Genomic DNA, 72,089 nt, shown 5'->3' with positions numbered 1-72,089 from the left:
CAAATTTATTCCTAAGTATTTTATGTCTTTTGATCCTATTGTACATAGTATACTTTTGAAATTTTATTTTCCATTTTTTTTGCTCATCTATTTTGAGATTAATACATTTGTAAACTTAACAAACCATAACACTAACATTTTCATGATTGTTTTTCATAAAAATGCAATTAAATGGACTGTATTTTACTGCTAAAAACAGATATCACATGAAGAAATAATCTGAATCAAGCTATGCAATGCACATAGTCCTTCCAAGCTTTTTCACTATGCTCTCTTGGAAGAAAATTGGATAGATGTCACCAAGTTCTTATACTACTGGAAATGGGAAAAGGAAAAGTTTTTCCTTTATACTGAAAATAGCCCAAGAAGATAGTATAACTTAAGGAAAACTGGAGAAAAAAGCAGCAGAATCCTTTGCCATGACTGCTCACACAGCATATGCTAAATGTCTGCATTGTGTTTTTCAGAACAGTCATCTTACCCAGAGTCCAGTTCGGGGAGTCATTGTGCTTTCCCAGAAAGATCCTGATTCTCTCGGTTTAAACCTGAGCTTTGTGACTTTCCAGTTGAGTAAGTTTGATTGAGTAACTTGTTCTATAAAAGACTTACAGTAGTTTTAATTTTTTCCTCTAAAATCGAAGTGGTAATAATTCTTGCTTTGATTCCTTCATGGAAATTTTTCTAAGGATCAAATGCTAAGACTCCTAAAAAGCCCTTTATAAACAGCAAATCTTTAATTGAATGTTAAATTAAAAAAGTTTTTTTAAAGTTTCTTTATTTTTGAGAGACAGAGAGAGACCGCACAAGTTGGGGAGAGGCAGACAGAGAAGGAGACACAGAATCCGAAGCAGGTTCCAGGCTCCCAGCTGTCGGCACAGAGCCCCATGCGGTGCTTGAATTTGTGAACTGCGAGATCATGACCTGAGCCAAAGTCGATCGCTTAACTGACTGAGCCAGCCAGGGGCGCCATCAAATGTTAAATATTAGTACGATTGGAAAGCTTTTTGAATGGCTATGCAGAGCAATTTAATTACTAGCGACAGTTTGTTGATTTTTTTTTTTTTTTAATATTTGGCATGGGAAGAAGTGAGAAAAGGGAGCCTTAACATACACTGAATATCTGCTCTGTGCCAGGCATCTAGAGTCTCAAAGGGGCAAGGCAGGCCAGACTCTTAATATAGCTGAAATCACACACCTCAGATTATTATTGAGGTGTTTTCATAGATTTTAGGTTTATTTACAGTGTCTGTACTGAAATTTATTTTTGGAAGCTTCAGTCAGATAGTGTTTCTTCGGTATTAGATGCTGAGAGGAAGCATAGATAGATGCTGAGAGGAAGTCTAGCCCCTGCCCTCAAGAAGCTTTTTCTCCAGACACAGACACAGGACATATCCCCAGGCAAACACTTGATGATAATTCCCAGCAATATGCAGGCATGCTGTTGGAATGCATAGATTGTTATGCTTCAGGATACAGAGGAAGCTGACAGGGTAAGTGGGCATCTATGGGTTGCTAGAATCTCACCTGGGCTTTGAATTGGCAGATATGAGTCAGGGAGGAAGCAGGGAGGGTGTACCTCCTGACAGGAAGTGATGGGAATTCTGGGAAGACACGGTTTCTACGGGAAGGGCCTCAGGCAGTCCGTGTGGTTGGAGACGTGCCTGTTGTGTGGTGGTCAAGCGCTGGGTCTGGAGGGAGACTATCTACATCTAAATGACCACCATTGTCTATCTTTGAGGTTCTGGTCACTGTTATGCCCAGAATTCGTGATCCCCAAAGACCACTAGGGAGCCAAGTCCGATGCAAAAGCAAAAGAGCCTTTATTCGAGCTAGCTCGAGCTCAATCCCCTACCTGCACCGACGCAGCGGTGAGATACCAGGGAGAGAGAGCGAGTTTCAAAAGCACAAAGGTTTTATAAGGGTCTAGGGGCAGTTGGTGAGGTAACGGCTGTGGCCTCAGCCGATTGGCTGGGGAAGGGTCGGAGTCCTGTTACGCAGGTCGCTGGGTGTGTTTTGATCAGGAAGTTTGAACGGGTGAGCGGGAGGTCACTCAAGGGGAGGAGGCGCGGTCTGAGGTTTCTGCGATTTTCCTGGAAAAGGGGTCATGTCAGGGACATAGTCACTCAAGGTGGAGGACACAGAACAAGATGGAGTCGGCTGGCGTAGGCCCGCCCTTTCAGTCAACTGATTCACTCCATGAGCTCATGGATGCGTGTGTGCATGTATAGGCACATGCGTGCACTCACACACAATTCCCTCTCGTGAAATAGGGGCAATGGCAGTGCTTATCTTCTAGGGTTCTAGTGAGGATTCGGTGAGATAATGCGTCAACGGATGCAGCGCGCTTCCTGACATGTAATGCACAAGGATAGCTGTCTTCATTACTAACGGTCTTAGATGCCTAGCAAAGGCAAAAAATGTGTTCAAATTCCTGTACACTATTTTCCAAATTTATTTGTGTTTGTAATTGTATTAGTTGACTAGTTTCTCCTGAGGCCTCTCACCTCGGTGATGGTGTCTTCTCACTATGTCATCACATGGCCTTTCTTCTCTGCACCTGGTGTCTCTCCCTCTTTTTACAAAGACACTAGTCCTGTTGGACAAGGGCCCCACCCATATGATCTCATTTAACCTCAATTACCTCTTTAGAGGTCCTGTGTTCAAACGCAGCCGCATTCTGAGGTCCTGGCATTTAAGGCTTCAAAATATGAATTTGGGGAGGGACACAATTCAGTGCATAATGGTAACCATTCTTGTTTTATTCCCTCTGCTTTCAGAGTGCAGAAGGGTTAACCCTTCCACATGGCCCGCATCCCATCAAGTGTTGCCTTCCTCCTCTCTTTTTCAGTGGCTTGATACTTGAGGATCTATGTCATATTGCTTTTCTCTTTCTTTCTTTCTTCTTTCTAAACATTTTTCTTAGAAGAAAAAGTGGATAAATGTAAATTTTCCTACCTTACACATTTACCATTGTAGAGATTGAAAGGCTTTTTCTTCTCTATAGTTAAATTGAGAAAAGATCCTATATTTTAAGGTTTTTTATATAGTGCAGATTAGGAGGCAGCAAGTGACATACTAGCAGTGTGTGTGTGTGTGTGTGTGTGTGTGTGCATTTGGCATTTAGTCAGAAACTTTGGAAATCCTAACTGATATTTGCATGAACAATTGAAAAAAACATGCTTGCTCTTCAATTGAAAAATGTGTCAGAAATGGGAAAACCAACCATAGGGAAAAAAAGAACCATGAAAATATAAAGAAGATTGCTGGTCTACATTAAAAATGTAGATCACTGCTTTTAAATAGAATGGAAAGGGTAATGTATACTTAAAAAGTAATGTCGGGGCACCTGGGTGGCTCAGTCGGATGAGCGTCCGACTTTGGCTCAGGTCACGATTTTGCGGTCTGTGAGTTTGAGCCCTGTGTCGGGCTCTGTACTGACAGCTCAGAGCCTGGAGCCTGTTTCCGATTCTGTGTCTTCCTCTCTCTCTGACCCTCCCCTGTTCATGTTCTGTCTCTCTCTGTCTCAAAAAATAAATAAACGTTAAAAAAAAATCTTAAAAAGTAATGTCAAACAAGTGGGTGCAAATGTATAGTGTCCAGCTCCAAGTTAGGACGATGGAGAGCTTTGCCAGCGACAGGAGCCCTGTTGTCAAGAGTGCCCAGATGCTCAAGCTCTCTCTCTCTCATCTCCCTGCCAATCTCACTGCATCCCTGCCATTTTAGACACACTGTAGATACGGTGTTAACTTAAATGATACCCAGGAAAAAAATGCACATGGTGCGCATGGAGAAAAGCCTAAGTTCTTCCTCATTTTATGAGCTGCCAAATCTTGCTGCTGGTGTTGACATTAACAGAGGAATGTGATATTAATATTTAGTTCACTCTGTAGAAATGTGCATTTAAAAGGCAATTTCAGCCTGCAGGCTCCAGAGCAAGATCTCTGCCTCTCAGTGTCTTTCTCACACACACACCACATGTGCACGCGTGAGTGCGCGCGCGCGCGCGCGCACACACACACACACACACACACGCACGCACACAGAATGTTCTCCAGCTCACATGACTGGGAATCCTCGATTAATCCCAAGAATAACACATGGCCAACAGAAGGAGGGGATCTAGCAAAATGGCAATGTTTACAGCTACAGGGGATGCCCGGTGTGCATGAGAGCTTTGTGAGCCCTGTTGGAGATGGAAGTCCCACATGGACAGCTGCAGCATCAAAGAATCCCGGTGACCTAGATTCAGCTATAGATTGGGGACTGTTTTGGCCCCGCGTTGCCACCACTACGCCAGCAGCCTGCTCGCAGTTTCATGGGCTGCCCGGCAAACAGCGCTGACCCATTTCACCATGACAACCGGGGCTGCTCTACTAAGGGCTGTGCGCAAGGAAGCACTCACGGCTGGCATTTTAAAGATTTCAGAATTAAGTTTACTCAGAGTTTTTGAGACACACACTTAGAAGCCTTGACCAAAGCTGACATCCTTTGACAGCAGTGGAACAGTTAGGAAAGTGAAATGTGGAGAAAGTTGCTGTTTGCTTTTTCTACATTCTAAACTATCAGCAAAGCTCTCCGTTTTATGTTTTACGCAGCCCCTAGCATGGCAATATGTTTCTAATCAAAGTGAAGTGATAAACAGAGAATAACTAGGTGAAAAGGCTAAGGGATTAAGTTCCCTGGCTATACACTTCTGTCTATTAAAACAGAATATATAGAATCAAATAATTTAAAACCTCCTGATAAATAAATGGAAGTGTTTAAAGGTGGATTTATTACAGCTTTGGCTCAACCTTGAACTGTACAGAATCAAGTTTCACTGGAGAATTTAAATAGCATGCCCCTTAGGGGGGAAATGGGGCTGTGCTTTGGGAGAGAAATTCCATTTAGTAAGTGCAATTTACGAAAATCAGGGCCTGGTATGTGCATGTGATCGCATTAAAATGCTCCCTCTGCTTTTTTGACAAAAAGCATAGCATAGAATGAAAAGTGTTTACAGGTCATTATATTGAAATCCATGCACCATTCTCAGCACCGCTGTTGTTGTTGTTATTGTTCTTATATTAGCTCAGGAGGGTAAACCTTAGAACTTCCTGAGTGATACTCTATTTCCTAAGCAGAGCAAACAAAATCAAAACAGGTCAAGCACCTGCTTCATGTGATTCAGAATCTATTCCCAGTGACGGATCCTGTCCTTGGGACAGGAAGGTCTCTACCTGGGGACGACAACGTCACACAGTCTTTACTTTTTAAGTAGAGGAAGAGGAGTAGTCAGAGCTTGGCATCATGGGAATTGGTCCAATGCAACTTGGGGAAACGTGGAAATAAAACTATAGCATATCTTTGTAAAATAAATAAGCCAATCACAGGTCACAGAGGTTTTACGAAGCCTCTTTCCATTCTCTCTTACTCAGCATTTTCCTTCACTGCTTGAAAAGGTTTTCTTTCCTCCTGCAAGGACTCAGCCTCCTTTTCAGATCTTTCTTGTCTCAAAGTCTTCCAGGAGCAATCCTTTTCATGTATATAAGAACTGCCTTCCTGTTGGAGAAGCACCTAACTTTTGCAGGTGCATGGGCCTGCCACTGGTCACCCCAGGCAAGGTCCGCTATCAGTGAAGAGTTTATTGAGTTAACTAAGCAGCTAATACATTATGGCAGACTAGATCAGGAACTAGAAAACAAATACCATTTGTAAACAGTAGTAGCTAGGAATCAATCACTCAACTCTCAAGGACAACTAAAGAAGAAAATTAATTATCCAATATACCAGAAAGATAATAATGGTTCTTCATGGCTAAAAATGGATGCTTACATAGGATAACGCAGTTCATCTGTATGTCTAGTCATCTTGATATAAATGGTAGCCTTTTTGGGTCTTCATCTGAATGACAAATTACATGGTCTTCCTAATAGTAATATTTTCATCACTGAAAACATCTTTTCCAATGCCTTGCTACGATTTAATTTGTTGCATGTGACTGTGGTTTTATCACAAGGGGGTTTTCATTAAAAGCCTGTGGTCACCGTGTCTACAGAAGTTCTACCCCTTTCACATGATAGACTTGGTTAATCACAGGACCGTATGTAGGAGGGAGCACAGCCCAAACCGGAGGTAGGCTAGGTTCAGAGATGCTTGGTTTCTCCACGATAATCTTCTGTCTGCCCCACGCTCCTCGGGTACATGCTTTCCTCTGAATCTGTCTTCTCCTTATTCCTCTTGCCAGTCCCCGTCCAAGGCCTGAAGCTCCCAGGTCTTCCACTATCACCAATAGACCAATGATTGATGTGTCCACCAAATGTCTGTGCTGTGAAAGGTTATTTGCAAGTTTAAAAGGAGCAAAGATGTGAAAGACAAAAAGAAAGCTTTCCTGGTGGAATTTCTGGCATCCACCCTTAAAACCACACCACGTAGACAGCCTCTTCATTTACTCTTATACTTATGCCATCAAAATCAGTGAGGCCAACAGACACCACGTGATCAACAGGACTCCTCAGTGTAAATGATCTGAAACACAAGGTCAAAAACAGCCTCTTGGTTTTAAATGTTTTTCATTCCTTGGGCTGTGAAGCTATGTTATAAGTTTCTGAAAATGACACTTACGGGAAAGCAAACAGACATCCAGAGTGCGTCTGTCATCTCGTACTTGGAAGACAGGGAATATCTGAGATCAGTGTAATACTGATAATACCGATATAAAAGAATAATGTATGCATCGGATATTCAAATCAATTTCTTAATTCAAGTGGCATACAATTGGCAAACTAATTATATGGTATTTACTTTTTATTTTGTGAAAAATAACATCTTATAATATCAATAAATTCTAGTGGATTGTTTCTAATAGAAAAATTTAAAAATATAGAGTAAGGAATTTCATTAAATCATCCAAAATCCTTCTAACGGCTGTGATATTGTCTCTCTTCTACCCTTCAATCATTGATTTATTATCTTCTATGGTTTGCCTTGCCAGGGCATTTAAGGACTAGTATAAACATTATCTTTGCAAATGCTTTCAGACTTTCAGCTCTGAGTTTCTGCACAGCTTTAATGGAATTCATTATCCAGGCACGCACTATCTTGTGAGCTGAATCATCTTTTTGAATTGACCATGGCTTCACTGATGCCTTAACTAAAAGACATTTTTTCGGGAAGGGTATAGTTTTCATGTTTTATTATACGCATTTGAATTTCATTATTACATACTGAGCCCAAGTATACGCTTGCCTTGGCTTATGTCCAGATGTTTGAACTGTAAAGATAAAATGGATGGCTTCATATTAAATAATTAGAGACTCTAGGGGTGGAAAATTCTGTCTATACATTCATACATTTAGTGGCACAAGTAAATTCTAGGGACTATGAGAGCTATAAGACTGTATTCAGGACTGAAGGGAGAAGTCCTTGGTTGCCGACAAGAATCTCCCCTTGAGTTCAACTTCAGACAAACTAAAAGAGTCTGTCAGTATACAAAAGCCCCTGAATTGCACTAAATCTCCAGTCAGGAGACAGGTAGCAACAGGATAAGTAAAAGAACTGGGTCCTGCCTTTTCTGGCTATGGGGACGGGCCAGTCTGCAGTGAGCAGAGCTGACTGGGCTAGGAGGCAGAAAGTCGACAGGAGGCAGTAGCTCAAGTCCAAAATGTGCAGATTAGAGGAGCAGGCTGGAAATTCTAGAGGCAGAGTGGTTAATGCATTCCTCAACAGTCCTTGCTTTCTAATCAAGTTCCTAGGATGCTTACCTCAGAGTTAACTAAAGATACTTAATGATGCAAATGACCAGCCCATTTACTTAACCTGGAAAAGCATGGTGTTAGAGTGAGCATATTTAGTACTGATGCAGGCTAGATACACATGCATTTAGTTCTGGTACAAAGTTATCACCTTCCACTTGGAATTTGCATAATAAATGGCTCATAGCGTGTTTTGGTCATGTCTATGATGGTCATCGTACTGACAGAGGAAACGACTTGCCATTCTTTAAAAAAAAATCATGATCCTTTCTTTGTTTCTTTTTTTCCTTATAGCTCTGCTTTTATTTTTTATCAGTTTTATTTGTTCATTCACTAAGTGAATATTTAGGCAACACCATCTTCCTTCTCCAACAAGGCATTGTGCCAAGTAATATGCCATGCGAGATGTGACCCCTGCCTTCCATGGGTTGCATTCTGGTGGGAAGCCTGGCACTTGTACCCATACGCATAATATTCCGGGCACTAATGACATACTATATCTGTGATGCAGACCATGTGCTCCAGAAATCTGAAATAGAAGGGATCTGGCTGTAGCGGGAATAATATTATGAGAGCTGAAGGGTCTAGTTCCTTTTGATAAAGATTGGAGGGCAGTGTTGGGCAGAGGAGCTGCAGCAGAGGCAACAACGTGGAGGTTAGAAGAGCATTCTATGATCAAGAAGTAATCCAAAATAAGTTACATTTAGATCTCCACCTTGAGGAGATCTCAAGGGCTTGAGACTGGAAAAACAGTTGGGAGCCAGAATTTCAGGCTAAGTGATTTGGTCTTAATTCCATCGGCCATGAAGAGATAGTCAAAGATTTTAAGTAGGATCTTAGTGACTTTGCTGTGCTTTAAGAAAATGATGAAGGATGGAGGGCGCCTGGGTACCTCAGTGGGTTAAGCATCCAACTCTGGATTTCAGCGCAGGTCACGATCTCACTGTTGTGGGATCGAGCCCCTCATCGGGCTTTGCACTGATGGCATGGAGTCTGCTTGGGATTCTCTGTCTCCCTCTCTCCGCCCCTCCCCTGCTCATATGCTCTCTCTCTCTCTCTCTCTCAAAAATAAATAAATAAACATAAAAAAAAAATGAGGGCACTCTGCAGGATGGACCACAGGAGAGAGGAAGGTCAGCTGGGAAACTATGGCAGTGCTCAAAGGGTGGTGTGATAAGATGGGAACTCTGGAGGTAGCAGTACGAATAAAAGGAAGAGGAGAGATGATACGTAACATGGGCGTTATTTTTATGTCCCCAGAGAATTGAGTTTGTGTTGATTAGTGAAACAATACAACCAGTTACGTTTCTGTTAAGCCTTCAAAAATTGTAACAAGTTATTTCGCAGACATTGTGCCCATGATTTACTTATGAAAGGGACTCAATCAGTGATTTAGAAGGCATATATCTAATGGTACATAATTAATGACTATCATCATTTTAAGCCCAATATGCTTCATTGTCCAACCCTTTGCTCCCCACACTTCTCAAGTGCAAGGGTGGCTTCAGGGCACCACCTGTTCAACCTTCATCCATCCCTCGGAGACCCACGAAGCATTGCTGTTTTGAAGGTGGGGAAACTATAGCACAGGAAGTATAAGTATACAAGGTGACACAAAAGCAGCATTCTCATTACACCAATTTCCTTTAGCAGGAGACAGGTCAGAATAGCTTTAGGTGGCAATTACTTAACAGTCAAATAATCTGACCAGGCCAAACTTTTGATGAAACAGGCAATAATTAAGGTTGAGCATATGTGGGGGACGAGGGTTTCTCATCTAACAAGGAACTGCCCTTAATTGCTGGCACTGGCGTGCATAATTTAGAAAATTTAGGACGTTGACATTAGATTGTTGTCATGGATTATTTGGAATAATTTTTGTCTCTTATTCAAATTTAAAAAAGAGAAAGACTTGCGAATTCTTCACTTTGGGTTGAGTATGCCCCAATCTACAGGCTCCCTGCATGAGACTGTCTATTTAAGGATAATCCCCGACTCATCGATGGGAAGAGAAAATCAAAGCATCGGAAAGAACATAAAGATCAGTTGAACACAAGTTTTGATAATATCACTGGCTATACGTCCCAGCAGATGACACTAGTAAGCCGTGGTTTAATTGAAACAATTACTGTGAATATACAGTGGTTGTGTGTTTGTGTATCTACTTGGGAATATAGAACTTCCGGTTTTGCACGTGCATATGACAAGGCAGGACCAGGGAGAAGAAAGAAAGATAAGAAATTTTACCTAAAAGCAGCATTTTCTGAGTATTTACGCGTAAACCATGTTTGTCCTTAAATTACTGAAAGGCTTCCCTCTCAGGTGTTTGAAATGGAAATCATTCTTCCGGGATTCTTTTTTAAAACTCATTTTTGTTTGTGCAGAATTGACGGAGAAGGCCACACTCTGATGCGCTACAATTTAGTCTTCTATCACAAGCAACAGAATACTGGGCTTTGAAAGCTGACGGTGTGGGGGTGGGGGAAAAAAGGGGGAAAAAAAGAGAAATGTTTATACCTCCTCATTTTGACATGGCTCCTTCAGAAATCTGATACTAAATATCTTCCTGCATCTGGGGGAGGGAAGAAAGAGACCATACAGGAGTTCTGTGCATAATGTTGAAATAAAACCCTCTATTGTCCACCAAGACAATAGAACTAGTCTATAATAATGTAGTACAAGTAGAGCATAAACTCCACAAACCGGCAATGCAATCTTTGTTCCAGTGTAATCTTCCATATCAACTATCGACAGTCCCCAGAGGTAAGAGAAAGGCCTTTTTCCTATTTCCCATAACTTGCCATCACCTCTCTCTCTCTCTCTCTCTCCCATCCGTGTAGGAAGCAGTAGAATAAAGTTCCCCTCTGGGATGGCTAAACATGTTTGACAACATAGGAACTGTCCTAAATCTTGGCCAAAGTCTCAAGCTTAGCCCAAACTGTTTGTATGGAGAATCAGAAAGAATTGGCTTCATTATCCGTTTCAAAGTCTGTAGGGGGTATTTATTTTGGATGGGAAGAGAAGTAGAAATACTGAGAATTAAGGTGTGGGGCGCTCGTAATCAAAGCACAACTTGAGAAGACGCCGTTTCAACGTCCGTCTAGAGAGACAGCATCTTTTCAAGAGAGTAGGAAGGGAAGACACAATATATTACTAAAACAAAGTATAATATCCCACAACATCAGGATGGAGGGGAAAGCACTGATTGAGCACACTGAAGCAGACACAGAAGCAATTGTTCACTAACATATTCACCACTACCTGGCACTCTGTGAGGAAGCAGGTGGCTACCACAGTGATGAGTAAGTAAGTCTGGCCTGCGGCCATCGGGGTGGGGCTCACATTCATGGTGGGCATTCTGTTTAAATGTTGCAGAAACATTAGATGAATATCTTCACTTCTGGTAGTTTTCCTGAGCCCTGACCAATTTGAGCCTCTAAAATTGTTTGAGTTCGTCTGTAATTAATCTTGCTGAAAACTATGACTTCAGGTTATCCACAAGAGTCAAAAAACAATTAATTCACAAAACATGCCGTGCCCTTTCGCAACCATAAAATTTACCTTTTGTGTAAGAGAAAATTCAGTCTGCTAAAAATATTTTATGAAGGAAAGAAATTAGTCTGAAGACAAAGAGAAGACCATTGAGAATTGCAAAAGCAATCAAAATAGGATACGTACATATTTAAAAAATTGAAAAGCCTGTGGAAGAAGATTTTATACCTCTTGTCTTTGCTTTGCTAGACAGCAGGAAAGAAAGAAAGGCTCACAACGTTTATGACCCCTTAACATCCTACCCTTCACACTGGAAACATCTGGTTCCACATCTTTCTGGTGCATCTTGATTTTAGTACATGTCTCAGTGCCTATCACATAGACATGTTCAATAATACCTAAAAAAAGCTATACTTGGTTTAGGGGATATACCAGTGAACAAAAGTAAAGTCCCCGATCCCACAAATCTTATAACTGGAAACATACAATAGATACAAACATATTTATGGGAAAGAATTTCAAGAAGGGAAGAAAAAGGTAAATGGAGAATCTTACAGAATTGCACAATTGTAGAGTAGCTTTTTTTTAATATGGAGATATCAGGGAAAGACTCTGGTCAGGCAACATTTAGCAGAAACGTGAATGATATGAGAAAACATGCAAGTAGACATCTACCAACAACGGCTCTAGGTGGCATAAACAGCAAGTGCAAAGGTCCTGGGGCAGGAATGTGGCTAGTATTTTTTATTGCTATCAGGTGTCAGTGTGCCTAAAACAGAGAAAGCAAGGGCAGAGTTGGAGGACATGAGATCAGAGACATAAAGAGGTGAGTAGAGAGATTATGGATGGGTCTTTTAGGCAACATTAAGAAGTTGGTATTTTATTATGAATCAGATGGGTACTTTTTTTCAGGGTGGCAGATGAAACTGTGAGGATACTTATGTTTTAAAAGCGATTTTGAGCAAAGAGAAAATAGGTTTATACCAAGAAAGTTTAGATGCGCAAAATGGCGTTTGGGTTTTAAAACATTTAATCGTTGGAAAAATTTATCAAAGAACGATAATAAATCTCATTCCCTAGAGATACTTTGGAAAGACCATGTTTATTTGACATAAACTACCACCCAGGAAAAAGGATCAATGTGCTCCCCCCCCACCAGCCATTTAAACTAATCCAGTCAATTTGATTAACCATGTAATCAAACTAATTTAGTAATTAAGACCACCGGGAAAACTGGACTATATTCAGCTCTTGGGTCTATTATTTTTTATCAGTAGGTACTTTCCAGGGGAAATATCTATTTTACTGTCTTTAGGGCAGTGGTTCTGCTATATTTGGCCCATGAACAATTTGAGTAGATATTCAATTATTTACTCTAGAAAAAAAAAATTTTTTTTTTTTTTTTGGAAAGAATACCACCAGGGCTGACTAGGACCTGAGGCAACTTGGGCTGTTACATGATTTAATAGTCTTTCAAAATAATATTTTAAAAAATAGCCCTATACTCATCTTATTGGGAATACAGAGAAATGAATCATCTTTTATTAAATATTATATATAAACCAGGTTCTTTCCAATTAGTTTCCTTTCATTTCCAGTAGGAACATTCCGCAGGAAAAATATTGATAACACTTTTTCCATTCTTCAGTGCTTTTTCTAAGCTCAATTTGTTTATGACATAATAAAGCGTTTAACATTTAGATAACAAAATAAAACATTCTTATAAAGACCACTGTGCTGAACACTTTCCATGGTCAGAATTCAGCTGTGATCACGATTTTTGATTGATGACCCTCCTGCCATTTCTCAAAGATACTCAGCTGTAATACGTCTGTCCTACTAAGGGATGTTTTCTTTCTCCCTCAAACACACTGGGATGGAATCAGTGGATATAGATTGCTGCGACGTTTGGGGGGGCGTTTATAGATTAGTGATAATGAGTTGCCAGGCTGACTGTCCCACCCTGTCTGTGGCTCTGTGGCTACATGAACGTGTTGTCCATGATAATGCTACATAGGACTTGCCCCAGGACATGAAAGGGACTTCCCAGGCCAGCTGAGACTGGGGGCAGGTGAAGCAGCTGGAGATCTCTGTCTCAGATTCCTACCTCAGCTCCTGTCCCAGGCGTCCCCGAGACCATGTGTGGCTCTCTTCCAGTTCCTGTGAGCTGTTGCTTCAGAGGCTTATTTTATCCCTTGCAGAGCACAATGCCTGCAAGAAGTAAGGGGTTGAGGCTTGTTTGTTGGTTTGGGTTTCTGTGCATTTTAAATAATGGTGACAGATGATCTCGTTGTTTCTAGAGACTGGATTAAGGGGTTAGGTGGTGTTTGTCCTTGTCAACCGAGGCTTTAGAGAAGCAGCACGTCTCTGGGGTCCAGAATGTTCACCCTTTTCCCCGGACCCGGGGCAGAAGAGCCACGCTTCGGTCCACTCTGCTCTTCCAGTCCCATCCGAGGCTCATCCCACACACCCTCTATGAACCTCAGTCTATTGAGGATTGGGCCATTTACCCACATGTCTGCCAATAACAAGCCAAAGGTCCATGTTAACAAAGTATGAAGTCAGTTCTGGAAAGGGAAAGTGAAGACATCTCTAGTCCACCCCCAGGAATTTCTGGTAGATCGTTAAACTAGATGAGGCAGAGAACCGATAAAAATTCCCTCTTGCCGGTGAGAGCAATCTGGGCTGCCTGTGCAGGTCTAAGCTATCTCTTCCTACTTGTGAGCAGTTTATGCATCTGACTGTGCTCAGCCAGTCCGTCCCACCCTCGGTGCTGCAATGGCATTGGGAGGAAGCTGGTGGCGGTGACCTTTCGGGAGGCTCCCATACAGAGAACCCGAAGCGAGACTAGCTGACTCCTCTGCCCTTTACTTATTGCATCAATGCAGAAATACGGACGGGTCCCCAGCCCCCACCTATCACGGCACCGGAGGAGATGACCCAACCCAAGTCTGGATTCCCACCTTGCTGAGAGAGGCATCAGGGAAGCCGGTCAGCACTGTTCATTCTCTGCCACAGCACAGACCGCACCGTGGGGAAAATAACCCTTCTTCCCGAAGCAGATGAAACCTGAACCTTTTATTTCACAATACGAATCACCAAGTAAACAGGCTCTTTTATGCTAACATCTGTAAGAGTGCGACTTCCCATACCAGCCTCCTTCCTGCCTGCCTGTTCTCATAGAATTACCAGCAACCGCCACATTTCAGGGCCCCTGTAGACCTGGAGGGACCGCCCCCCACCAACTCCCTGCCTGTCCTGGGGCCTATGCCTTGTTCCCCAGAAGCCTGGGCTCAGGGACTTTCATTTCCTCTCAGGGCCTAGCCACCCCCATGGTGTGCAGTATGCATGAGCTGCTTGGGCAGCTGTGGAGACATGGTCTCCATAGAATTTGCCTGGGTTCTGGAATTTCCTACCCCTGTGGGTTCCTGGCTCATTTCACTGGCAGAAATGACTGCCTGAGAATAACTCTTGCTTTGCTTTAAGTTTCTTCCTTGCCTGATATAGTCTAGTTGACGAAGCGGTTCACATACACTGGGGCTAGATTTATAAAGTGTGAATTGAATTCTGTCTTTGGCCTGCTCTGCCCAACTCCCACCACTTCCTTATTGTAGCTTCTCTTAAGACACAGCCATGCTTCCCTTCTAACACCCTAGTAAGTGCTGCCAGATTAACAAATGGGGGAAAGGGGATGATGATGATCTCTTACACATTTTCATATGTAGGCTATGACCCATCCCTGTTCTCTGAGAGCCTCCGACAGTGTTCGTATAGACCCAGAGCAGTTACCATGCTCCAGGTTTCACAGGAGGAAAAGACCATTCCTTTTCTTTCCTGCTGCCAAAAAAGCAAAACAAAAGAAAGGAAAACAAAACAAAACAAATCCCAAAATTGAAAATGAAGTCAGAGGAGCAGAAGCTGTCTATCATTCGGCTCAACACTTGATGATTTACCTGATTGCATGTTCCACAGCCCCTCCCGACGACCTCATAGGCACAGATTCATTCCCCCATTAGGATTTGGCTGGGGAGACTGAAGAGACAATGAGAACATACCCGAATCTGGTGAGACTGCCAGAGTTAACAACCTCTTGAGTGCAATAAAACCAGAGAGCATTTTTGGTGGACCACATTCTCGTTGCATTTAAACAGCCTTGGAAAGGTTCCATGGCTGCTGATTTCAAATAAGAAAACATCCCAGAGGGAAGTAGGGCAAAGATGTGTCCTTTGGGTTTGCCTTTGACATTTGCGTGGCCTGGCGTAAGCGTACAAATGGAGGCCCACGTGCCACATGCTTAAATCCTTAAAAGTTATTATTCAAGCTTGAAAACGCTTAAGTAAAACACTACATATGGTCTACTATCACTCTAGGATGTTTTCATTGATAGACTTTGTGTTCAGATTTAGAGTTCTCTGACTCTTTGGAGATCCGTTCTGGAACACAATGGCCAGTGGGAGCTGGCCTCTCACTGTTCAGCCCACTGCCCTTGATCCTGGGTCCACGGTCTTCTCTTCATACCTGGCTCAATCCTGCAATGTGTGTGGCCTCCCAACCTCATGTGGGACACTACCCTGTGTGTCAAAGTTCCATTGACACTCCCGTCAACAGTCCCCCTGGCCAGTTCTTTTTGCTTAGAGGTGTGCCAGTTAGTACTCGGGTGGACAGACCCAGGAAAGAAGCCTGACCCACGTCCTGGAAATGGACTCTGGTGGATTGGAAAGGGAACTCCAGGGTCTCGAGAACACAAAGCATAGTTGAGGGTGTATGTGTGTGAGACTACCCCTTGATCCCATGGACTGTTCTTCCCATGAACAGAAGCACGGTTGAAAGACCAGACTGGGCCTTATAAAATGTAGGGCATGAAGCAGTGCGCCCTCTTGCTTGGAGTCATGGATAGTAGGTATAAAGTAGGCCCTTTATAAGAGGATGTTTCACTTAGAAAGCAGACACTTGCTACAGTGCCTGCAGATGCAGGGACAACAGGGTAAGGTACTCTTGGCATCATATGCTAAATGAGAACAGAGTGTAGGGGCACCTGGGTGGCTCAGTCGGTTAACCGTCCAACTTCTGCTCAGGTCATGATCTCACGGTTCATGAGTTCGAGCCCCGCATCGGGGCTCGGTGCTGACAGCTCAGAGCCTGGGGCCTGCTTCAGGTTCTGTGTCTCCCTCTCTCTGTCCCTCCCCCACTCACACTCTGACTCTCTCTCTCTCAAAATTGAATACACGTTAAAAAAAAAAAAAAGAAAAGAAGTCTAAGGAAATGATTCTGAATTCTGGATGCATAGAGACATTACTTGGGAAGGGTTCACCATGATCCCACACATAGAAATTCTGATTTAATTCATTTAGGGTGGGGCCCAGGCACAAACGTTTTTTTTTTAAACTCCCTGGATAATTCAGTGTGCAGCTGGGATTGAGAGCCTTTGGGTCTAGCTTGACAGCTTTGCTTCTCATTAGGGCATTAGCCCTTGTGCCCACCACAAGGAGCTCAAAACCATCATGCCCCCCGGAGATGTTTATATCCTGAACTGCGGCCAACAGCCAGCTGTGTTGGAGCTGTGATTGCCCCGCATAGGCTCCGCCAGTGGTAGGCAAACTCTTCCCCAGCATCTGTGCTCCATGCAGGATGGAATTCAAAATATTTCACATATAACAACTGCCAGAGCAATCAATCCCCAAAGACTCCAACCACGGAATACCGTTGGCCTTGAGCATCTGACAGATTAATCCAGTTACTCCTTCCAGAAATCCCTCAGGATGGAAATTACAGTGAACATTTATCAGGTGACTTTCAAGAAGGTGCTGGATCTGGGGGTTAAGCGCCTGGGTGGCTCAGTCAGTGAAGCGTCTGGCTCAGGCCATGATCTCACGGTTTGTGAGTTCGAGCCCCACATGGGGCTCTGCCTTCAGCACAGAGCCCGCTGGCTTCAGATCCTCTGTCCTCCTCTCCTTGCCTCTCCTCCATGTGTGCTCTCTCGGTCTCAAAAAAGAAACATTAAAAAAAAAAAGAAAAAAGGTGGTGGATCTGAGACTCAGACTCAGGTCTTTCAACCACAGGTTCTGAGACCTGTCAATTATACCAGGCAGCTTTCCATAGCACTTGTGGTGGTCACAAACTGAGTTCTGTAATTTATAATAGTCCTGAGCCAGAACACTTGAAGGAAGATACGTTACTGGCTTCAAAGAAAATGCTACCTGGGAAATGGATCACCTAGCTTAAATCTGCACAAACGCGAGGAGGGAAATGACAATTCAGAGCCTCTGTTTGAATGACATGTATTTCTGAGAGTAGTAACCAGCGTTTTAATTCTGACGTTTACGCGTAAATTCCGACATATACCCGGGGCTGTGCTTAACAACGGGTCACACTCACGTCCTGCAAATGTCCTGCAAGTCTGTGATTCGAAGGCAATGTGATCTGTGTTAAGTGTAGGTACGTGATACTTAATACAATGTAAGTATCTGATACTGTAAGATTATGAAATCACTAGACAGAAAGGGATCTTTCATGGGCACCTAGTCTACCTCTGTTTCTGAGAAAGTCTGCATTTAAGTCATCCCAGAGACAAAACTTTCCCACTTGGAATACAATTTCGTTGTCTGCTCAGCATGGGGGCTTTCTACTCAAAGCCCAGGTCAAGGCCTATCTCTGTGGAGAAATAATCCATCGTAAGTCTCTTCACAGCAGGGTAGATTCAGGTGCTGGGAAATGGAGTTTTATGCAATTTAGGGAAGCTTTTTTATGATAAAGAATACTAAACTAGGGAAGCAAGTGAATGTGTATTTAGAATGAGAAAATAAATCACAATAAGCTACTGGAGCCTTGGAGATTCAGGTACCTTTCCCGTTAGGCAGTTTCCCAGACCTGCTTGCCTAGAATGCTTCCTGGTTGCACCATAACTTCCCCACTTTACCTTGGAAACTCCACAAAGCCCAACAGATTCCAGCACCCTGGGTGTCTGGTAAATCTGCCCCTGCACTTCTACAAATAGGTATGAGTATTATTTATTTGCCAATTTATCTGTTTATGCGTCTCGTCATTCCAAAAGGATTTGAAAGCAGAGAATTTTGCTCTTTATACTCTGGCAATGTAGCACAAGATGCTTTCACACACACTGTTCCTTTTCTTCACCTCCGCTTTTTCTCACCTCCCCTGCCCCAGTGGCCACCTGCCCCAATTGTGATTTGGCGAAATCTTCTACTTACATCTGAATCATACCAATTATTGGGTTTACCACACATTATCTTGTTTTAAAATATTTCTTATGTGTAAATCGTATTTATCTCTTTAGCAAGACTGTAAGCTTCTTGGGGGAAGAGACGAGGTCTTATGCTTTTTCTCTGTTTTCTTACATACTTTCACAGTACTAAGCATCTATAAATGTCCAATAATTATTTGTGAATTGATTGACTATCCACCAAATCTCACAGATTTTTATATAGGTTAAAGTGAAACATTGATTAAAGTAGGGTGGGTTTAATAAGGGAAGGTTTCTTGTGGAGGTGTGCCAAAACTGAGTTTTGAAGAAGGAAAGAAGGACTATTTGATTGGAAATGAGCGACTCCATATAGGGGATAGGAAATTAGAGATAGTTCTTAATGACGCTTTTTAATTTATTAAGAGAAATATGAATGTCTAATGAATGTTTTTAGTGAAATATAATTCACTGCTTATAGGGACATTTTTAGATTGGTTGAATGAGCTATTCTGGGTAAGAATACAGAGTGTAGTGGCATTTGATTATCAGTGGGTAACTCTCCCAAATGGTTCAACACACACACACACACACACACACACACTCACACACACTCACACACACCCCCCCCCCCCGAAAAAAACAGATCAGTGACTGTAGTGAATCAGAGTTGCAGAAACTCCTTAAGGCCCTGACAAGTCTTCAAATAATGATGTTCCAAAGAATGGTGGCTCTTCTTGCCTACACAGGCCTTTGTGCGTGTGACAGAATGGTTTACGGGTTCACACAGGAGGAGATGTTTTAGATTTGCACATCCGGGATTCCCATTCATTTCTGTTTTGTGCGGTGACTGGGGGGTGGTGAGATGTCGTAAAGTGGGCTTGGGCTTCTCTTGCACAGCATCTTTCCCCCAGATGTGTAATAGGTGAAAACCGTAAGCACATGGAGGCGGCAATGCAGTCCTGAGAGCTTTAAAAATCACATGAGCACATGAACATCCGTCCCAAGTCGGGGAGAAGGGCAGCAAGCACGCAGGAGATGAGCATGTTGTCTTACAGATTCCTCATGCCCATCCCAGGTAAGCGAAATCCTGCATCCCACCTCTGTTGCCATGGGGGCTTTGCAGGACATTACAGAGTCCAGGAAGCTCAGAGGGCAGTTAGGGAGCCTAAGCTCAAGGCTTGCTTTAGACACAAGCTAAATCATTACCTTCTCACTTTCTTATAGATTGTTCTGGTCGACAAGAACCGATTTCATTTCTCAGTTTACCCTCCAGGCTGTGTAGAGAACTCATTACATATTACTTCTATCGTCTGATAGCCTGGATGTCTGTCATTTTTTTTTTTCTCTTCCAGTGTGCAAAGCACAGCGTGGGTCTCACGGTAGGAACTAGGTACATATATCTTGATTGACTGATTTTTATTTTTTAAAGAGCTATATCGCAATCGAATTGGGCCTCCACTGTGTCTCCCCAGCACTGATCCATCCATTCCAGCTTGTCAGAGGCTTCACATTGCATGGGTACCAGATAAATTTTTACTGAAGGACATTTTAATACTTTCCATTTTCATGATAGTAAACACACCTCTACTACCTTCACTAGTTTGGATAATTAAGGAAGCTGGTTATTAGAGAAAGTCCGAGTGAACTTGAGTTATATTTCATTTCAAACACAGAGGAGTAAAGGCCTGTGTGGATTATAAGTAGCTATAGATTTATTACCCATTCTCAGGAAGCTTTCTCATCTCTCCTACTGCATAACAGACATTTCACCTCCAGCCATAGCAGTAGGCTGCAACAAATATTCCCCTAGCTTTAAAGACACAGTTTAAAATTGGGCATATGAGTCAAGCAGGGCCAGTCAGAATCTTTCCCTGGTTTTGTTACATGGGAACCAGGCGAGAGGAGTGACCTCTTACAGAATGGATGTGAATCTGGAACTTCCTTCAGCCTTTTTCTTGGGGTGCTCAGAGGGAGTCTTCATTGTTAGGGTGCATATGGCAACCCTTTCAAAAAACAGCAAGGCGTGGGCACATGGGTAGTCCAGTTGGTTAGGTGTCTGACTCTTGACTTAGGCTCAGGTCATGATCTCAGGGTAGTGGGATCAAGTCTCACCTCAGGATCTGTGCTGACAGTGGAGGCTGCCTAAGATTCTCTCTCAGCCCCTACCAGGAACACTCTCTCTCTCTCAAAACCAAACCAAACCAAAACAAAACAAAACACCAATAGGGCGAAGAGATGAAGGGAGTGAGGGAGGGAGGAGAGACAGGATCAGACAAATATTGGATGTTTGTTGACATCCAGATTTAGTCATGCTTAAAGTCAGGGCCTCTCTGGGATTTTCTACTTACAAGAGTTCATGACTATCCTCGCCTTTGGCTTTCTTGTTTGAATTTGTTGTTTGCTGATGACAACCAAAGGAATCCTATTTTACATAATCTGTGCAATATCCAGGTGGATTATCCAAATCAACTTGGTCCAAGTTGGCCTATGTTACCAGAATTTCTTTCCTTCAAAGAATGTTCCCAGTTGAGCATAATAAGTCCCCAAAGTGAAGAAGTGGTCCATTTTTGTTCCTATGTTTGTTATGAGTATTCAATCAGCCATATAAAGCTCTTAGCACTTAGTGACTTTAATCATTCAGCCTACTATAAGTTTACTAAAGATTAGTGAAATAGGGACGGGGTTGCGAAATTGCCTGGAAGTTGGAAAATGGTAAGTCTATATGTTGTGCAAGAATGTTTTGCAGGTGGTATTTGGAGTTTCGTCTAGATAACTGTAGTATGTGGACTATAATGTGCTTCATGAGATGGTTGTTTTTGTTTGAAGAAGTCTCCTCTCTATCTGTTAGTATTCTCGGAGCCTTTCCAAGTCAGTTACATAAGCGTGTTTGGGGGGAGTTGGCAAGATTTACTTTTACACGCAAAAAACAATGTATCATCTTGACTACACACACAAGAAGAGACAAGAGGTGGCTTATTGCTAAGGACTAAGACAATTCTAAGACAAACGCAACTCTAGCCTTTCTCACGAGCTGCAGTGCAGCAAACCCATAAGCTCACTTGAACAAAATCAAATACAAATTTCTGTCACTTCCAGAAAATTTTAGAGAAATTTAAAAATTATTTCAAAGAAAATTGTGAAGTGAAAATTTTAAGGGAATTTAGAAATTATTTTTAAGAGCATGTGAGAATTAACCACGGAAATTAACCCTAAATGAAGCAAAAGCCGTTGACATAGTACATTGAGAAGCATGCAAGTCTTTCCTTTGACTCATGAAGCAATTAAAATCAATTCTGGTGAATAAATCATTGTGATAGGGTAGGAGACAACAGTTATCATAATCTGGGGGAGAGTCAGTGAAAAGATAGAAATTGAGAACGTTCTCACTTAAAAACAAAAAAAAAATCAACCATTTTTGCCCCAGAGGATGCAAATTGAAAACGTCTTTTTTTTTTTTTTTTTCTTTTTACCGACAATTTTATTTCTGTTCTCACACCCCACCCTCCTTTACATGAATATTAAGGACTAAGGCTTTAGCAACAGGCTTTGGTGGTCGGGGAGGTAGGGGTAAAGGGAAAAGAGTTGTGTATGGCTTTTCATATGTTAATAAGTTGATTCCATGACAACCATTGAAAAAGAAGGGCTGGAAACAAAAGCTCCAGCCAGAGAGGATCAGTGCTCTTTCACGGGCGCTGTGAGAATAACAGCCGAGACTCCCCCCTCTGAAAGGTATCTGATGGCCGCTTGTCAAAGGGCTTTGTTTTAAGAGTGCCGAGTCAGTATATAATTAATGCAGAGTTTTAGGAGTCCAAATTTCACCCTCCATGATGCTTCCCTTTTAAAAGTTTCTAAATAAGAATCTGAAACCAAGAGAATGTGTCACTGCTTCCAGGAGAGACCTGGAATGTACGTAGACTATCATCAGTTCCTATGATCTTGCACTTCAGTTTTAAGTAAAAAGGTCAAGGGCTTTTATCTTCCAGTATAAGAGGGCGCTCAGAGCTGGGCACTGGAGGAACAACAGCAAAGGCAAAGGCTTGCTCTCCTCTCCAGGCAGCCTTTGAACGTGGTGCAGGACGTTACCCTCAGCGACGTGTTGAAACTGTACAGGACGCACCCACCAGCCGACCCTAGGAGCTATGGCATTCCTGGCCTCTCGTAAGCAATGGAAAGAAATCCCGGCTGGCTGTTTATCCCTCCAGAAACATGACATGACATCCTCATGCCAGATTTCCTACTGTCTCGAACAGTGAGGTTTTTACTTGAACTTAAAGTAGTTACACATATCAATTAGCTGTTGTATCGTGCTACACACTGCATTCCTTCTGGGCAGTTCTAAAACACTGTAAAGTGTTGCATACTGCTGACTTGACTAGTTTGCTGTTCGGCCTTGTTTTTCTCTCATGTGTATCTCCAGTCTTTGATTGAATTCTATTAAATTCCTCTTATTTGTCCCCTTTAAGTAGTTGCCAAAAACTTGCCATGAGTAACTTGTGATACAGTGTTTTCTCTGTTTGGATGGACACAGGAGCTTTTACCACAATGGAATGCTTATGGAATTACATATTTCAAAGGACACTAACATGAAAATACAACTTCATTCAGAGTCAGGTCACAATGATGAATAGTAATGCCAAAACAATTTCTAAAGGAACTTTCAATTTGCTTTTAAAGTATTGGCTTTGGTCTTCACTGTAATTCATGTTTTTTTTTTCTCATAAACTTCATGAACTTAAAAGAATCTCACTTTCATGCTGTTAGTGACTATAGCTGTGTTGTTTGATGAAAATAAAAGAGATATTGTAGCTATAATAAATCGGAATTTGAGATCTGACAATAATGTTACCATGATTGTATCAAAAATATGCCAATTTCCATAAAATGATATTATTTCCAAATGCGTATTTTACTCAATACTTGCAGCATGAAATTTATCTTTGTCCAATATTTTGGTAAAAATCACTGAACCGTTCATTCATTCAACAAACGTTTGATAAATCCTTACTGCGGATCAGAACTGGATGAAGTTCTATAGGTACAAAGATGACAATATGATTGCTCTCCTGAATAAAATTTATAGTTTAGTGAAATGGAAAATTATATGAATAGATAATTATAGCTTTTGTCATTTTTTATATCTCATCTCTTCTGAAATTAAGATTTGATGTGGCTTAAATAGGCATATATGACAAAAGTTTTAAAAAATGAGAATGAATAAGTAAAGTAAAAGGAAGACAGAAAAGAAAATGAAAGTATGGGAAGGGTGAGCTCCAGACACGGACCATAAAATCCTAGGTAGTTGCCAGAAATGATTGACAGATTTAACCTTGAATTTTTGAGTAGCCAGTCTAAAGAGTATTGTTTACAAAATTTGTGAATTCAAAAGAGCAGAGGCAACAGAAACTAATGATAAGCCAAGCTTTTACTTGTATTGAGATGTGAGAAATTTCTCCTATGGATCTGTGTAAAACGTACACAGTTGGTTTGACCACAAATAGCCATGCTCTGCACAGTACAGCCTTCCTTACAACACACACACGCACGCACACACACACACACACACACACACACACACGCGTTAACTCAACCTCCCAATTACAAACATTATGGCCACAGCTAATTGGCCTGCAGATGGGAGGGCACTTGACTCAAGAGCAACTGATGTTTACAGACTGGCTAGTGGCCTACAAGGACATCTGACAAAAAAGCTTTGCTCAGAAAGGATGATGGAAGTTGAGAGGAAACAATTGGATGTTTTCTTTTGGAGCATTTGAAGATAAGAGATACACAGAGGGAGGCAATTATTTGGAAGTGTGAGCAGGAACCAAAGGGCACAGAGAGAAAAGTGAGGTTGCAAAGGCCAAGAGGCAGCTGAAACAATAAATAGGCACAAAGTGAAAAGGACACACAGAGCGAGGGATGAAGTGATGATTTCGTAGGGGCAGAAACGGTGGAATCAGTAAGTTCCTGCTGCGGACCTGGGGTTTGAGATGATCGCTGGAACTGTAGAGCTTTCTGGATGACAGAGCAAAGTTTCCCGGGAGCCTAATTCTATTGTGGTTCTGTTCTTTCTTCAAGACATGGGTTTGCAGTTAGTACTGGAGCTAACCCGAGAGAATTGCTGATTTTTGTTATTGTCAGAGAAGCCAAGGAAGTGACTGGTGGCCCAGCCTGAAGTACCAGCTGAAGTACAGTGTAAGATATTTATGAGGGAGCAAGCAGTGTAGTCCGATAGATAGCCTTTGAAGGTCCGGCTTGATGCAGGAAAAGATATATTTTGTGTATTTATGATGGGATTACATGTCCTTCAGGAAACCTTCCATAATCATTATTGCTGCGATTTATAAATAAGTTCTTCATAAGAATCGAATGGCAGAATGTCTGGGGTCGTGCTCTGGAAAGAATACGAAGTGCAGGTGTCTCCTGTGTCCATGATCGAAGGTTAATCTGTATGTGTTACCTATCAACAAACTGGAGGATATGGTGATGTCCTTTTTTAGAAATTTTTAAAATATGGGTGTTTTCTGTTTATAGGTGGGTTGATCCACAGTTGGTGGGCTAGGGCGGCATTTCCTAGCAAAATAAAACAACCTTCCAGTTCTAATCTCAAACACAAATAAATACAAGTCCAGAAACACAAAGCTCTGTGCCATAAAACAGAGGTACAATATGTTTATCTATAAACATTTTAAAGTGTGATGGGCAATCATGGCCACGTAACAAAATTTCCATAATATCCTCATAGAAATACTTGTGTGATATGGCCTTATTAGAAAGAACCAATTGAGTTTTAGAGTTCAGCTGCCTACAATGATGGTTTTAGTTTTAGTAATAATATAAACATCAAAGGCTATTATGTATTGGAGTCCCTGCTAGTTATCACAATGAACAATATGGGAGCCATAAGGGAGGCCTGGGAAGGCACGTGAAGGGAAACAACAGTTCATCAGAACTGTGATGGATTGGGGCATAACCCTGGCACTGAACTATGACAAATATGGGCGATGTGGAGAATCTACAAGGCTCTGGGACCCTGATGGTGGAGGCCATTTTCCCAGGAGCCTAATTCTCAGCTTAAAGAATTTACACCTCCCAGTTTAAAGCCTGGTCTATAGCAGCCATTCCATTCTTCCTTTCCACCATGCATGCGAGAATAATTGTAATGCTCAACGTAATCATGTGTAGAAGTAGGCAAGGCAGATGAGGGGATGATGTAGAACCAGTGTAAAAAAAAAAAAAGCAACACGTGGGTGATGAAAATGGAGGAGTATCAAGACCAGAACCATGGAAGATACTGATTGCTCTAGCAAATTCAAGTTGACACATCAGCCAGTAGTTCTTAACCAAGATAGGCATCAAATCACATATGGAAAAATTTCAAAATACATATGTCCAAGACTTATCCTTTAGAAATCGGATCCTATAGGACTCTGGGATCTATCCCCCACAGGGATCTGACCTGTGTAATTAGATAATGTTTTCCAAGTTTGTGATCTGCTTCTCTGATTAATAGGATCACAAGAGCAACACCTGGTGAGAGACCGACTCCTAGATCTAAATTTCAGAACCACTTTGGGATCTTATCTCCATGTTAGTTGGCATTTACTTTGTACTCATGCTTAATTTAGCTTAGATAACTGCTTAGATAACTATATTTAAGTAAAACTCAAGATGAAGATTAGGCTTTTATTAAGTTTCTAATTCAAAGAACCCATTCAAACACTAGACTCATTCTATTACATGATGAGGTTATTCATTTGTGCTTAGCACAAAATGGGAACATCAAAAACAACCCATTGGATTCAACTGATTTTGTGAAGAATAAGGGTTCTCAAATATAGTCTTATTACCCTTTCTTATTTTTTCCTCTTCATTTTGCTTTGGTTGGCTGAGTCAAGCTACGTGACTTTCAAAATTAAGACCTTTAGCTTACTAGCAAGATATTAAGGGGGCAGAACTTAAGAAAGTTTCCAAATGTTTTTGATATTACTAATCTAGAGAAAACTTCCTATATTTTAGAGGCTGTTACAATGAAAGGAGAAAACCACCAAAAAGTGTGACTTTTCAATTCCTTGATTAGAAAATTTTGTTATTTTGGGGTTTCTATAGTGGTTAGACTATTGGGTTTGATGTGAAGAGAATGGTCTAGTTTTTCATGTATTAAAAAAAGTTTGTTATTGGACAAATGTCTTATTTTTGTTTTCATCTTTGCTGTACCTGTCTGCAAAATAGACGTTTGATAACTTTTCTTTGCCTAACTTTGGAAAGTTGGATATGGAGAGAGCATTGTGAATGCTAACTAGGATTTAACTTAGTTATTCTTTCAGCAGGGTACTGCGAATAGATTCAGTTTTGGTCACTGTAGAACTACCTTTGTCTTGAGATGACTTCTCTAGCCTAACAAGTCTCATGTTTAAAATTTTTTTTTTTAACATTTATTTATTTTTGAGACAGAGAGAGACAGAGCATGAACGGGGGAGGGTCAGAGAGAGAGGGAGACACAGAATCTGAAACAGGCTCCAGGCTCTGAGCAGTCAGCACAGAGCCGGACGCGGGGCTCGAACTCACATACCGCGAGATCGTGACCTGAGCCGAAGTCGGACGCTTAACCGACTGAGCCACCCAGGCGCCCCACAAGTCTCATGTTTTAAATGAAATGTGAAACTGTTTAAAATTCCAATGATGGTTTTCCTTTTATTTTGTATTATCTCTATAGATGGAAAGTGAAGGGAAAAATTGAGGCAGCTGCCTGAATAATTCAAGCCAAACCAAAAAGAGACACTATAATTGTGTGGATTATTATCAGCGAAAGTGGTCCTTAGCCTAAATTATCCAGATAATTGCCACAATTCTTGTTCTGCCTTGTGTACAAATACATAATCTCGGTATTGGAAAAATGCGAAGAATGGCATTCTAGTCAAATTTTAATTTCAGATTATTCTTTCATGAGTTACCTTGCTCCACTGGTTTAATAACCCCATGGAGTTACCTTATTAGGTTTTTGCCAGTTGTTGTACCCTGTTGGAGAAGGAGGTGACGTATATACTATTTTATGTTGAATTTCAAAACAAAAGACGACTAGCACTTTTAAAATATTTCCTGAGGGACCAAGATGTTTACATTTCCCTAGGGAGCTAAGAATACTCCAGGTGATGGGAGGATTTTGAGATCTCAATCTCTGTGTTTCATGAACCTCAACATAGTACTCAAAATAAATAAAACAGCTGTAATGTATATATTAAACATTTGGATACACAGAAGTCAATGTAGTTTCCCCCTCCCCCCAAATTAAAATATTTACGATTATCTACCTAACAAAGCTTCTGGATGGAAATGAAAGATATTATCAAATATGTAGATATTGTGTCCATAAAAAATTAAGCAAGAGGTATTTTTAATATTCAAGAATTTGAAACTATTACAACCGGTGCACCCAAATGTAGACTAGGCCATCAACGTATTTGTTTTGTAGATGTCTGCCAAAAATGAAGGTATTGCGAGATATGAGGTTCGGTGGAAGAATCTGATTAGATACAGTATGTTGTAAAGCTTTGTAAGATGTGGGTGCCCAACACAGAAAGGCAGTCGGAAGTACAGAGAAAATGTTCGATTGATTGCAACAAGTCTTATACCATGACTTACAAAACCTGGGGTTCTCTGGTAGGACTTTGGAAAAGACCCTTCTGCTGTGCCCTAGGATCGTCGCTTGTGGTGTTGTGGTTACTAGAAGGCTCTAGAGTCAGAATAGAGCCAATCTCTCTGGGCTCCAATACCAATTCTTCATCTGACTAGTTGTCTCACCTAGTTTCTGTCTTCAGAAACTTACACGAACACTTTGTGACTTAGTTTTTTCATCGATAAAGCGGGGCAATACTACTTCTACCTCCAATCTCATAGTTTTTGTTGTGAGTCTCGTTGAATTGCAGGAAGTCATTTAGAATGGTGCCTGATATGTAGCAAGTGCTACTGGTTGCTACTGGTAGTGTTGTGACAACTGGGCCCCATTCCGGCAGACTAGCACTTTTTACAAAGAACCACATGGAAAAATCTATTTAAAACATTACCATTTAGTTTGGACCATTTGTTAGAAAAGAAGTTGATAGCAAGAAAAATTAATATGCGATGAAAGCCAGCAAAAGTGAAGAGTGAGGGAACAGGAAAAGGGGTGAGGCCTTGGGTCACTGTTGGCACACGAGCATTGTTACCTGGTGTCCCTCTCCACATCGCTCCACTCCAATCCCCATCTTTCAGATCCATTTATTTTTAAAAATATTTATTAGTGCTGAGGATTGTAAGGCCAGGGTGTGGGTATAATTTATGAAAACCTCACTGAAAAAAATGAAAATGGACAAGGAAATCAGAACTGTCAGAACATGGGTGTTGGGAGTTTGGGCACATGCAATGTTTTTACATTTGTGCAGATAGCTTCAAAAGGAGGGAATCTAAAGGAAAAGCTAAAATGAAAAGCTAATGATACAGGCAGAATAAAGAAAGAGAAAGGGATAGAATGGAGAAGGGTAAAATGAAAGCAAGAAAAGAAAGAAGTAACTCAGTTCATCGTCTTTTTCAAAAAGGGCTGTGAAAGGAGAGAGACTCAGAAGGAAGAAAAATAATAAAATGGCCTCTGCATTTTCTGGAAGGGGAGGTGAATGTAAGAAGATGCTTAAATGCAGGTTCTAAAATGGGGGCTCAGAGGACTGAATCTTGCCCTGCATAATATTTCACATTGAAGTTGGTAACAGTTACATTGGTTAGTGTTGATTAAATGGTATAACCAATAAACTCAAAATGTAATTGCTCTGCTGCAATTGACATTTATTCTCCACTCAATCCAGACTGGATTTTCCTGTGTTCCAGGTTGGGAGGTGGAGAAAGGACTCTATTCATGTAGTCGTTCATGGACCTAAGATGAAGACAACTCTATCTTCTTCATTACATGCCTTACATGGACGCTCCAGTTATCAGCATTGCAAGCAGCGGAAGGAGAAAGGATCTCATAACATGTTATACATCAGACCCAGAAAGAAAACAGCAATCATTTCTGCATACTTGATATTGGCTAAAACCCAGTCATGTGGCCCCAGATAAATGAAGAGAAGCTTGATAAATGTGGTCTAGTGAAAGAGGAGAATGTATTTTGATAGGTAGTTACCAGTCTCCGCCACAGTTATTGACATTTAAAACCTACAGATTACACACACACACACACACACACACACACACACACACACCAATGTTTAAGTTCTACCAAATGGAAATATCTGGAAATTTTGGTTGAACGCCACATGGCAACAATTTCCTAGAGTCAGGTTGTAGTTTTCCTTTGCAAAGTGCATGTTCACTCTGGTTGCTATCATTCTCACCACTTGTGTTTTTGCCCCAAATCCAATCCTACTTTACTTCATCTAGACATGATCAACACATGCTTGAAGAGATTATAGTTGGGTGTTCTCTTAGCTAATGTCATTAGGACCAATATTTGTTTAGTTCATCAAAAAAATAAATAAATAAAAATAGGCAAATCAGGGAATAATAGATAAAACAAAAAAGTTTTTTTTGGATGTTCTATACTATCCTAAAGCGTATTAATTTACTTTTATTTGTTACATTTATAATCTTGGGTCAAAGTCTTTTCTTTATGTCTACCAATTGGATCTTAGAGTTATCTTTTTTTGTACAAATCTCACACATAATAACATCCTTACAACATTCTTCTATCCTTAAGGGAGAATTTAAAGACATTTTGATGGTGATTTTCTGAGGGAAAAATCCTTCAGGTTTTGATGATTTTCTCCTTGTCATTGCCAATTGTCTCATTCATACCTAACTTTTAGTGACTTGCCTTTACTGAATTGTTCCAAAATATTCAAATTAGTTATCATAGAAACAATAACTTCTTTTTATTTTACACTCATATTTCATTGGGTAAAATATTTTAAAAAATCATGTAATTATAATAACAAGTACATTTGTCATAAATAAGTTTGAAGACAAACACAACTGACTCTTGGTAAATATATTATTTAAAATACAGGTTAAGGGGCGCCTGGGTGGCTCAGTCGGTTAAGCGTCCAACTTCGGCTCAGGTCACGATCTCGCGGTCCGTGAGTTCGAGCCCCGCGTCGGGCTCTGGGCTGATGGCTCAGAGCCTGGAGCCTGCTTCTGATTTTGTGTTTCCCTCTCTCTCTGCCCCTCCCCCGTTCATGCTGTGTCTCTCTCTGTCTCAAAAATAAATAAACGTTAAAAAAAATTTTTTTTAAATACAGGTTAAGTTGCTATAATAAATAAATCCAACAGAGTGGCTTTAATATGGTAGAAATAAATTTTCAGAGAACAGTTCAAAATCAGATGACTCTAAACAATAACCCCTGAGGTGTTTTTTTCTTTTTCTTTTTCTTTTTTTTAACTTTTTAAAAAAAATGTTTATTTATTTTTGAGAGAGAGAGAGACAGAGTGTGAGTGGGGAAGGGGCAGAGAGAAACACACACACAGAATCTGAAGCAGGCTCCAGGCTCTGAGCTATCAGCATGGAGCCTGATGCAGGGCTCAAACTCACCAGCTGTGAGATTATGACCTGAGCCGTAGCTGGACCCTTAACCGGCTGAGCCACCCAAGCGCCCCTGGGTGTTTTCTTTTCTTGCTTAGTTAAAGGTGAACTATGCTATGCCTACATTCCAGTGCACACAAGGGGAGTGGAGGAAGGGGCAAGGAGAGAGTCCAATGCAAACAGTATTATGTTTAAGAAGACACCCTGAAGTTAAACTTGCCATTGTTACTCACATTCTACTGGCCCAAAACTAGTCACATAGCCTTACATAGCTGCAAGGTGGCTGGAAAATGTAGTCCAGAGCTGCCCATGTATCTAGATCAAGGGGGAACATCTGCTACATAAAGGAAGAAGGAGATAATGAATTCTTGACACTAGCAGCCTCTGATCCCATAAACAAATAAAGTAATTAGCAGAAATAGAAGTCAGTCTTGTGTAATGTATCAGCTTTTGCTGCATAGCACATCTTCCCAAACTTCGTTACTTGAAACAACAAACATCTAATGTCCGCCAGATTCTGGGTTAGTTGAGTACTTCGGACCTGGCTAGCTTAACTGGGGCTCCTAAGATGGTCTCACTAGGATAACTTGTTTCGAATAAAACATGGTTTCTCTCCTCTAACATACTAGTCTGGGCTTCTTTTCATAGATATCTCAGAATTCCATAAAGCTGCAAGAATGCAAGCTCCAAAAGCCTCTGCTTGCATCCATTTGCTAAAGTTCCATTGACCAAGGCAGTCACATGGATATCCTCCAGATGCAAGGAGTGGAAAGAGAGACCAGCTCACCATGGAAGAGGGCAGCTGGATCACTTTGCAATGAAGACTACACGTAGGGAAATATTGTGATGGTGTTTGCAATGGACCATAACAAAGAAGCAATTTATTAACTTGGAAAATTCAGTTGTTGTTTTTTTTTTTATAGAGAACATAGGGAGTGTTGGTTATTCAGGCTAGTCTGTTAAATGAGTATCAGCCAGTAGCCCTTCTCAATTTGCTATGATATTCGGTCCTCAAAGGAGAAACAATTTCTTACCTTTACTCCTACTTAGGAATAGGAAAAAGTTTTCCTATTGAAGGACAAACTTCAATGAAAAGGTTGATTACCTACATACATTGAGGTTAAGAACTATTTTCATTAGAAGACGTAAATAACATGACAAGCACATAAATAAACATGTCAAGCACAGATCGTCCATGCAGCACCTTTAACTAAACTCGGTTATATAAAATCAATAAAATAAAACCAGTAAAATGAATAACTTAATAGAAATACAGGGGTGAGGGGAGGAGGACTACCTGAGTATCATTTCACAGAAGAAGAAACTCAGAGGCCAATAGACATAAATAGAAGGTCAGTTTTGTAAGACACGGAGGAAGTGCAAGCTGAACTCTCAGATACCATTTCAACTCTAAAAATTGGCAAATATCAAAAAGCCAGGCAATAATGAATGTTGTAAAGGATATAAAGCAATAACAACTCACGTATTTTGGAAAGGAAATAGTATAAATAGTTTGGAAAGTGATTTGGCACTGTTTTGTAGAGTTAAAAACGTGTATATCCTATGACCCAGAAAATCCCTCGTAGATAAACCCAGTAATCTTTGCTCATGTACACCAGGAAACACGTACAATAATGTTCACAGCAGCCATGTATATAAAAGTGAATGTCTGGAAACAGACTTAATGTTTATTGACGTGAGAATATGTAAAACTTTTTTTTGTCTTCTTTATACCATGTCAATTATACAGCTGTGAAAATCAGTAAACAATAGCTACAGACACCAATGTGAATGAAAAATTTATTTTCAGCAGGATAATACGGTGGGAGTACCTTTATAAAAATTTTTCAAATATGCAACTCATACAAAAGCAATATACTGCTTAGGGTATGTGTATGTCATAAAAAATATTGAGCAAAAAACGGAATGTAAAAATTCCAGGGTAGTGGTGTGGGGGACCAGATGAGATACATGGTAAGGGTAATGCAGTATTTCATTATATTCTTCTTTTTTTTTTATTTTATTTTTTTTTAACGTTTATTTATTTTTGAGACAGAGAGAGACAGAGCATGAACGGGGGAGGGTCAGAGAGAGAGGGAGACACAGAATCTGAAACAGGCTCCAGGCTCTGAGCAGTCAGCACAGAGCCCAACGCGGGGCTCGAACTCACGGACCGCAAGATCATGACCTGAGCCGAAGTCGGATGCCCAACCGACTGAGCCACCCAGGTGCCCCTCATTATATTATTCTTGATAACTTACATATACATTAAATGCATTCTTTGTATATGTGTATATCTTTTGCTTTAAAAAGGAGAATCATGGCATGTGGGCTGGTATCACAGTTTTTGTTTATTTGTTTGTTTATTTATTTTTAAGTTTATTCATTTTGAGAGAGACAGAGACAGCATGAATGGGGGGGGGGGGTGCAGAGCGATAGGGAGAGAGAGAGAGAGAGAGAATCCCAAGCAGACTTTTCACTGTCAGCACAGAGTTGGACGTGGGGCTCGAACCCACGAAACTGTGAGATCATGACCTGAGCCAAAACTGAGAGTCAGATGCTGATCTGACTGGGCCACCCAGGTACCCCTCACTACAATTTTTAATTAAGACTTCTTAAAATATTCCACTAAGCACCCATTACTCCTGAGGGTCTGGGAATAGAACCTTTGCTGTAAGTAAGCACAGAATATCTTTGAATTCTCTAGCGACATTAAAAAATTTGATCATTAATTTTGCACTCTACTCTATAATATTTCAGTGATTATTTTAATATTAAAATAAAGGCATTACTCTAAAAATCTAGTATAATTGAAGTTCTCAGGAAATGAATCATTTAATTCTATGGCTTTAAGGACTCCCTGCAAACTATAGGGTATTTCACATGGTAAACACAGGGTTTGTTATATTGTAATAGGAGGCAGTGTTTAAAGTTTTAAAATTCTGTGGTTGTTGTAGTACAACAAAGAAAGCCTTAAAAAGGAGAGACAAACACAATTACTATGTTATTGAAGGTATCCAAGAAAGATAGACCCTCACATTGTACGCATTATTTTCATGTCACACACTACACTATAATTGCTTGTTTCATTGGCTACTTGTTCTCCTAGAATGTAAGCTCCTTCTGGTCAGAGTTGTTCATTTTTCTATCCTTCTATCCAAAATAAGTAACACACAGAATGCTCTGTAGGAACCTTTTCCCCCCATTCCCCACCCCCAGATCTCTTAATAATAGCAAGTTCTTTGAATTTTTTTTTTTTTTTTTTTTTTTTTTGAGAAAGAGAGAGAGGGCAGAGGAGGGGCAGAGAGAGATGGAAACACAGAATCCAAAGCAGGCTCCAGGCTCAGAGCTGTCAGCACAGAGCCCAATGTTGTGATTGAACCCGTAAACTGTGAGATCATGATCTGAGCAGAAGTCAGACACTTAACTGACTGATTCACCCAGGCGCCCTCAATAATAGCAAGTTATTTGATTGCAAGTTTAGCAGTAGAGGACAAATCCCAGTGTAGGGAGGGTTGCTGGTGCTCAGAACACCAACATACCCCAGGAGCTGGTCCTTTCCATTAGGATCTCACTAACCACAATTGCCACTTCCTTTTGGCTTCAAGGAACACTGCACTCTCCTTGACTCTTTCTGAAATGGGTGGACATGGGCCTGTCCCTTACTACCACACAGCATGACCAGTAGCCCTTAGCACAACTTCCTTAAATATACTAGATAGCAACTGAGTATAATTATTACTCAGAAATTAAGTTATTGACTGGTTATTGGTGCTCCTCAGTATTGTTGTTCCTCAGTCATTGGTCCAAACTTATGCTGACCACCTTGCCTAACTCTCATTTTGACTTCCATTGGGTAGTAGTCGTCTTTCTCCTCAATAATATCTAGATTGTAGGCTCTGGAGAATGTAGCTGCAGAGGAGAAAAGAACTCAGTTTATTCACTCTCTAAAATCTGTCTTTGAAGTCATAGTTTTCAGTTTTATAGTTTACATCATTTCAGTATCATTACCACCGAGATCACCTTCTACCTTCAGTGGATACCATTTCCAACAGGGCAATCACATGGCTACAAAAACGTTTAGCATTAGTATCAGGGGTAGACCAATTTAGGAGAGATTAGACTCTGGGATGGATGGAGCATGAGCAGTGGGGTTGGGGGTGCATTTTTCCAAAGAGGTGTTTAATAAATGTTGGATACATGAAATCAAGGGCCAACGAAATATTCTGTGATGAGAAGAAGATGCACATGAAAACCTAGGCAGTAGAGAAGTCAGCAAAGTAACGTATAAAAACCAGTAGTATGGATCAAGTGTTTTTTTGTTGCCAACACTTTTTGAACCTTAGTTGAGTGTAATTCCACTAATGGGGCATGCCAGCCTTCTGACGGAGCCCTTTTCATGACCTAATGAAACAACACTGCAAACAGGAAGGCAGCTCACAGTGTTTGCCCAAAGAGAATAAGATTCCAGGCACATCAATCTGGATGTTCTTCAAGTTTGATGTGTGTATGTTTACTTTAGAAGCTGAACACAGGAACAATGATGAGGGTGCTCCTTGGATTCAGCCTGCTCATGTCAAATGACTAGTGAAATGAGCACATCACTTAAACAGATTGTTAATTGTAAAGGGGAACAATAAAAATGTGGTAGGAGAGCCATTCATTCATCCAACAATTTATTGTGTATTTCTAGACCCTGCTGGGTTGTAGAAGTACAGAGATTATTTAGACATAATTCCCCGATTCCTAGTAGCCTAGCATATAATGGAGATAAAAAGTAATATAGATTATGTGGGCTTTTATAAACAGAAAGAACCTCAAAAGTCTTGCAAAACAGTAAAAAAAAAAAATAACCAACAAAAACAAAAACCAAACCCCCCAAAACCCTCCACAGGAATGTGCTATACAGTAAGATCTAACGAAGTCTAATAATGATCGTGAAATTGAAAATCAATGAACTTGAAGGTTCGAGTATTGTAATGATAGGCAATTGTCTGTAAGAGACCTAAAAATTAGTACAAACCAGATGTCAGTGGAATAGCATAAGTGATGACTCCGGATTAAAAACTTGTAGAATTATACGGTTGTCGAGGCAGTATCTTCCTAAGAGAAGGGTCCGAGTAAGAAGGATCACAGCAAAGTGTATTTTCTGCACGTGCCTAGTGGAAGCAGGATCCAGAAAACTGAGACAACTGGAGATGGAGAGAGAAGGAAGGGCAGCCTAGTTACAAAGGGAGAGTTTACAATGGTTTATCCTTACTGGTATAGGGAATAACAAAGAATCATGGTATAAGTGTAAGGATTTCCTGAAAAATAGCGAAGTTCAAGTCTATCTATGGGTGAAAGAGTTAAAGTAACTGTTAAGAGGAACAAAAGGCCGAGAAAAGGTGAGGGTGTGACAGGTGAAGAAGCAACTGGTAAACACTTCAGAAGTGAAACTTTCATGCAAGTGTGACTGTATATCAAAGGACATATTGCTTTGTTTGCTAGTGGAGAGATTATAGCAATTTACGATTGATATGTAAATATCTTTTATAATTTAACTTTTTGGAAGTTGAAATTTGAATGTGGCAGAAAGTACCTGGGGTTAAATGTTATACACATGTAAGGGATTATTATTACGTCACTTTCATAGGGATCTGTCCTCCTAGTGTGATGTAGGAAAAAAATAAAATCTGAGTCCTTTGAAAAGTGATACGAATACTTACAGATTCATACTATATACATTCATTAAATGCTTGTTATGTGTAAAGCAATGTTCTGGATTAGAAAACTATGACAATATTATGTGCCTTTAATTCTTCTTAAGTGTTTTGATGTCTTTCATTTGTTTTTACTTTACAGCTAATGCTTTTTATGGAGACAAGGATGTACAATATATTAATTAGTTACATTATCAAAGAGATCTCTTTAACTCCCAGTAAAGTCCTACCCAATTGCATTAGCAAAATCAAAACCTTCCGTGTGCATATGGCAAGCATACGACTTCATACTTTTGAACTTTGGGGGCCATAGAGTGATAGTAAGTAGGTAGAGCTACTTTCCTACCAATAATCATCTTCCACTTTTTTTTTTTTTTTTTTACCAAGAGAGCCCCCATATAATCGGAGAAGCGATATTCCCAGTTAAAAAAATATTTCTCCCCTCAAGACTCTTTTGAAATTAGTTTGTTGTATAACCCAGTGCCAGCCAGTAGGATGTAAGAAGAAACCCGATGAAGAAGGACTGGTGTTTCCATGATGGCATTCACCCTTTGTTCTTCCCCAGTTCCTCTTGGGGATGTGGCCACAAGGCACTGACCATCTTGCAACCATGACCATATGACAACATTTGAGCCGCAGCAGATACAAATAGCAGCGTAGATCTTTGGTTCGCATTGTGGTGCCTCCCACTTGCCCTAGAGTTTCTACCTCGAATCTTGCTTGTGATGTGAGAAAAATAAATCCCTTAGTTGCCTTGGTCACTGTGGTCAGTTTCTGTTTCATGGAATTTAGGAGAGTCAGAGACAAACAGTAATTCCAGAAGAATAAAGGAGGAAAAAAAATGGGACAAAATACAAATCAACAGAACACTATCTTTTTATATTCGAAAACTGATATCAACCTCTATAAACCAGTAAAATCGTTCTACTTAACCAGTTCTAGCTCCTTCGGCAAGCACTGCATTTTACTGATCCCAAGATGTACATTTTTTCATATTTTTACCTCTGAAATTAGTTGTTTTACAATTGCTGGTGGCTAGGTGGTACTCCCATTGTGGATGCTATTGTTTGCACATGTGCATAAAAACTGGCAGGATTAGTGCCAGGGGCTTGGAAGAAAATTCCGGACACAATGATAGAGCTCTTTTGTAAGAAATGCTGCATCACCAATGCTCTTCATCGCACAGATGATGCTTTTGTGTGGAAAATCACAGACGTTAACAATTCTTGTACAAAACATGATTTAGTAGAGTTGAACTTGAAATATGAAAAAGCCTTTCAGATGCCTTCACCTATCAATTTTGCTTATGTTTTCCTTTCTATACACACATGCATAAGACTAATATATAATTCTGAATGAGTCTAAATGGGCTCTTTTAGTATGGATAAAATTAAAATTTTAAGAGAAAAAAGGATGAGCTATAATTTCACGGTCAGCTGTTTAATCTTTCTTAGCTATCTGTAAAATAATGGCATGTTAGGAGATGTGATATATTAGATAGGATGAGCTATCACAAAGCTCTGCTCTGCCGGGAGTAAGACCCAGCCTTCTATTTCACAGTATGATGTTGCAATAGAACATAGGCTTTGGGGAAAAAGAGACCAAAACCTGGTCCAAAGTAGTATTTTGTGGATTACGTACAAAGTTCCTAGTAGACTGCTTGGCTGTTACATTGCTTTAGGGACTCACCCTATAAGTTGCTCCCATGGGTAGCTCTAAACTCTGATGTAAATTTCATGGGCAAGCCAAATCCCAAACTTGACAGATATGCAAGATATACACTTGTGGGATGAATTAATTTCTTAAAATTCAAATCAGCTTCAGATATGATGGAGGTTAATCCGATATTTTTAACTTTTCAAATATGATATTTTCAGGTAATGTATTAATACTATTGCCTTCCAAAACTTTTGTGTTTCACCTAAATTTCAGGACCTGTGCTGATTTTTCTCATAGAGAGGCAAGTTTTTATATACTTATTTTAAAAGGGAAAAATTTAAGATTTCAAGAAAATAAGTTACTTGCTTAAGGTCACAGAGATAATTAGTGGCATAATTAGGATTAAAATGCACGTTTCTCTGTTTTAAAAGTCCATGTTCTTACGTAAGTTAAAACAAGCTTCCCACTTCCCAAGTCATACCCAGTAAGATATTGGAATCACAGAGTAGTTGCTGATAGAAGAAGCCAATATCACAACTATACGATGCAAAGTTCGGATGTAGAAATTTAAACAAAAACTAACCACTTTGTACCAGGTTGTGTTATTCAGGGAAAAGAGAAAAAAAGGAGAAATAAGATGGAACGGGATAAAATTACCTACATAATGAGAAAAGAATAACACAGTTGTGGTTATGAATGACAAAATATTCTGTCATTTTTAAAAAATGTTATGACAAGGGTAACAATGATCATTTGTTTGCCAAAATGCTTTTTTTTGTAAAAAATAGCATTTATGAAGAAATTCAACAGGGCAAAACATATTTTGGACAATTAAAAAATTTCTTCACTGACAGTCCAATTTCCCAGGTACTATCAATTTAAATGTGAAGATTAGAATCACTGGCTCTCCATTTGCAGCAGAATTGGGTACAACAAAGACTCGGTTAGTCTGATTGGCTGGAAGTTATTATGATGACAGGTGCAGTTCATATGTATGACTGTCATAGCTGAATTCCCAAGCCTTTCATTGGAAATTGGTTTCATTTTAGACTCACAAATTGATTTTCTACATAGGAAACCCAACCATGAACAAGAACTTCGTTCCTAAGACTTAAACATAAGAATTTTCTTAATAGATTGGGACATCATTGAACATCCTGCTGTGTTTCTGGGCATAGTACAAACCATAAATTAAAAAAATTTTTTTATTACTTTTCTTTCTTTTTGAGAGGCAGAGAGAGACAGAGCTCGAGTGGGGGAGGGGCAGAGAAAGAGAGGGAGACACAGAATCAGAAGCGGGCTCCAGGCCCTGAGCTGTCAGCACAGAGCCCAATGAGGGGCTTGAACTCAGGGACTGCGAGATCATGACCCGAGCTGGAGTTGGACGCTCAACTGACTGAGCCACCCAGGTGCCCCCAAACCATAAACTTAATTAAAAAAAAGCAATGTGAGGGGGGGCCTGGGTAGCTCCATAGGTTGAACATCTGACTCTAGTTTTAGGTTCAGGTCATGATTCCAGGGTCATGGGATTGAGCCCTGTGTTGGGCTCCACGCTGAGGGTGGATCCTGCTTGAGGTTCTCTCTCTCTCTCTCTCTCTCTCTCTCTCTCTCTCTCTCTCTCCCTCTCTCTCTGCCTCTCTCCCTCTGCCCCTCTCCCCCACTCATGCTCTCTAAAAGAAAATAAAAAAGAATGTGAAAACTGGGGAAAAATATACGAAAATATTCAAATTTGCACAATTACATTTTTTTAATCAAATTTCTTTTTTTTTTTTTTTAGCATTTTGAGTTAAATCCAACAATACTGAATATGCCTTGTTAGCTATGATTTTTAAACCTCTAGTATACCTTAAGGAAAAAATGGACTACTCATCAACGTCTGTTTTCTTGATATTTAACCCATAAAACTATTGTTTGATGCAAATTGTCTGGCATATCAGAAGATATTTTGGAGTGCCTGGATGGCTCAGCTGGTTAAGCGACCTCCTTTTGATCAGCTCAGGTCATGATCTCATGGTTTGTGAAATGGAGCCCTGCATCAGGCTCTACACTGACAGCGTGGGGCCGGCTTGGGATTCACTCTCTCCCTCTCTCTCTGTCCCTCTCCCATTTGCGTTCTCTCTCTCTCTCTCTCAAAGTAAATAAAAAACTTTCAGTTTTAGTACTTTGACATGAAAAGAAGCCTAACAAAGAAAATTAATCCCAAAAGCTATGACCTACTCCTTTGAAGATACACTATTTGGTTTTCAAGAATTTTCTAACTGTATGCTGTATCTCAGGCAAAGAACATTTTCTTCCTATTATCCTCCTCTATGGAACTAAGCAAGATGTAACTTGAGCCTGAGGAAGTAACCAGACTCTTCAGGCTGAGAACTTGACTGTGTGAGAGCTGTAATCAGGAGGCTTTTTTGTCTGAATAAAAATAAATATTGAAAAAATTTTCCCTTGGTTAAGTTTAAAATTAGGTTAAATCATATGCAATTTCAATTTTAATGCTTAAAACTGGATGAATAGCAACAATTTCATATATTTCAGTGAAATACAGTGGGATAAGTTAAAGATGCAATGATTGTTGGCTCAAAACACAAAATGCAGCTTGAATCTAGAATAAAAATTTATTTGTCTATGAGAGGATCAATATTAAATGAAAGTAATCATACCAAGGGATGCTAAAGTGGTTCTTTGGGCCACAGCATCAGCACACCTGAGAACTTACTAGAAATGCATATGCAGCCCCACCCTAGACCTTCTAAATCTGACATTCTGGGATGGAGCTTAGAAATCTATGCTTTCATAAGCCCTCAGATGATTCTGTTATATGCTAACATTTAAGAACCACTGGACTAGGGGCGCCTGGGTGGCTCAGTCGGTGAAGTGTCTGACTCTTGATTTCAGCTCAGGTCATGATCTCACGGTTTCTTGAGTTCATGCCCCACATGGCCTCTGAGCTGACAGTGCAGAGTCTGCTTGAGATTTTCTCTTTGTCTCTGCTCCTCCCCAGCTTGCACTGTCTCTGTCTCTCTCAAAATAAATAAACATAAAAAAATAAAATAAAAGAACCACTGTACTATGTCTTTTCCAGTATATTTGTCTTCACTATCAATGAGAATTAAATTGAACTGAATTGAACTTGTATTTATTAAGACTCATGCCAATTGATATAGAAAACACAACAGCAGTGTTGTTAAAAAAAATATTTTTTAATACTTATTTACTTAACTTTTGAGAGAGAGAGAGAGCACAAGTTGGGGAGGGACACAGAGAGAGCGGGAGACACAGAATCCAAAGCAGGCTCCAGGCTCTGAACTGTCAATGCAGAGCCCGATAAGGGGCTCAAACTCACAACCCGTGAGATCGTGACCTGAGCTGAAGTCGGATGCTTAGGCAACTGAGCCACCCAGGTACCCCAACTACTCTACACATTTAAATGTAAGAGTTATTATGTGCTTAACGTACCATCTTTTATGCTGTTATCCTTTCATTCTCCCATTTATAAAAGATTTGATGGCAGTAGGAAATCATATGCCCTTATTATCAAGGAAGGGAGTGAGGTTTTGAAGACGGGAATAAACCTACTTGACCCATGTATAATCCCAAATACAAGGAAACAAATGAAGACCTAACTTTATGAGACCTTAACAGCTACATGGAAAAAATAAAGAGAAAGGAACCAAGGGATGGAGATTTGAATATGGTGCAGTGTTTTGGGAAGTTTCAGGTAATAAAACAAATACGGGAATACTGATCTTGTAAGTAGGTCAAGGCTGGCGCTCCACTGTTAGAGCATGTCAAAGTTAAGGTATGTTACTCCATTACTGTAGGATTAGTGAGAAGCAAATGCTTTTTGTGTCTTGAAACTCATGTTTTGTCAAATGAGAAAGCAAATGAAAGTAACGGATACAAAATACCATCAAAAAGATGGCTGGATTCATATCTGAAAAAGTAGGTGTCAACAAGATGATGGAAACTTTAAGCGTTTTTGACTGCTAGTGAGATTCGCTCACTCACTTTTTTGTAGTGGTCTACTTGAAAGTGTAAGCTTTTATGCTTTTGAAGTGTCACGAAATAGTGTGAGTCATTTCAACTCATAAGAAATGCTGGGCATGACAAAGCTATGTGACAAAAACCTACAGCAAATATCAGCCCTCATGGAGGAGTTTCAGGTCCAACCCATTAACAGTTGGGAAGAAGACAAGATGTCCGTTTTCTTCCTTTCTTTCTTTCTTTCTTTCTTTCTTTCTTTCTTTCTTTCTTAAAATGTTTATTCATTTTTGAGAGAGAGAGAGAGAGAGAGAGAGAGAGAGTGAGAGTGTACATGCGTGCAAGATGGGGAGGGACGAAGAGAGAGGGAGACAGAGAATCTGAAGCAGGCTCTAGGCTCTGAGCTGTCAGTACAGAGCCCATTGTGGGCCTTGAACCCACAAACTCTGAGATCATGACCTGAGCTGAAGTCGGACACTTAACCGACTGCGTCCCCCAGGCACCCCACAAGATGTCCATTTTCAATTGTGATGATAAAACATTATGGGAGCTTTTGTCAATGAGATAAGATATAACAAGTACCAGAAGGGTAGACACAAACATGTCCTTATTTACATATAACAGAAAATTTAAAAGAATCAGTACACTATTAGCATAATAAATGGACAAAAAAATGAGTAAAATTAAAGATATATTTAATATTATATATGTATTTCAAATTTTCACAATTTTATTTATTAATTATATCTTAATTCAGTCAAAAACCCAGGAGGATTTTTGAGTAAACCTTAAAAATTGATTCTAGGGGCGCCTGGGTGGCTCGGTCGGTTAAGTGTCCGACTTCGGCTCAGGTCATGATCTCACGGTCCGTGAGTTCGAGCCCCGCATCGGGCTCTGTGCTGACAGCTCAGAGCCTGGAGCCTGTTTCAGATTCTGTGTCTCCCTCTCTCTCTGCTCCTCCCCTGTTCATGTTCTGTCTCTCTCTGTCTCAAAAATAAATAAACGTTAAAAAAAATTAAAAAAAAATTGATTCTAAAATGTATGTAGGAAGATAAAGGTCCATGAACAGTCAAAAATTTTTTTTAACTTTATTTATTTACTTTGAGAGAGAGAGAGCACAAGTGGTGGAGGGGTAGACAGAGAGGGAGAAAGAGAGCATCCCAAGCAGGCTCTGCACTGTCAGTGTGGAGCCCAACATGGGGCCTTATCCCATGAACTGTGAAATCATGACCTGAGCAGAAACCGAGAATTGGACGCTTAACCTGTTGAGCTACCCAGGCATTCCAGTTAAAGTAATTTTTTAAAAGGAGCCAAGAAAGGATTTGTCCAAACAGAAGTTAAGGCATATCACAAAACTATTGTTAAAAATGAAGTACTAGCTTAGGCACATACGGGTAGATTATGAAATGGAGTAGAGTCCAGAAAGGAGAAAAAGAATATGATTGAGGTCACCTCAGATTAGAAAAGAAAAGACAGATTCTTTAATACAAGGAATAGAAGAATTAGGTCACCACATGAAGGAAAATAAATTTGAAATTTATGCTTCATGCCATATAAAAAGAAATGAAGAAAAATCCACTCCGACTAGATTAAACTCAAATCTGAAAGACGAAAATCTAAAGCTTTTGTGGAAAAAAATATAGGGATTTAACTTTGTGATCTCATTTGGGGAAACCCCCAAAATATCCCAAATCACAAATGAGAAGAGGAAAAGATATAGTTGGCAAAATCCAAATATAAACATTCTGTTTAACAAAGGACTCCATCAGCAAAGTTAACAGGCAGTTATAGATTAAAAGAAGATACTTATAATGTGCAAACCAACAAATGATAATTGTATTACACAGACGCACACACAGTGTGCAAGTTGGTTTTCTGCAAATAAGCAAAAAAGTCTACGAATTCAGGCAATCACGAATAAAATAAATGAACAGGAATTCAAAAGAGCATGGGGATAGGGATCAAATAGTAAGTAGCAGATATTGACTAATTTAAAGAATCATGAGACATCATTATCAGACTGACAAAAAATTAGAAACCCTCCTAATATCAAGTGCTTGTAATATCAACTGCTGGTGGAGACAAGATAATGCAGTCACTTCGGTCAGTAATCACCAGTACTTGGTAAAATTAACCATCGAGGTAACCGTGACCCAACAATCCCGCTCTCAATTTACACAACAGAGGAACTCTCTCCCTGTCAGTAGGAAGATCTGTTTATCATAGTGTTAGTTATGTTACCAAAAGGGTAGGGGGCAATTGCATGTGTTTATCACTAGATGAATATCTAAGCGTATATGCGACTATAAACCATGAAACCTAGGCTTAGCAAAGCTATTGGAGTCTCTCAGGAGAACCCCCAGGAAAGAATGATCCCCTTCCTCCCTTGGATTCTGAAAAAACTGAGAAACAAAAGCAAGAATAGATGGAGATCTAAATACTGCTTTTATTACCGATATGGCACAGTATTAGAAGACATGGTTTAATGTGAGACAAAAGGGGCACAGTAATTGAAAACCAAAGTAGGCAGAATCTTCAGCTCTGAGCAAAAGATAAAGTGAAAACTCCCTGTAGGCAGCTAGGACCCAGAGCAGAACAACTTGTCAATCATTCTCAAATTTACCGGTTAGAAAGTCACTCCAGGGGCGCCTGAGTGGCTCAGTCCATTGAGCATCTGACTTCGGCTCAGGTCATGATCTCGCGGCTAGTGAGTTCGAGGCTGGCTTCGGGCTCTGTGCTGACAGCTCAGAGCCTGGAGCCTACTTTGGATTCTGTGTCTCCCTCTCTCTCTGCCCCTCCCCTACTCATGCGCGCGCACTCTCTGTCAATCTCTCAAAAATAAATAAACATTAAAAAATAAAAAGAAAAGAAATAAAGTCATTCCACCTCCCAAAAACAGAGTGAAAAGTAGGGTAGAATAAGGAGGCTCTTTAGTGGAAAGTGATGTCCTGTGCGAGGAAGATAGCAAAAGAGAGAGATCGAAAAGCATAACACTGGTGAAAAATTTGGGAATGACACAATGCATTGTTACGTATAACTGCATATGCATATATATGTATGACTTCAAAATGAAAAGAACACAACTGCAAAGTACGTATAGCATGTTTTTCAGAGATCCTTATCTAAGGAACTATATGGAAGGTAGATTAGAAAGGTGGAGATTATACATACTTTGTGCATGTTGATGTCTATGTCTATGGGAATTAATACTAAAAATTTTTAAAAATAATAAAAGAGATTTGCACAAATAGAGGAAGGGAGGGTAACCTGGATTTAGGCATAGGGACAACCCACTCTTGTATCTCCGGGATTAAGAGGAAAACATTAGGGATGAGGAAATGATATGGCATATTATGATTATGCTTTCATTTGCGTTGATGTATATGACCCAAAACGCACACCAATAAAAATAAAAATGAACAGTTATTGAATGACTGCAGCAGTCCCAGGATTCTGTGATGGACAAGGTGTTGAGCCTTCCCTAGAGCTGGAATCTTTTGAGTGACAGCTTTCATTTGTACGTAAGAAAATTTTTAGATTTGAGAAGAGCTCGTTATTACTCAGGAGTTAGGATGTTTGTGAGAGAGAAAGGAAAGCAAAAGGAGATCATCTCCATGATCCAGGCAACTTTCTCTCTTCAAGTCTGTGCCTTTCACTTCCGGAGTGGGCTCTCGAACCAGTTCTCTTCTCGGTTACACCGGTCACTAGGGAGGGAGACATGTTGCTAATTCAGTTCATCTTGTTCCTTTCTCAGAATCCGCAGGGATAAACAAAACCAGTCTTGCTGTTTTTGTTCCATAAATATCTCCGGAGAAGTCGGCTCGCAAACTGCCCCTGCGTGGAGCCAGGTGGGGACCAGGCCAGGGAAGAAGGGGATTGCCTGCTGGGGTGGCCCTCCCTGGCTCAGCGCTTCTCCAGACTGGGTGCCATCTTGAGGCAACTCCTGTTTGGGCTGCACGTACGGCACAGGGCTGCTAAGCGGCACCGACTGCAGGACTTGGAAAGTACCACTCAGCCCCGCAGTAGACAGATGGTATTTCTTCGGCGTTTGCGTGGAGGGGGTGGGGGAGTGGTGGTAACAATGAGCAGCAGTAGCCACTTGACAGGCTCCCTGCTGCCAAGAATTTGCATGACGAGCAAGCGCCTGCTGCCATCTGGAGAACTTGAGCTCATTAAGGGAGAATCAGCATCTCAGCTTCGTTCTCTTTGCCCTAGTCAGTGCCCAGGATCTCCCTTCCCAGAGGAAGAAGAGAGCAAAAGGCAAATCGATCAGAGAAACCTGGCCTGGGCGCGGGGGAGACAGGCTGTGCCATCCCGTAGGGGGAGTCCCGGGGGAGTTAGACACGCTGGTCTATTCCAGAGGACGTGTGGACAGGTCTGGCACTTGAGAGCAGATTAGGTCAGGGGGGTCCGTCACCTTTGGAACATGAGTTTGTTTGTACGCCGGTTGCCGGCGGAGGAAATGTGGAACTAGGAAGGAGAAAACTCAAACAAGTACCCCCTTTCCCATGACCTCCAGAGTGGAGTTCAATGAGGCCAAAGTCTGACCCAACACCCCGGGGATCCGTTCACAGGCCACAGTTCTATGTATTGTAAACACATGTGTGGGCCTTTTAATTAAACACACAACAGGTTTCCAGCTGCTACGATGTTGCGTGTTTGAAGCAAAATGTATTTTACAAAGTATGAAAAAAATTCACGAAATATGCGTTTTGCATTTAAAAAGACTTTCTTTCCTTTCTCCCTTGTTAACTGTCTGGGAACCTTATGGTTATGGTATTTTTTTTTTTTCTCTAAAATAACTTTTTCTTTAAAAAATTTTTTTTCCTCCAAAATGTCTCTGATTAATATTTAAATTTTACTGGGATCAAACGCTACCTTAAATGAAGCAACATTTTATTAAGAGATTGTATCCTGTAGCTGAACAAATGAAGTTATCAGCATTAGTTAAAACCTATATTTAATACACAAACTTTATATATGCTCTGTCTTCCTAGAATTTCCAGCGTCAAACAACACCAGGGCAATTCTTCATAGGAAGAAAAGATAAGGGCCTATATAAGTAAATTATGCAATAATCAAATAAGTGAGAGTAATACCACATTTAGCATTGATTGATGCTCTGTGAAATGTGCAAAGGTGGAAACCGTATTATGTCGGTCCTCATTACCCTCGCTCCTAGCACAATTCCTGCCACGGAGAGTCTGTTTCTGTTTGGGAGTTACAAGGAACAGAAGCTAATGGCTAACTTCAGCCCAAAGGGTGACTTATTGAAAAGATGATAAGCCATCATATGGACTCTAAGTGGTGAACCGCCAAGACTAGGCAGCAAGGGCCAGCACTTTGATTGCAGGAACGTGTGGACCCAGCCTCTATGACTTGGCAGTAACTATGCTCTCGTTCTGCCGGCCTCCAGTCTCTGTATCTAAATTTCAAATTCTCTGAAGGTATTGTTTAATGGGCCCAGCGTGGGTCAGCTGACTGTTCTGGACCAATCAGAAAAGGGGAAAGCCCATCTACATTGGTGTGCCAACGATAAGGTGCAGTCATTGCGGGAGTCGTGTCGTGATACAGGGGATGAAGCATTCTGGTCGACTGCATGTTCAGAGAATTTAAGCTTAATGCTTGTTTGCTGAAACTTAAAATTTTAAATTATTTAAAACCTTTAAGTGTATTTCCCTGCCTTACTAGAATTACTGAAGTGATTTCGTGTTTTGTTTCGGTGATTCAGAATAATCATTATGCACTTTAATTAATTGATGTATATAGTATTGTAGCAATGATTGTCTCAAGACATCCTGGGGACGAGGATGGGGTAAGAGGTAAAAGGCATCTAACATGTAACATTTAAGGAGGTACTCTGTCCACCGCAAGAGTGAATTAAAAACGAGCATTTCCTTAAATGTTACATCCTAGCCTCATTTGCCCTACTCCCAGTGCTGATGATGGCAGTATTTATTCCTATACAAAAATGACTCCATATTATTCACCTTGGTAGTTTTGTTAGTTGTCACTTACTGAAAAAAAAAAGCAAGAGTTTTTTGTGGAGCCCTTATTACAATCATTCTCACTTCCCTGCCCATTCAAGCTTTTGACATAACCATGGTGTCCTAATAGCTCTTTCACCCCACCAGCAATCCAGGGCGGTCCTGACTTTAAACATTCCTTCCAACTGTTCCATTGCCATGTACCACCATGAATGTCAATGTAACACTCATATATGTAAGTGTCCAAACCAATTTGAGACTTTCAGAGAAGGGCGATTTTCAAACAAATACTGAGCCAAGTGAAACGTATTGGGATAAACACATTGCCTGTTATTAGACTACATGTCCTGATTTTTAGATTTGAAACCATGGCAGTTATACTGTAATCTAGGGAGAACTCAAGGTTTAAAGGAGAAAGCGGATAATTACAATGATACAATTATATACTACATTTTAAGTAAAGCTCTAAGACAACACAGTCTTTGTGTGCATCCGTAAGGGTGATTGTAGTTCTAGCCTGTGCAAAAATAGAGCATGATCTTTGTGACAGATTCTAAACTTATTTCTCAGCTCCACGTAGCCACGGAGGGCCTAATTCTGAGGGTGAGAGGTAATTCCCAGATAACGGGGATATAGTAGCAGAACATTATTAACCTGGAGGGAAAACCAAATTTCACGTTATTTTCCTGGTCTACCCTAACTTGCTAGATTACCTTGAATAAGTCATTTGCTCAGACGCATAGTTTTCAGATCTATACTTGGACTAGAAAACTTTGAAATCCCTTTTCGTTTGTAATAGATTCTATTCTCCATTCTGTCAAAATAAGTTAACTACTTTAATACACATCTTGGGAAGAATTCTGTTTCAGGAAATGCCTGAAGTAATCTGCCTATATCACACAGAGAAACCACTAATTTTAAGGGTTTTCTTTGTGAGGCCCACTTGATATTCATCATTAGAACAAAATGTTGTGCCTGTGTGACCTGTGATTATAGCTCTGAGTCATTCCAGTGGTATGGCAGTTTTAGTTTTTGCTGTGTCTACACATTGTCTGTTCAATTTTGCGAAAACTGAATTTTAAAAAAGTAACCAATGGGTTATTTATCTCTAAAACACGAATCCATGAGCTAGCTCAATATGAGGACAGAATTAAAATGCCCACGGGGCGCCTGGGTGGCGCAGTCGGTTAAGCGTCCGACTTCAGCCAGGTCACGATCTCGCGGTCTGTGAGTTCGAGCCCCGCGTCAGGCTCTGGGCTGATGGCTCGGAGCCTGGAGCCTGTTTCCGATTCTGTGTCTCCCTCTCTCTCTGCCCCCCCCCCGTTCATGCTCTGTCTCTCTCTGCCCCCCCCCCCCCCAAAAAAAAATGCCCATGTGTCCTGGTATTATAGAGGACTAATCTTTGTATAATAAATAAAGTACTATACACATCTGGGTTGGTTACATCTGCTTGATTGTTTTTGTATCTTCCAGTCTATCAATGTAATCAGTCTCTTAGGGGATATGTTATCGGTTCAATTGTGTCTCCCCCAACCCGTCCCCCCCCCCAAAAAAAAAAGCTATGGTGGTATCCTAACCCTTAGTATCTCAGAATATGACATTATTTGCAGATAGGGTCTTTACAAAGTAATTGAATTCAAATGAGTTTTTTAGGGTGGGCCCTAATCCAATATGATTAATGTCCTTATTTTTAAAAAAAAGGAAATTTGAACACGCACACAGAGAGAATGCCATGTGAGGGTGAAGGTATAGATCTAGATTGGTCTAGATCTAGATTTAGATGTTCCTCTGAGCCAAAGAATGACGAAAATTGCCAGCAAACTACCAAAAGTTAGGCGAGAAACATGGAATAGATTTCTTCAGCTCTCAGAAGGAACCAACATTGCCCACACCTTGATCTTGGACTTCTAACCTCCAGAACTGTGAGACAATAAATTTCACTTGTTTAAGCCACCCAGTTTGTGATAGTTTATTACAACAGCCCTCGTAAACTAATGCAGGCATTGTATTAGTATTATGTTTTGGAACAGCATTTAGATCAAAATCTCTTTTTAATTTCAATGCTAGTTTTGAACACACACATTCACATTCACACATATTCAAAAATTATGCGTATTTTTTTTTAGATATCACAGTGGAACAAAAACTGTGCTTTAAAGGGGGCCCCACAGAATCTGTACTTTATATACATGCTCACCAGTGACTAGGAAACCTAATTGCTTTCTGAACTTCATTTTATTAGATGAATGGTTACTATTGAAATAATTTCTGGAATCATCTTGCTACTCAAAAGAACAAAATGAATTCATAATTTTGGCTAGAGTATTTATGAACCATTACTAGGCAAGCATTTTCTTTAATAAAGAGTGTCCTCACCCTTCATTAAAAAACAAAAACAAAACGGGGCGCCTGGGTGGCTCAGTCGGTTGAGCGTGCGACTTTGGCTCAGGTCATGATCTCAAGGTTTGTGAGTTTGAGTCCCGCGTCAAGCTCTGTGCTGACAGCTCAGAGCCTGGAGCCTGCTTCGGATTCTGTGTCTCCCTCTCTCTCTGACCCTCCCCCGTTCATGCTCTGTCTCTCTCTGTCTCAAAAATAAATAAACATTTAAAAAAATTAACGAAAACAAAAACAAGAGTTTTGTTTCCCATCAATCAGTTTATGGGATATACGAGAAGGTATATGTTTTCTTTCTCTATGAAATACTGTTGATAAACTGTCCTTAAAAATTGTTACTTTCTTCTGTATAATCTCATAAAAAAGAAAATTCCAAAACCTTCCTTGTTTCCTCTTCCAGCATTTCAGAATCCCCTAAAGGAAGATAACTCTTCCTAATATCTAAGTAAAATCCCCTTTTGTAGGATTTATGCTTGAACTTTTTTACATTCAGTAAGAAACAAAGAGCCGATAACTGCAACTACCACATATTATATGCTTTCACATGGAGGTAATGTATGTAGAAAGATATAATATTTTTAGTCACTTCTATTTGCTTTGCCAGTTTTAAAGTAAGATTATATACTTATAGAAATGTTGTTTTCCTTTCTGGCTCACTAGGCTACATTTTTTTTTTCCTTTTTGATATAGAGGGAACAGAAGTAGGGCAATTTAAATATATCTTTTGAGCCAAAGAAGCTAGCAAGAAATAATCATAATTTTAAGGAAAAATAAGAAATGGTAATAGTGTTTAAGTAGATTACATTGTGTTTGGATTCTGTTAATTACTGCTACCAGTCCACAAGCTGTTGCAAAGGTCCCCTGGAGATTATTTCCAATCTATTTATGGAATCTTCAGAGAAGCTATGAGAATGTCTTTTTATGACATTCTCTTTAGACTTTCATTTTCAATAGCTCACAATTAGTTGCCTGGAATGAGGATGTAGATTAGGCTAAATATACAGGGGTCATAATTTTCTGACCCACTTCCTTCTTCATGTCCAAATACATTTGGAAAGAATTCTTTCCAGATTCTGTTTGTCTGTTGTATTAACTCACAATGACATCTTTTCAATGTCTTGGCTTTAAGTGTCCTGTATCTTTAAAGTAGCAATTTCCTATTTGAAGGGATCCATTACCATGCCTACAAGAATGTGGGTGGATTGGAAAAGCTTCTCCAGGATAGTGAGTAACTTGTGGGGAAAGCTTAGAACTGAAATGAGCAGCTAGAATAAAGATGGGAGAAAATTAATGCCAGGGAAGGAGGTGGATTATAAATGGAAGCTGGGTGTACCCATCTTGGAGAATGAGCTCATTTAGGCAGTTTTCTTTCTTCAAGTTCCAGTAGGATTTTTGTCTCCTTTATTAGAAAATCATAATTGATAATTCCGTTTCTTTACAGTTCTTCTCTACGTAAAAAAAAAATAAATGTTTTGGTTTTGTTCATCACTTTCCACAGAGTAAAATTTTATACCTGCCTCTTTGGCACCATATGTTCATTTGAGAAGTACGGGGCTTCCTTAATTCTCTAAAATGGGCTTTGTGTGTGCCAGAGGGCAGCTTGTGACACTCTCCCATCTGGCATGTAAGTTGCCACTTGGCTGCCACCTGTGCTGCTACCCAGGACCCTTGCCATTCCTCCCCTATCCAGTGCTGTTGGTTCTAAGTCCCCACAGCCCCTTACTGGCTACTGTCTCTTCCTCTGTGGCAGATGTTGGGGTGGGAAACACTTTGAAGGCCAAGCATTTGCAATAATCAGCCTGGCATAGATTCAAATTCTCCTCTACTAGAACAATATAAGAACATGGACTATGTTTGTTTCGAAGTATACAATGACTTTCCTCCTTTCACCTTAACCCCAACTTGAACCATACCAATAAACCCTACTTTAATCTGACTCCTTGCTCTGATTGGACTTACACTGCACACTGTGCTTACCATCTCCAGTCTTCACCGAAGAGACCTTTTGTGAGTCCTCCCTGTGGTGAACAGAGGAGGATTGATTCATGCTGTCTCTAATCAGCTGAGCTCTGGTCCCTTTTTGAAGCGTTCCTGGTTTTTGGACACCCACATCCCAGATCATTAAGGTTTGCAGTCGGAATATGATTACCGAGCTGGTAAAAGTGCCACAGAAGCCGTCAGAAGAACAGTTGGAGTTGTGAATGAATTTGATCACTTTGATGGTAAAAGAACAACTTCGAGATCACAAACTCATATTACTTTTGGAGCTGGAAGTCATATTAGAATCATTCATTTAATTTATTTTACAAATGATGGAGCCAAAATTGTTGATGGCTTGGTTAAACATTGTTTACACGTTGCAGCTATTCTTATTGATATTCTAGAAAGACATAGGTCATGACATTGTTATAAGTACTTGGGATTTATACTCATGATTTATGCATATACCCTTTGAACCTGGAAAATCTTAGGAAAAAGTATTTCATTAGAATGAGACCATGTGAGTGCTAAGATTCCCTCCTTGGCATGGGGTTGGGACATTTTACATACTGAGAAAATGTTATCCTTCCACTACTTGAAACTCTACGGGAATATCTTCAGAAAAAAACAACACCACAATATTCAAATCCATAACTATTCACTAATTCAACATGTACTGGTTAAATATTTATTGGAAAATGTATGTCAGGCGGTGTACTAGGTCCTACAGATACAAAAAGGAAGAAAACAAGATTCCAGATGCTAAAAACAAATGGCTTCCATTTTTATTTAATGGGGCAGTGGATATGGTCTTATGAACATAAACTTTGTTTTTGTTTGTTTGTTTGTTTCAGTTTCTTTAATGTCACCATCATTACAAAGTGTTTGTTAGGTACCCAAGTATATTAGAATGTATTTGGCTGTGAGTGAAAGAAAAGTCAATCATATTCAAAATGACTTAAATAATAAAGGGACTTTGTTGGCTCAGTAACTTAAGAGTCCAGCTGGAAGGTGGGGTCCCAGTATGGTTTAATGAGGGTTCTGGGTCAATTGATCTGTGATTATTCCAGCTCTGTCCAATTCCACACATGTATCATGTTAGTCCCTGGCAGTCTTCTCTCATGGTTGCAAGACAAATACCAGCGAAAGCAGTATTTGATATTTTTCTCCCTCATATCCAGGGGAGAAAAAGTATTTCTGTCTCAGGATTCCAAACAAGATCTTACAATTACTCTTACTGAATTTGATTAAATCAATGCATATACCTAAATCAATTTTTGTGCCCTGGAGAATGAAATGTGTCATTTGATTTAAACCATTCCAGGGCCTAAGACTGGAAATGGGGTGAAATCAGTTTCTCTCAAACTGGAGGGAGAATAGCAGATACTTGAAACAAATCTGAGTGCTATTAAAAAGTGGAGGATAGATAATGGATACCAGGCAGAAAATCATCAAGTATTTACTAGATTAATTTTGGGGCAACACAGCAGTTTCTATGATCTTGCCGGTCACCATTCATGGACATTTATTTAACAAGGTCAAAATGAATTTACATTAAAGGCAATGATAAAAGCAATAAAGAAAAGATAGATTAAATATTCAACTCAGTAAGAAAAACCACAATAAAACAAACCAAAGAAAAATACACTAAAGAAATGAATGAAGACAAAAGCAGAAATTAACTATTGAGAAAACAATGAAATTTTCCTTTTGTGGCCGTGGGAGACTATTTACTTTTATTTTTTTATTTTATTTTTTTTAACGATTATTTATTTTTGAGAGAGAGCGTGAATGAGGAAGGGGCAGAAAGAGAGGGAGAGACACAGAATCCAAAGCAAGTTCCAGGCTCTGAGCTGTAAGCACAGAGCCCAACACAGGGCTTGAACCCACAAACTACAAGATCATGACCCAAGGGGAAGCTGGACGCTTAAGGACTGAGCCACCCAAGTGCCCCAAGATACTATTCACTTTAAACCAACTCTACCCACTGGAAAAAACCTAAATAAGCCCAATATCAACAATGAAATCTGCTTGAAGACACTGAAAATCTACCAGGTAGCAAGGACTCGAGGGCCAAGATCCTGGAAGAAAAGAAGAGCACAGAGAGATAAACTCTATTTTTGGCACCACTTTTCACATAAGGCGTTGGCTGATTAGAAGCATGGTCAATTCTGAGAGGCTAGAAGTTTTTCAGAAAGTGGTATATGAGAGGCTGAGAAGCTGAGCAGAGAGAGTTTGGGGTGGTCTAATGGAGCTGATGGGAGCCCCACAAAGGAAGAGTTGTCATGGTAAATACTTAAGGACTCCCAAAAACTTCTATATACCCTAGGAGTATGGGCTAACTGGCCAGCTGTCACAAGGAAATCAGTTTTTCCTGTCCCAAGATCCCAGTTTTGTGTCAGCTCAATCAACTTTAATCAACTAGATTAAAGTGATATACCTTTGCCTTATTTCACTGCCAAAGCTAAAGTAAATTCTCTCTGGAGAAAGACAACATTGTCCAGAGTTTCAAATTATTTTTCATATACAATGTCCAGCATTACGTTAAAAAAATAGCTGCTCGTATTGGCCAAAACCCCAGAGAAAAAAATTAAACAGACAACAAATTCAGACCCGCGGTTGATCCGGATTTTGAAATTATCAGGCATAGATATTAAAATATCCTGATTCATTTAATCAAAGAAAAAAATGGAGAATTTAAGCAGGAAACTGGAAAATTATAGCTAAGTTAAAAGGAAATTTGAGAACTGAAAAAAATGTAATCATTGCAAGTAAAAATTGAATACATAGGTCTCATTAAAAGAGAATTAGAAAACTGGAAAATAGAAAAGAAGAAATCATCCACGTATCTAGACCAAACTAGCAAGAGACATAAGATGGAATGTCTTATGGAAAATACATGAACAAATAGAGGGTAGTAGTAAAAAATCCAAAATCTGGTTGTTTTCTTTTAAAGCAAACAAAATGAAATAAACAGCAACACCAAAGTGGCAGACCTTTAGCTAATCTAATCAACAGGGGAACAAAACCAAAATAAGAAAATAAAGTAAGTATAGAAATAAAGGCGATTAAAATTAAAAAAAAATAAATCTATACTTATAAACTCAGTTTTTATTGAAATGGACAATTTCTACAAAAACTTAAAGTAATGACATTGACTTAAAAGAAATAGAAGCCTAAATAGTCCAATAATTATGGGGAAAAAAACCCACCAGAAGTTGTTGATGTTACCTCCAGAAAAGCATGACTTGGATGCTTTATGGATGAGATTCTATAAACTTTCAAGGAACAGATTTTCAAGTATAATGATGCCTTGCTTTATTGTTCAATGTTTGTACATTTGAATTTCCTATCGGTTGGTAGAAATGCATCACGTGAGAAAGTAATGCAGGCGTTACTTTTCAACTCATCACATGGGTAGATACGAAGTAATTTACTCTATTTTAATAAAGTCATAGGCAAAACAGCCATTTAATTGGTTGTTGGTGGCAGTATAAAATTGATAAAGTCTTCTTGGAGGGCAACGAGGCTGGATGTATCAGTTTTAAGAATGTTAATTCCCTATGCCTTACCAATTCCATTTCTAGGTATTAATGTCAGGGAAATTACTGTGGTGTATAAAATGTTTTATGTACCAGGATATCCTTTTTGTGGCAGCATTGTTATGATAGTGAAAAACTGGAAACCACCTAAATGTCAACAACAGGTGGATTAAGTAGAGTATGATGTAGCCAAAATTGGATACTATGCCTTAAAATAATGTTTTAATGGCATTAAAAATATTAGTTATATATTGATTAAAAGATCAAGTCATAACTTTGTAACCCCCCCAAATTTATATTGTACATGATGTAAAGACAGAAAAAGATATAAAACAAAATCATAACAGGGATTTTTTTCTTTAAATAGCGTAGCTGAAGGTGATTTTCATTTTTCCCTTTGGATTTTTCTGTAATTCCACACTTTCAAAATTTCCACAGTGAACATGCCCTGTGTCCATACATGTCTTTTAACATCAAAATCTTTGTGATTACTGCCTTGAACTTGGACTGTGGCCTTCAAATTCTGTAAACTTATCACTCTACCACATCATCTCAAAATCATCTAGTAGATTAGTTGATGTGAAAGCAACTTATTCCATTGAAAGAATTTTCCTTTTTCTGCTCTTGTTGGCAATGACGATTTAACTACTGGGCTTGTTAAGGAACCAGGCTGGAATGCTGGAAGAAAAACCAAGCAGCACTCGGAGATCTTGTTGGGTTGGAGATTTATTTCACAGCTGCAGGCTCAGAGGGGACCGTTTCTCCAAAGATCTGAGCTCCGAATGAAGGGGGGAAGGGTAATTTATAGTTGTCAGCTTCCATATCTGTGGCTGGTTTTTGCACCCACGGCAAACGGGGCAAGAAGAACCCAGGAGAGGGGTCTCTAAGCTAGAGACCAGAGCTTGTTTTAGTCCCATAGGCCATCTTATGGTGTAAAACTGTGTTCATTTTCCCAACATTCCCCCTTTTGATGCCTTTTTAAAATTCTTTTATTAGGCGTCACTTTTTAGCTCTTAGGGGTTGGTACCCTCGGAGGGCTAAGTTATGTGCTGTAGTTTGGCGAGCAACAGCGTTTTCAATAAAATGTACCAGGGTATTTAGTATATAGGCCGATGGTCATAAGTAAAATTATGGGAAGGAGGGGCCCTGCCAGGGCAGGGAGCCAGGATGCCCGGTCTGTGAGATCTCATCCTCTCCATTGACTGATATTTTCCTGTTGTCTACGTTGAATTCTTTCTGTTGAATTCTTAACCTTAGTCCTGACTGTTCCTGATTGGTTTATAAAATAGCAACATCCCTCCCCCAGAAAGATGTAAGTCCCTCCTTTTTCTGAAGTGAGGAGGTCGAGGGCTCGCCTATTTTTGGAGGGTCACTGATGCCAGGGAGTTTATTTGGCTTTGTCAGGTTACCAGGGGGTCTGCCATCCGTTCCAGGTCCTCGTTGGTTGGTGCAGTCTCTATTAGCCCAACAGCAAGAAGCAAGGTCAGGGCCACGACACCAGTGAGGGGCAAGGGCTGGCAGAGTTGCATCCGAACCCCTGGGCTCGGTCCACATGTTGATTCCTCAAGCTTCTGCCGTGCGCAGGTCAGCCAGCCTCTGGGGTGTGGCTGGGACAGGGCTGGAGATCTCAGGGGCCAGTGTCTTTTTGACGGTCAGTTTAAGCGGGTTGACTGGATCTGGATCACCTCGCCAGGTTGAGACTTCCTCTGAGTTGGCCTTCTTAACTCTGGAGTGATGGACCCATGGGGTGACACCTGAAACTGAATCCTCTATTTGGTTGTATGTCTGTAAAGTTCACCTCCAAGTCTTTGAAAGGGGAGGGTTTCTGGTAACTGTCAGATCAGGTTTAGGGAAGATATGGTTTGCATATTTAGAGATCCGTCCTGTTTTCCAGTTGTTTATTTTATTTATTATTTATTTATTTATTTATTTATTAAATGTGTATTTATTTTTGAGAGACAGAGACAGAGTGTGAGTGGGGGAGGGGCAGAGAGAGAGAGAGAAGGACACAGAATCTGAAGAGGCTCCAGGCTCTGAGCTGTCAGCACAGAGCCCAACGCGGGGCTTGAACTCACAAGCTGTGAGATCATGACCTGAGCAGAAGTCGGACGCTTAACCGACTGAGCCACCCAGGCGCCCCTCCAGTTGTTTAAATAATCATATGCCCACGGGTCTTATCCCCACAGAATAACAAGCACAGAAGATTGCCTATACATGAAATACTGTGACAATTTTTCTGAAGTTCACCTCAAGTTGTCTAGTTTAGGCAAACAACAAACATTTAAAGACAATCATAACTAGAATTTAACATCCATAACAGTGCATTGTTGAAACACAGTTTTTCTCTCTACAAACTCCCTTTTCCAGAGATAGCCAAACTGAGACCAATGCATGTGTGGAATAAGTTCAGTCTTAACAAACTTGGCCTGATTATTTACATAAGCTCAGCAAGAATAGCGTTTGATCATGAGGATCTTTTAAGGTTTGCTTTGCTGGAACCTTTTATAAGGAATCTCCGGGTTGAACTTTTAGTAGCCTCTCCCGGCCAGAAGCCAAGCCAAATACTTGCCATCAGACAGGCCTGCAGTACCTGTAGAATTGGGTGAATTCCTCTTCATGAGGTCCCCAAGATATCCTGAGGTTCCTGCACCTGCCAGGAAGAGACTTTCTTTACCCACCCGGTGAGGCTGCTGGGAACTCTGTAAGCAAGGTATCAGGCCAACATTTCCAAGGGGCTTTATGGCTCCATGTTTCATACAGCCAACCTTAGTTCCTTAAAGCTGTCTGGTCCTATCTGAGTCTATAAATGTCACTCTCAAATATGATATTCCAGTCAAAGCCTGGGTAAAAAAAACAGTATTTCCAATGGTGACCTGTTACAAGATGAACAAATTTTTATTGAACTTATGCAAACAATTGTAATTGCCATGAAAGAAAGAATATTCACTGAGAGTTTTTGAATTTCAGGGGAATTATGTAGAGAGAAAAGATAAATGCTTCAGTTTACAAATGAATACTTTATGACATTTCTGTATATCATAGATATCTTAAGAGCAACTTTCCTTAATCTGGAAGAGCAAACATTAGAGAACCAGCAATATTTTCAACAAGAATTGTAAAACTATAATCTTCCTCAGTTCATTTAATCCCATGTTCCTAATTCTTGTTCAATTTGAGTGAAGCCTTTTAGTTCTGGAAATTCTTACCCATTTTAATATTAATCTTAAGGATGTCATATACCTGCATTTGTCCCCAAAGTCCTTTTTATAAATCTCCTTGAAGAAGAAACACATTTTGTGAGAGAATAAGAACAATTATAAATGACAACATCTCAGAAATAGACACTGTTAAAGATCTGATGAGAGTTCATGATGATGTAATTGACAAAGAAATTTGGTTATTTCTGTGACACATAACACTTCAAGTAATCACAATATTAAGTGATGACCTTATACCAAAACATTAAAACTTTAGGAATTACATATATATTTGGGCAGTTACAGCATTTAGCTGTGCAATACAACCTAAGGTTTACTATTGTACGACAGTGCTTTTCCAAGTAACTTAGCATCCCAAATATAAGGGCCTAATTGGTGAAAAAGACTTCATTTACCATTTAAATCCTGGGAAGTTTGTAAAACCTTAGGAGGTTACAAGTACAACCTAAATAGGATTACAGGTCATTACAAATCTTAAAACTTTATTTATTCAACCAAGGTGGCAATAAAAGATCCTAAAGGTGAATGTTATAGTTGTTACCAAAACCTAGCTCCTTTAACATTGAGAAGTTTTAACTAAGTAATCAAAGACCTGTTAAAAATGAAACTTAAAACTTTGGTTTTCCCGGAAGACAAACCTTTGTTTGCATTGTCTTGTCAAGAGCAGATCAATAGTCCAAGAAAACTTTGTCATTTGAGCAGAAAGAAAAGCAGAATTTCAACCTTATACCAGTGTACTTTTAAAATTCCATTCATCTCAACCTTAGTTCATCCTGAGCATACATAAAATTCCTTTTTAAAGATTTCCTTTCATGAACCTTTTACAACTTTTTTTTTTTTTTTTTTTTTTGTCTTCAAACTTTGTCCCAAAGCCATTTCTCTCCAAATAACCAGTCTCATTTAGGACAACATTACTTTCTTCTACCCTCAACAAAAATGTATTTCCATTCCTTATATCTTTCTTACATACCCCTACTTTCCTACATACAGGGTTGCTTTCCCTATTTCCATCAGTCAAGTACACTTAGCACAATTTCACTCTTAGGAAAACTTAGTCTCCAATTGAGGACTCAGTAACCAACTGAGAGGTGTTTACACCAGAATTTTTTAGATGGTAAATTCATGAACCAATTGAGCACAAAGCATGTTTTCCAATAGGCCCAAATAGCCTTAATTTCTCTTCAATAAGAAGTTAAAAAGACAAACCTATGTTCAGTAATCAAAGCTTTAGCAATTCATTCTATTTGGAAAAGACCTAGATATCCAAGGGGGTGCACTTTGCTCCTTGACCGTGAGGCTGGAAGGAGGAGCCAATGGTGCCTGAGGCACTGAGGAGGGTATAGGAATCAGTTCTGTAGACCACACCCAAGCTGGTGCAGAAACAGGGGTGGGGAGGGGAAGGCAGAAGAGGCAAGGTGCCAGTAGAAGGCAGAGAAGGAAAACTTAATTCAAAACCTTAACTCAGAGGCGCAGACGCCATGTTTTTTCCACCAAAGTGGAAATATGGAGTCCATATCAGGCCAGAGAAGTCCGGGAATTTCTCCAAAACAAATGGAGTTTCAGCAACTGCTTGGGAACATTCCTTAAAGTTCCCATCCCAAGGTAGACTAACCACAGTTGGCTCCAGTTATAGCTGTTAACCTGGGAAGTGAGGGAGAATCCTTTACATCTACTAGGCAGAGGAATAGGGAGAGAGTCAGTGTCTCTTTCAGTCTGATTCTATTTCGGCAAGACCAATAATGTCCCCTTCTTGAGTGTCCTCCTGATATCGGCTGGGTTCCTGGGACTTTCCCTGGTTGGGAAATTTATTCTTTTAATGTCCTTTCTCCTTGCAGTAGGCTCACTGACCCCTTGCTAAGGAGGTTCAGGGCATCCCCCCTTTTGGCGGCTAGACCTTCCCCATCCTTTTGTTATGGCTCTCTTGTGCCTCTGGAGCAAACAGGGTGTAAGCCTCACATAGTCTCTTATGATAATCCCCAGGGGAATCCCTTTGCTGCTGGGCATATTCATGGGCTTTTCAGCCCCTTCTCTGATCCCCTGGAGGAGAGCCTGTTGGTACTGGAGGATGTGGACCGGCATCTGGAGAGCGCCTGTGCCTGGCCGAGGGTGCAATCTGGCCGCTGGTCCTTGTGGGGGAGGGTTCTCTGAGTTGGGGGGGGAGGGGGGGGGGGGAGGGGGGGGGGGGGAGGAGTTTCGAGCTCAGGGGCAGGGAGGAGGGAGTCCAGTGAGTCATAAGGTGGCGGTAAGATGGGATCTTCCTCTGGGTCTCCTGCAAACACTAGGGGAGCGGTGGGTTGCTTCTTTGGTTTCCTGGGTGAGTCTTGGGATAAGGTGGCTAACACCTTTGCCTGACTCTGATTGCTGTAGATGAATCGCGCCCAAGGCTGAGGATTTCAGGCAATTTCAAGCCAGAAGTCTATGTATGGAAATTGATCAGGGTGACCTGGGTCTCTGGAGACAACATGCCAGATGCAACAGACCATTGGGACATCCAAGGTTCCCTTCGAGGGCCCTCCTATACCAAAAGTGGTCCATTCTAACTCACATAGGGTTAATTCCATAGTCTCCCAAAAACCCCTTCTTTTCTCTGTCCCAACCCCATAATATTCCCTTGAGGTGGAGTCGCAAAGACAGACAGAGGGATAGGGGTGCCCCCTCTAATGAGGAGACCAGTCGGATTCCCATCTTGCCATGTCCTGAAGGAACTTAGGTGACGCTTACATGACAAAGCTCAGCTTTGTGACTTATGACCAGAAACTATTCCGATGCCGCCACAGACCGTGTGCCATTCATCACGGAATCGCAGACGGGCCCACTCAGACTCCGTGGGCTTTTGGGGACCTTAAGGGGGCCCGCCCATGGAGCCACAGAATCGAACTCGGCAGGCAAGCTAGACTGAGTCGCACATTCACACTCATATACACACCAGAGGTTATTACATTCCCTCCCACAGAATTCCTACCTGTGAGACTTCTGAGGTCTCTAGGGAGTGATCAGGTCCCCCTTCCACTCTTGCCAGTGGGCTTGACTAGATTGGGCCCCAGCCCTACCGGTTCCGATGTCGGTCCAGGTCCTCACCTGCCAAGTCCCCTTGAGTCTGGCAGGAACGGCGGAGCGGGGGCCAGCGGGAGGTGACCAAGCAGGAGACTGCCAAAACTCAGGCAGGGCGTGCCTTCCCTGAGGAAGGCGCCTTCCCCTTCTGTCACCGCCTCCCAGTTCTCCCAAACCGGTGGCAACAATGGGTCAGCACGGTTGTGTTTCCGGGTCAGGGAACCAAATGTGTTAGAGAACCAGGCTGGAACGCTGGTGGAAAAACCAATGGACATTCGGAGGTCTTGGTAGGTTGGAGATTTATTTAACATGGGCGGGCTCAGAGGAGACCGTTTCTCCAAAGATCTGAGCTCCGAATGAAGGGGGAAGGGTAATTTATAGTTGTCAGCTTCCCTGTCTGTGGCGGGTCTTCACACCTGTGCCAAACAGGGCAAGACGAACTGGGGAGAAAGGTCTCTAACGTAGAGACCAGAGCTTGTTTTAGTCCCATAGGCCATCTTATGGTGTAAGACTTTATTCATTTTCCCGACAGGCTCTCCGATTACTGGCCAAGTGCTAAACAGTCCACCCAATTAGTAAAATTAAGAATTAAATGTCTTTCTGTCTCTCATGTTCCAAGACCTAGTCTTTGCTCTGGCTGGTACAGCATTAGTGGGCCGTTAACCCTTAAGTGTATGGCTTTGATTCTGGCAAAATGCAAAGAACTATGGGAAGAATAATTCAACATGATTATTAGCTATTGACATTGAAAATCTTCATAGAGATTCAAAGGACAGATTTGGAGTATGTTTATGTGTGGGTTTGGTTTTGAGGATGGAGTAGGAGGAGAAGAATTTGAGGGGAGACACTGGAGAGAGAGTTTGGAGCACAAACATATGAAACTTTGCAGCCTTGTGTTTTGACAGATAGCCCTAAACAGCGGAGCTCTTTGGAATTTCTTTATATTTGTGATAATAGGAAAGTAAAAAGAAAAACATACCATTGTTTTTGACTTAGATTCTTATCCACAATGGAGAATGTGATAGCTCGTTTGCAAATCATTTGTTCTGGACTGAAGGGGCCCCCATTGTTGATGGCTTTGGGAGCTGAAACTGAATACTCTGGGATTTTACCTAAGGCCATTTGCCCCTCTGAGAGAGAGAAGCAGAAGTTTAGGTTGGCCCCCCAAGGCAAATGTTCTAAGAAAGACCGATTTGGTGCATTTAAAAATGCTCTTACCACTTCTTTTTATCCTTGGTTCTTCATGGTGGAATTCTGGAGCTTTGCTCCATTTCATGTCAGATAAATTACTGAAAGTTAAAGTGCTGCTAAGGGCAATATGGCTAGGGTACTTACCACAACCAAATTCTCCCAACTTGGTCAGCAAAGAAAAAATATAGCAAGGCATTTTACCAGCTGAACAGTCGAGACTTATTCTGGTCGGCTTCAGTTGGGAACGAGTGATCTCAGTTAGGACTTCTCATGGCCCTTAAGAATTGAGGAAACCAGGGGCGCCTGGGTGGCTTGGTCGGTTAAGCGTCCGACTTGGGCTCAGGTCATGATCTCACGGTCCGGTCCGTGAGTTCGAGCCCCGCGTCGGGCTCTGTGCTGACAGCTCGGAGCCTGGAGCCTGTTTAGGATTCTGTGTCTCCCTCTCTCTCTGCTCCTTCCCTGTTCATGTTCTGTCTCTCTCTGTCTCAAAAATAAATAAACGTTAAAAAAAAATTAAAAAAAAAAAAGAATTAAGGAAACCAAACAATCATGTGACATTATTTAATTCATGACTATCTTGAATTTTTTCGTTGGAAGCTAGGTTGCACCCAATCATGTGACAATTTAATTTTAAAGAGTTAACATTCTACCAAACTTGATTTTCTTTAAACACTTTTATTTTTTTTGAGAGAGAAGGTGCAAGTGAGAGAGGGACACAGAGAGAGAGAGAGGGAGAGGAAGAGAGAGAGAGAGAGAGAAGCGGAACCCACCTGATGTGGGACTCAAACTCATGAACCATGAAATCATGACCTGAGCCAAAGTCAGCTGCTTAATGACTGAGCCACCCAGGCACCCCTAAACACTTTTTTTATATTCCTGACAAACCATTAAGTGGATACACTTAGTTGGGGAAAATTAAAATATTTGTGTGATTATGTATTTTGGTTTTCTCCTGGGTTTGTGATACAACATTTCTAGAGTCTTCTAAGATTACATCATCTAAGAAAAACCAATAATATGTTCCAGTCTTCATTTTCTTAATACCCACAGGCTACCCTACATCACCAGTCAGATTTCTTCTCCTAGTACTATGGGCATTTGCCTCCTAGTGATGTGTGTCACTAGAGCTAAGTAATAACAATGAGATGAAGGGCATTTGTCATATTTACTATAGAGGTATATGTCCTTTGGTTTAAATTCATTTTTCCTTAATCTTTAGACTTTCCATGTCTGTTTCAAGTTCAATGACATTGTATATTCTTATACCAATATATAAGCCTTAAGGTTACAAATAACTTTTTTTTCCCAGTTACTTTAAACATATTATTAATAATATGGCCAAGCTTTTTAACACACTCCTATGCCTTCTATAACATAAATGAATGTATATATACTTAAATGGTGGGGGAAGGGTGTTGGGGAGTGAGTGGATTTCAGCCCTAAAGGAACTGGTAGAAAGATATTTTAAATTGGTGGAAAATTATTATTTTCCCCTCTTCTTCTCTCACTTTCTTCTACCTTCTATATATACATCTACACACAAACATATGTGTACGTGTCCATTCCCTCTATGTGTCTGACATTATGTATGTTTGATAAAATGCAAAAAGAGGAACAATGCTGGGAACCTACAAGGTCAAGGAGTAGAAATGCAAACTATCCCTTCTTTTCTCATCAGAAATTGTCAACCTCTTTTCTTCTAAGGCAAATCCATTTTAGTTTTCCTTAAACAAAGTAAAAATGAATGCTTATCTATAATTCTTTTCATATTAGACTCATAGTTCCTTCCTCCTTGGCCTTATCTGGTTTCAACGGCTCTTTTAGAATGAACATTGCATATTTTCTTAGTCCACAAATACAGACAAAGCTCCTACTCTTCTGATTTGCCCAAGAGCAATTTGGTCTGCGTCTCAGAGCAGTGCTGTAATATATTTGTATGAATAAGAGCATCCTTGGGTGAGTCACCCCACCTCCCACAGACCCCTGTGCAAACACATGTAGTTTCAGAGCCCTGGTCAAGGAGAGAGGCCAAATCTTGCCTTGCCTGAGCTCACTGTGAACTCTGCAAACAACATTAGCGCCTGGGGTAATTTTAAACTTCAGCATTTTAGTGTCTGACTATTCTTTTTCACTACTATGAGCAATTTAATGAGGGTTAGTTTTAACAGACTAGGATATTAAAGAGTCTTTTGTATTTGTGAATGAATTATTTAAAATGTACTCTGTCTTTAAAGCAAGCAATTATCTTTTTTCCTAAAGATAATTTCCAAAGACAGACATTTTAATGTACATTTTAACTTTTTGAATTCTATAATAAGTAGCATTTTGGAAGAAATACTTATTTCCAAAAGGAAAAAAATAATAAGCAAAATAAGAAGTGTTATTTCTAAAGCTATTTTTTATTCACCTGTTTGTCAAGAATTCCTTCCAGAGTATTTGTACCTTTTACGAATGGAGTATTAAACCGAATTTTAAGTTTAGGGTGTCCCTAAAATATGTATTTGGTTGAAGGGGCTATTAACACTTATTTCTAACAGTAATTAAATTTTTCATTAAAAAATATGTATCATTGCACTTTTTCATCAACACAAATATTTTCCTCTATTATAACTTAAAGGTAACCATTTTTGAGTTTCTGTTATATGCAAGGCATTATGTTATTCGTTTGGGTTTCAAAAAGCAAATACCACTATCCATGTAGTGGCATTTTTAAATAAATAAGGTTCCAGCTCTTAAAGAACTGATGTTCTAGTCTGATATCATAAAAGTCCAGAGAAGTAAGAGCCAATTGTGTTTGGCCTTGAAAAATGGAAAGAATTGAAGTAAAAAGAGGAAACATATTTCAGGAAGTGGTAATAAAGTGGGCAAAAGTATGGAGACAAGAAATAGGAAGAGAGGTGTTATGGACTGAATGTTTATACCCCACCCTCCACATTTGCATGTTGAATCCCTAACTCCTAATTCTATGGTATTAGGAGGTGAGACTTTGGGAGGTAATTAGGTTTAGATTAGGTCATGAAAATGGTGCCTCATGATGGGATTAGTGCCCTTAGAAGAAGAGAATGAGACTCCAGAACTTCCTCTCTCCACCATGGAGGACACAACAAGAATGCAGCTGTTTGCAAGTCAGAAAGAAGGCCTTCACCAAGAATTAAATGTGTCTACACCTTGATCTCGGACTTCCCAGGCTCCAGAACTGTGAGGCATATATGTCTATTGTTTACAAAACCCAGTCTATGGTATTTTGTCATAGCAACTCAAGGTAACTGAAACAAGAAGGAAGAAACAAATTTGACTCAAGTAGAAAGTTTGAGGATTGTATTGCTTGTCTATTGCTGTATAACAAAATTAGCACAAACAGAGTAGTTTAAGAAAGCATTTATTGTCTTCAGTTTCTGACATCCCAATTTGGGGCACGGGTTAGCTAATATCTCTTCTTGAGTGTATCACAGGGCTGCAATCACTGTTGGTGGAGTCTGAGGACTTGTCTGATGCTTGACAGGGAGAGGACCCAATTCTAAGCTCCAGTGGTTGCTGGCAGTGGTGATTTCATTCCTTGTGGGCTGTCAGATTCCATTTCTTTGTGGGCTGTTGGTCATTGCTCAACTCCTTGCCATGGGGACCTTCTAAACATGGCTGCCAGCTTCCTCAAACCAAGACTAAAGGGATAGTCTCCTAGTAAGAAGGGCATTACAGTTTTATGTAACGTAACCACAAACATGTAATCATGTGTATCCCATCACCTTTGCTCTGTTCTATTGGTAAGATACAAGTTACAGATCTCACCCACACTCAAGGGCAGGGGACTGCAGAAGGGTGTGTAAACACCATGGGGGCAGTGATCAAGAGGGTCACGTTAGGGTCTGTCCACCACAACGATCAAACAGAAAAATGCCAAGAAATAAATAAGGGTCATTTGCAAAGGATAAATGGGTAAACGTAAATGATTATCTTCATTTGGAGTGCAAAAGTGTCCAATATCTTACCTCACACTAATTCCAACTTGAACTTATCACTGAGATTTACAGGTTAGCAAGAGTACCTTGAATTTATGAACAGATCCTGTCCAACCCTACTTAGGCAATTTGACAGGTAGTGCTTCAGTATTTCAGGCCCTCCCCGTTAGGTTGTATGTCATGCAGCCATGGGATGTTGGGCCATATGGAGAGGAAGGATTGTGACGTATCTGGAGAGAATCTGGTGATGAAGGGAGCAAGACCATCTGGGAATGGATTCACTCCATATGCATCTGAGCCGAGTTTGATGGACACAGGGGCCATATTTGGGGAGAGAATGAAGAACATATTACAGAAATTACAGCAGGGCAGTGTTGGATCCAAGAGTCAAAGCCAAGCAGTTTGACCCCAGAACTTGCACTCTTAATCGCATAGGTCCTCCAGGGTATCCAGGTTCTCAGTGAGAGGGGGATCTTGAAGGTCATTCAGTCCTACCTTCTCGATGTTCGGGTTATAATGCTGAGAGGGTCACAGGAGTCACGTGTCAGTCCCAAACCATGAAAAGAGTGAGCTGTCTGGCATAGCCAGTACCCAAGTTAAAATAAAACAAAACACAAAGTACCACTCTGAAACTTCGTTGGAGCCTTATTCTATGGAAGGAGGGTCCTCAGAAGAGCATTGATTATCTCTTACGGTTTCTAAAGAAGAGGCATCCCACGTAGTTGAAAGGAACTGAGTAGCTGAAGAACTTCTTCAGACCTCTTCTGCTTGGGAGATTAGGATATAAAGTAATATAAGATATAAAGTAATGCTGTCAAAGCCATGTTTTAATAGCAGCAGCTCCATATCTCTGGAAAGAAAGGATATATAAAAAGCATATCCTCTCTTAGCCCTTTTTCTGTTCCATACCTCCACCTCTTCGTTACAAATCCAATGGCAGGCTTTTGAAAGCAACATGGAATGAGGGTCAGGGGAGAAGCTTAAAAATCTAATCAAGCATTCTTGTCTGCTAACTTCAAAGGAATCCAAGCATGAAGGACATTTGTGAGGACTCAGCAGGCAGGAAGGAGGCTTTGAGCTATCTTATGACAGTTTGCTTGGGTATGTAGCATTTTTAAGTGTCAAGAGCATCTAACGAAGCAAGAAGAAACCTTGGGGGAAAATAGGTACTACCAGAATCGACTCACAAAAGAGGTTCAGGTTATCTTAGTAATAACCAAATCGGGTTGATAGATTTTCTGAAAGCTCTGCTATAAAGTGTTTGTTATTCAAAACAATGACGTGATTGTATCTTCACTGGTTTGAACTGATTAATCACTGTCTCATTACTGTTCATTTGCACTAGATCAATAGGTTGAGAGGTTTGGTGGCAAAGACCAGATACGGAACAGAAGATGAAAGGCTGAGAGAGAGAACTCACATCTGAATCCCAGGGCAGGTGTCTGCTATTCAATCTTCCTTTCAGTGTGGGTCGGTTCGTATTTATCCTCCTGTCGATGCTCTACCCAATGAGTCCAGTGACCTCAGGCCCTTCACATGTGCACAATCTGAGGCCCAGGAAAGTAAAGTGGCTTGGCCATAGGTCCAGGTGGCTGCAAAGCCACAACTGGTGCCCGGGTCTTTAACAGTTTGCCCACCGTGTCGAGCCTCTTAGTTCCCAATTCTGTTTGTGCACATTGACTTCACAATGAAGAGAAGTAAAAATGAGATGAGCTCATGTACCTGGGAAGAGGAATGAACTTCAGTGAATGATATGTCACTCCCATCCAGGCATTGATCTTTAGTCTTAAAGTTCTGCAACTCCTCTAAAATTTAGGAGGCTGACGATGCTATGAGACTTAATTACTGACTAGAATATATTTAGAAATCCTTAGATGAAAGGTGCTGCATAAAATTAAAGCAGTCTCATTCCAGAGTAGCGGCATGGAGCCGGGTATGTGTTTGGATTGGATGCGCGTCACCTGGTTAAACTGGCAGCCAGGTTATTTTTGGAGATTGTGTCTACCCGTTGCAAAAGCATGAACACAGAGAGGGCGGCACTGGCACTCAGTCTTCTTAGAACAAAGCCCCGGGGTAAGCCCGACCCAAAGTTCTCCTCCCACTAATTATAAGTAAGTTTTTCTTTCCTCCTCCTCCTCCTCCTCCTCCTCCTCCTCCTCCTCCTTCTTCTCCTTCTTCTTCATCTTCTTCTTCTTCTTCTTCTTCTTCTTCTTCTTCTTCGCCTTTTATTAAATATCTTTATGTTTCAAGATTATAACAGTGTATCTGGTCTCAGCATCTTATAGTTAATAAAATGTTCATATAGATTATCTCTTTTGAGAACCTCAAAGTCTGTAAGGTATGCAGGTGAGTATCACCACCCTCTTTATATGTATAAGCACAGACAATTATTAGCTATACAATGTCAGAAAATGAAATTCCTTTCCAGAACAAGGCTGCTTCCCTAAGGTTCAGCCCTGAGCAGAGGTAACATTGATGTCATCCTTCCTAGGGCATGCTAGGGCATCACCACTGAGTGGGAGGTTGGCAGCTCCGGCCGGATTACTGAGAATTCAGGTTATCCTGGTCATAAGTGCCAGGAAGTTCTATTTCTCTCTCTCTCTCTCTCTCTCTCTTTTTTTTTTTTTTTATCATGATGTGTTAGGAGGTTTTATGGAAGAGCTGCCTCATTCCTCTGGGCCTCAGGTCTATGTCTTACCTCATCTAGGTGACTCTGCACTGGAGCAGAGAGAGAAAGGCACAAAGAACAACTTCCCATGGCTGCTGTGTGTGGTTGTGTAGGTTGTATACTGCACAACACTAGGGGCACCATTTACATCAAAGATGTTATAGATGTTCACATTTATTATGATATTTTCCAACAGATTGAAGCAAAGTGTTGAAGAGTTGCTTTTTCTAATATATACAAAAGCCAAAGCAAGTAGGGCCTGAATCAGAACAAAGTTGTCAAGAAAAGGTGAGAATTAAGCCAAAAAGAAAAGTTATTAGGACTCTTATGTAATGGTCAATTCATCTAGAAGGCAATAAATGGGAGTACAATCCAATTTTTATTTGAGGACAAAAAGATAATCAGCAAATTCTGCCATCTTATGTGTCCCATCGGACAAGACTGTAAATACCAAAATTTCATGTGTCACGTTTAATTTTCAAAAAAATTTAGAATTCATTAGAAAATGAGTCAACCTGGCTTAAGGTGTCAAGAAATTTAGGAAAAGAGGAATTCTTTCCTACTTCAATTTCACAGGTGACTGACAGGCCTAGTTCTACATTTCCTAGGTCATTGGAGGAATCTGTCTGAAGGATATTTCCATTTTTTCCCCCATTTCTGTAATCCCATTAAGAGAGACTTCTCTCATACCCAACACTTCCTCAAATTATGTCACAGTAAAAAATGAATCTATTCATTAAAGAGTAATAGTTTAAAATAGTTTGTTTGGTTAGCTTGGATGGGATTTGATTGAACTGAGCTTGACAAATAGGAGTTTGGAGTCAAAACTGAGCGTAACGTTATGAACAGTAAACCAAGGAGAGCCCAGAGTTACCAAGAATGAGAGTATTAAGAGAGGTGAAACAATGAGTTTTGCATGGTGAATTCAATAATAAATAAATGCAGCAAAAAAAGCAGCCATCAAGTACATGTGTCCAAAATTCTATAAAATTTCTATTTTCTTTCTTTTTTAAATTGGTATATAGTTGGCATTCAATGTCACATTAGTTTCAAGTGTACAATGTAGTGACTCAACAATTCTTTATATTACGCTACCTCACCACCATATATAGTTATCGTCTGTCACCATATAACACTATCACAATGTTGTGGACTATATTCCCTATGCTGTACTTTTCATCCCCGTGACTTATTTATTTTGTAACTGGAATTTTGCACCTCTCAAACCCTTCACCTGTAAGTGGAAGTTTGTACCTCTTAAACCCTTTAACCTATTTCCCGCACCCCCAGGAACTTCCGCCCATCTGGTAACCATGTTTGCTCTCTGTATGTTTCTGGTTGTTAGTTTCTTTGTTTAGATTCCACATATAAGCGAAATCATATGGTAATTGTCTATCTCTGTCTTATTTCACTTAGCATAATACCTTCTAGGTCCATCCATGTTCCAAATGGCAAGATCTACTTTTTTTTTATGGCTGAATAATATTCTGTTGCATATATATACCACATCTTTTTTATCCGTTCATCTATCAGTGGACACTTGGTTTGCTTCCATATCTCAGCTACTATAAACAATGCTGCAATAAACATAGGGGTGCATATATCTTTTTGAATGAGTGTTTTTGTTTTCTTTGGGTAAATACCCAGTACTGGAATTACTGGATTATTATGTTATTTCTATTTAAAAATTTTTGAAGAACTTCCATACTGTTTTCCACAGTAGTTGCACCAAATTATAGTCCCACCAACAGTGCAGGAAGGCTCCTTTTTCTCCACGTGCTTTGCCAACTTGT

Source organism: Panthera uncia, assembly GCF_023721935.1.
Source record: "Panthera uncia isolate 11264 chromosome B2 unlocalized genomic scaffold, Puncia_PCG_1.0 HiC_scaffold_24, whole genome shotgun sequence".
Lineage (NCBI taxonomy): Eukaryota > Metazoa > Chordata > Mammalia > Carnivora > Felidae > Panthera > Panthera uncia.
The sequence above is the reverse complement of the archived record's forward strand: the minus strand, read 5'-3'. Positions refer to the sequence as shown.